The 64,122-nt window shown below is 46.4% G+C and overlaps 4 protein-coding genes and 1 long non-coding RNA gene across 8 annotated transcripts; 2 read left to right on the top strand and 3 right to left on the bottom strand.

Annotated features, from left to right (window-relative positions):
* Positions 1 to 32,298: 32,298 nt before the first annotated feature.
* LOC120677455 (40S ribosomal protein S13) lies at positions 32,299 to 34,543 on the top strand. The gene is made up of 5 exons (XM_039958611.1): positions 32,299 to 32,444; positions 32,577 to 32,649; positions 32,735 to 32,873; positions 32,954 to 33,140; positions 34,300 to 34,543. The coding sequence occupies exons 1-5, from the start codon at positions 32,422 to 32,424 to the stop codon at positions 34,331 to 34,333; spliced, it is 456 nt and encodes a 151-aa protein (XP_039814545.1). The 5' UTR covers positions 32,299 to 32,421; the 3' UTR covers positions 34,334 to 34,543.
* Positions 34,544 to 37,065: 2,522 nt separating this feature from the next.
* Positions 37,066 to 37,773, bottom strand: LOC120677457. The gene is made up of 2 exons (XR_005676332.1): positions 37,570 to 37,773; positions 37,066 to 37,504 (listed from the first exon to the last, which is right to left on the bottom strand). It is a non-coding gene; the product is annotated as an uncharacterized LOC120677457 (long non-coding RNA).
* An 859-nt stretch (positions 37,774 to 38,632) lies between these two features.
* LOC120677456 (40S ribosomal protein S13) lies at positions 38,633 to 40,629 on the top strand. Its single transcript, XM_039958612.1, has 5 exons — positions 38,633 to 38,778; positions 38,867 to 38,939; positions 39,067 to 39,205; positions 39,321 to 39,507; positions 40,291 to 40,629. Exons 1-5 carry the CDS (start codon positions 38,756 to 38,758, stop codon positions 40,322 to 40,324), a joined length of 456 nt encoding a protein of 151 aa, XP_039814546.1. The 5' UTR covers positions 38,633 to 38,755; the 3' UTR covers positions 40,325 to 40,629.
* A 387-nt stretch (positions 40,630 to 41,016) lies between these two features.
* On the bottom strand, positions 41,017 to 43,715 carry LOC120677454 (28 kDa ribonucleoprotein, chloroplastic-like). Its single transcript, XM_039958610.1, has 4 exons — positions 43,147 to 43,715; positions 42,248 to 42,349; positions 41,776 to 42,081; positions 41,017 to 41,352 (listed from the first exon to the last, which is right to left on the bottom strand). The coding sequence occupies exons 1-4, from the start codon at positions 43,642 to 43,644 to the stop codon at positions 41,293 to 41,295; spliced, it is 966 nt and encodes a 321-aa protein (XP_039814544.1). The 5' UTR covers positions 43,645 to 43,715; the 3' UTR covers positions 41,017 to 41,292.
* A 14,376-nt stretch (positions 43,716 to 58,091) lies between these two features.
* Positions 58,092 to 62,747, bottom strand: LOC120677453 (kinesin-like protein KIN-1). 4 transcript variants are annotated; one of them, XM_039958606.1, is made up of 17 exons: positions 62,557 to 62,747; positions 62,203 to 62,339; positions 61,697 to 61,799; positions 61,528 to 61,571; positions 61,291 to 61,320; positions 61,077 to 61,193; positions 60,944 to 60,969; positions 60,773 to 60,854; positions 60,595 to 60,636; positions 60,480 to 60,513; positions 60,320 to 60,395; positions 59,480 to 59,628; positions 59,319 to 59,380; positions 59,128 to 59,219; positions 58,915 to 59,029; positions 58,599 to 58,826; positions 58,092 to 58,523 (listed from the first exon to the last, which is right to left on the bottom strand). In XM_039958606.1, exons 2-17 carry the CDS (start codon positions 62,314 to 62,316, stop codon positions 58,356 to 58,358), a joined length of 1,482 nt encoding a protein of 493 aa, XP_039814540.1. In that variant the 5' UTR covers positions 62,317 to 62,339; positions 62,557 to 62,747; the 3' UTR covers positions 58,092 to 58,355. The 4 variants fall into 4 exon arrangements, with proteins under 4 accessions (XP_039814540.1, XP_039814539.1, XP_039814541.1 ...); XM_039958605.1 differs by having other exon boundaries at positions 62,203 to 62,324; XM_039958607.1 differs by having other exon boundaries at positions 58,092 to 58,565; positions 58,647 to 58,826; positions 62,203 to 62,324.
* Positions 62,748 to 64,122: the final 1,375 nt, after the last annotated feature.

The following is a 64,122-nucleotide window of genomic DNA, read 5'->3' as shown; positions in this document are numbered from 1 at the left end:
CTGAAATCTGGGTCAACCATTAGGCAAACACTTAAGGATTTGACTATCTTAAGCTCTGTTTCTGAGTTGGAGTTGACTAGAGGAAATGATCACAATTATCTTAGACACCCCCAGTAAAAATTTGAGAATTTTTCGACCTTGAATTCCTCAGTTATGATCAATTCTATCAACTACCCAGAATCTGTTTTGCAAAAGAATCATCAAGTACAAGCTCTCTTAAAGAGTGGAGAAGCCTACTGCAACAAGGATAGAGTTGTATGGTTCGAATCTCCACAGTGGATCAAATGAATCATGATCTTTAAAAACCAAATTCTTGATAGGTCACCTCTCTCCAAAGTTTTCCAATCACTTGGGTATTAACGGAATATATCAAGACCCTAGGCAAAAATTTCTCGCTAATTATATCTCATAATTCTATACCGAGACCATTTATAAATAGCCATTACAATCTCACTTTTACTAATGCTGGATTTCATGATTGGTTTGCCAAGCACCTCTCCAAGGCCTGATTCCATTTGGATCATTATCGACAACCAACACCTTTTCTTCAATTACACACTATTCATACTACCAAGAAGTGAGCCGGTATTCATCTTGATTACATTGTGGTCTACATATCATACCACATACAATTAAATTCAATAATAGTGCTCAACTCCTAGCACACTTTTTGGGAAATTTCTTGCAATCTTCTCCTGTCACCAAACTGATCCGAAGTTCAGCTTATCATCCTCGAACCGACGGCCAAACTGAAAAGTGGACCGAATCTTAAAATACATGCTAATATCTTACATCATTCATTATGACAACCATGAAGACAAATACCCGTTTTTAGTAGAGTTCTCACCCAGCTATTAAGCAAGTCTAAAAAATAGCACTAATCAAGGCCTTGTATGATCAAAGGTGTCAAACTCCACTGGGTTTGTCACAAACCGAAGACCACTAAATATTTGGACCAGACTTGATCATTAGGCAGAATAACAACCAAAGATAATACAAGAAAATCTTAGAGCTGACCACTCTAGCCAAATGAGTTATTTGGATAAAAGAAGAAAATCTTTGCAACTCGAAGTGGGTAATAATGTCTACCTTCTGATTTCACCAACCAAAGGTACACACACTTGCCACCCTTAGTTTGTTCACCTGAATCTCGGGACGAGATTCTTTTTAAGGGGGGTAGGCTGTGACACCTCTGGTGTCAGTTTAACCAAAGCTAGTCAATTAACATAACTTCACACACAAATGAGCTAAGAAAACATAGATAAGAACCCTATGTCTAGTTCTTGCAAAATTGTGTGTAAATGTATGTGTGCATGTGTTTGAGTGCAATGTGTTTGAAAAACAATAATTGGTACCCTTTTAAACTTGACTTGACATGTGTGGTAAATAAGGCAATAAAATACACTTTTCATAATGAGCTATAAACTTGCTATGCAAATCAAACCCAAACTGGAAAGCCCTCAAATGCAAAGATCAATGGAACCATTATTTGATTTATGAAGAGCTACTAGTTTAAACAAAATAAAAATTCGAACCAAAGGGTTAAACATTCCATTGGCTCATGATAACAAAGTTTTATACAAAACAATAATGCATCCTTGTATATGAGTATGTGTGGATATAAACTTGTTCCTTTAGTATTCTTGAACTTTCATGCTCAACTGGTCACAAAAATGTAGAACAAAGACACACTCATATTTTTGTGACACATAGTTTAATTTAAAAGACTTTTTGGCAAATTCAAGATTTAAACAAATCAAATAGGAGTTCAATTTCTAGTAATAAGGAAGTTAAAAATAACTTAAAAACAATGCAAAGAAGCCTATGAAAATTAATAGACATATTCACCATGTCATGTTAAACAAAAACCTAGTTGAAGCCTAGGAGTAAAAGTGTCAAAATTCACATGAAATGATAAGTACTTTAAATGGCAGTTTTTGAATTAATTAAATAACTCTCAAACCATTGCTCGAATGAAAAAGTGCATAACACGAAAGTTGTAGATCTCGAAAAACTGAACAAAAGTGGTATTCAACACTTTTTCATTTAAGGCCAAGAAGAAGGAGAAAATTTAAATTACAGAACTGGGTTTTGGAACTTTGGTCTAATTACGAAATTGCCACTGACCGTTTCTTCAACCTCTCGCCTCCCTGCGCTCGGCCTACGAGCAGCGGCCGTACGCCGCCGGCGCCACCTGGCCGGCCACGCGCCGCGCCCTGCTAGCTCCGCACCTCCCCCAGCACGAGCTCCCCCAGCCCGCTCCACCCTGGCTCCGCGTCGAGCTGCCACGCACCCCCCGGACGCGCCCCTGCTCGCCACGACGTCGACAGCCGTCGCCGTTCCCTGGCATGCGCCCACGCCATCCCGGTCGCCTCCCCCAGCACCGTCCTCCCCAGCAAAATCATCCCAGCTCGACCTCCCCCTCCGCCCTTGCCTATAAAGGGCAGAGCTCAGCCTCTCGCGCGCCCAGGAAACTAGAACCGCCACCACCATGGCCGGCCTCACCGGAGCTCCATGGACAACCCCCATCCACCACCCTCTGCTCCAACCGAGACCCTGAATGGATTCCTCTCAGCACGCTGATGCTCCCAAGCCCAACCGCCGCCTTTCCCTCGCCGGAGTGGCGCCACCGGCGACCAGAACCTCCGCCAGCCGCCCCTCACCGTGGACCCGCCTCCTCAGACCCACCTCCCGGCTGCCCCCGACCCATCCGAGACCACCCTAAGGTCCGCCCTGACCCCCTCTCTCTTTCCCCCCTGTTTCCCCTCGCCGCCGGCCATCCCCATCGCCGGAAACCGCCGCGCCGAACCCTCCTCTGTTCCTGACTTCCGCCAGGGACCTCGTTTGAGAAGAACCAAAACTTCCAGGGGTCAAACTGCAAAATGTGCCTAAACTCAAAACAGCAAACTTCAAAAATGCCTAGAAAGTCGTATAAAAATCATAAAAATGCAAACTAAAATGTTCTGGAATCCTTAGAACAATAACTACAACTTTTGTTACAGTCACATGTTCATATTTTACTTTTATTTTAATCTGAGAAAAAGAATAAGAAAATCACCTTATGCATGTTTATGAAGTTCTACTCAGCAAATGACCTTGATTTTTGGATATGTTATCAATAATGGAATATTAAGATCACAGTAAAAAGAAGACACCCAACCAAAATAGTTATCATATTGGAACAATCAAGATTCTCTAATCTGTTATTGACATTCTTGAATTAATACTGGAAAATATGCACATGAACTTGCTCTGTAATTTTTACTGCATGCATGTGAAATTGAATCCCTGTTAATACCTAAATTTCAGATTTATTTGAGTTCATTTGCTATATACCATGATTTATGCTTGTTTAATCAACTTAATTCTTCATATATAGTTCTTATGCTCAAAAAAATCTATATTTATTTATGAAATGTCTTTTTAGCTCTGTGTTCCTGTCTAAAAATTTTGAGCTGCATTTACTGAGTTTTGCTTTGGTGAATAATCATGCTTAGTATCTTAGGGCTAGATTTACTATTTGTGTTCTGAGTAATCTACACCATAACTGATCTTGATTTTTGGATCTGATCTTGTTTAGAGTATGTTCTATCTGTAATAAAAATTTCATAAGCAGTACTGGTTAAATGCACCTTGAGAAATTTATGCTAAATCATGTTAAGTTAAATGCATAACTAATTTATCTGGTGGTTATAAAGCTCGATAATTTTTCTGGAGTATGCAAAGCTCATTAATAGGCTCTGGTAAAAATTTGAGAATCATATCCCTAGTACAACTCTTTGGAGAATTAATCTTAATTAATGGCTTGTTGTTTTTGTTCTTTTTATTACCTCAGCTGTATAAGTGAATAAAATCTGGAAAAATTACAGTACTGAGTAGATGCTTGGTAGATGCTCCCATAAAATTTGTAGCACCAGAACCCATGTCAAACTTGCTGTGAAAAAAGGTGAAGCAACTAGAGTAATCTACTTACATGCTTTGTTATGGTTAATTACTTTATAGTTAGATGCTGAAAACTATACCATAGATGCTAAAGTACCTGATCTGAGTTACTTTAGTTTTTCATCACTAGCTCATGAGTAAATTGGTTGCTATGAAATAGTGAAAGTCTGCTATGTTTTAATGATAAGAATGAAAATCAAAACACACAGCTCTTTTATGAAGTAAAGTGAAATTAAGAACTACTCTATAAACGATTGCCCAGAAAATAAAATTAACTAAGACCACCACAACAAACACGTGCTATTCTGGACTACAACTTTATAGTGAAGGAAAGAAATATGTTATATCATGTTGTAACAATATCATTTCTGCATGCATATAGAAACGGTAAATCTACTCGACGGTGATTACGAGTTGGTGCCCGCGAATACTACCACTCCGGAGAGTGTCTCTCTTAATTATACTGACTTGAATCAAGACCCGAACCAATGTTCGGAAGAGCAAAAGGCTACTTTTGAATAGTGCCCAAGAAGGCAAGCCCCGGTGCATAATCCCATTATTTTACACATTATATTCATCTTACTATTTGTATATGTTGTAATAATTTTTATTGTGCATTTACGTTTTTTTGGAGTTGATCGAAAACCTTTGGTGCATGATCCCTAGGTACCTATGTTTGATACCCGGATCTTTTTATCGACTAGCTGCCATGCTAATTAGGTACGGTAGAAGTCGAGGGGTTTCCTGCCTCTCGCGAGCAAATAGGAATTTTACTGACTTTAATTCCTGCTGAAATATAAGGACAACGGGCGGGGTTGTGTAGTTGTGATACCCCGCTGGTGTAGTCAAAAATGGCTAAGGTCGCGGGGTGTGGCTCATTTCGTTAAGCGTTTGAAAGTACTAGCCACATGCCGAGAAATATGGTAATCGGTAAGCTGAAGTACCTAATTGGACCAGCGAGTGGAACGATCTCGCACCCTCCTGGTAGAAGTAGGTTTTATTTTTGTCCGGACGTACGGGTGCAGAGACGTCGGGCTCTGTAGTCGGGGAGGGTGTGCCGGATCCACGGACTAGAAAGAAAGGGGGAAAGTTGTGTGGGTGACTTGGTTCCCATACGTGTGGTCTAGGTTCCCCTGGCCAGGTTGAAATCCGATTCAGAATCGTCCGCCTCTCACGGCATGAGACTGCTTAATGTTTTCGGTCACACAGAGTAACAAGTGGAACATGATGATGATAATACTGCTGGTTGATTAAATAATTGCTCTACCATGTTTGTGTAGGGTTGGATGCAGACTTAGAATGGTTAATCCAACTAGAAGATGGCTAGATAAAATCTGAAAATAAGGACCAACTCTTAGTGGCATTTTTGGCAAAACAAACCCCACCAACCAAAAAGCCTTGCATGTCTAGTTATCGGACTATGTTATATCCGGTGACGGGTCAGTCTTGCTGAGTATTAGTATACTCAGCCTTGCTTGTGGCACTGTTTTTCAGGTACTAACTTCGAAGATCTGTTTGCAAGTCTTGCTTGGCCGTTTACTTTGCCTCCGGGCTGGTCTGTTGAGTGGGATGGCCCTTCAGCTGGTGCTGACCACCCTCCCGCTGAGTGACGCTTTCGTACGGGCTTTATTGATGCGTCACGTTATTTCGCTAGTTATCTTTTACTGCTTCCGCTGAACAATGAGACTTGAATAATTTGAGTAGAAGGAACTCTGTAGTACTTTCGCTACTCTGAACATGGTTTGTAATAAATTTCTTTTCCGCTGCAAACTCTGAGATGTATGAATTGTTCTGTGTTGTAATCTCTGGGCTCACCCTCGTGTGAGTGTTGTCTGCTGATCCTGGAAGAGTGTGGCTTTTATCGAGGCTTCACTCGAGGAACTACCGGTGAGTGCCAATTTGGGTCAGAGTTGCTTAGCAACAAAGATCAGTGCACCCGGGCCCATTAGTTTTGGGTGGTTCCGCCACAAAGCGCACCCAAAGCAAGAACGAAATCGAAAGAGGAGAGACATGATCGCTAAATAGATCGGATGACATGAAGACATTACTCACATAATAGATTCGTTTGGATCGCCACCACCGCGTATACACCATTAACGACTCCAACTAGCTCATGAACTCCACCATGACACAACCACGCAGGGAGGCCATGGCGGCTAGGGATGGCCTAAGCCATCTCCTCAACAACTTCGAAGACTTGCGGCGGCCGTCGTCTCCCTCCGGTCTTGGCCCTAGGTTTTCGTCGAGTTCTGGTTGGATGGATGCTTCGAGTTGAATAAGGTGCGAGATATTTATAAGCCGAGGAAGTCACCGGTCGAAGGGGAGGCCAAACCGCCTCAGAAAAGGGCTGGGCCGGCCGGCCCCAAGGGCCTAGGCCGGCCGACCTACCCCTTTTCGGGCTCGCCTCGGTCTCATCTTTGGCGTGTAGACTCCTCGCATCTTCTAGAGTTTCTGTCCTTCACGATTGCACCCCTTTGGACGTTGTTATCTTGGAGATATCTTCGAGGAAAGGATAGGATAGGGAATCCTTCCTTAAATCTTCATTTGCTTTGCTTAATCCCGAAGTATCTTGATCTCATCTTCGTGGGCTCGGTCCTTTGGGCTCTCTTGGAGGATGGATGTGCATGAATGTGCTTCGAATCAACATGGGCTTTGGTCCTTCCTTTGGGCTTTGGCCTTCGTCTTTCTCCGTGTTAGCGCTCGATCACGGGCCTCGTCATTTCATGCTCCAAAATAGGCCAAAAACCTGCAAAAACGAAGTTCCTCCAAAATATATGTGCATATGTGAAAATGACCAATAATTAGGCCGGGGTTAGGACGGTTAGTGATTTTGATATTGAATTCATGCCATTATCAAGGATAAACAAGGGATAAAAGGGGTACTTAAGGAGCGCCAACATTCCCCCCATGCTTAAACCTTGCTCGTCCTCTCTGCACTTAGTCATATATAACAAGACATATTGCTCTCTCAAGTATTTAGCATTTAAGTTCATGTTGTGACCGGCTACTTTTTCATTATGGAAGATAGACTAGCAATTAAAGAATAAGCCATAATAATAAATAAATGCAATGCTCTCAAACTTAAGCGAACTTCAAACCTTTACCTTGTTTCATCGTGAAGAGTTTTCAAAAGAATGCATATCAAACATAAGTGAGGTTCTCTTGCAAAAGATCATGGAAATACTCATCTCATCAAGTCGCTCAAGCCTACATTAGATTGTTTTCAACCTATTCTACTCATATATAAAAGTGGAAGGCTTATGTGGAGCTTGGTAGGTAAAAACAATCCTAGCAAAACATTATACTTGAAATATTGTCAAACTAAGAGAGAGATCTAATGGGATTACCGAGACTAGTCAAAAAGGCCATTGGAAAATAATGTTGGAGAGGGGGAAAGATGAAACACACACATTTAGATAGGTGGACATGTGCAAGTGGCAAATGGATGATCCTGAGACACAAATGAAGTTCTCGTTATCGGATTGCACATGGTCGGAAGATTTGAGTATGGAATAATTCTTCAAAGTAACTTGGAAAATTAATGAAACCAAAAAGAACTAAGAAGCATTTTATTCTTCTCTCTTTTTTTCTTTCATTTTTTCATTTTTTTCCCTTTCTTTCTTTTTTTCTTTTTTTTTGCTCCTTAGAACTTTTGATAGCATAGAATACTTACCCAGCCATCCCCCCATGCTTGAACGAATGCTCGTCCTCGAGTATGAATAGTGGGAGAACCAACTAGCTAGGGTAAGTATCTCAAATTCACCTTCTTCTTCGTAGAACCACTTGAATCTCGGGGAGCCTTGTCTCCCAAAACTTTTCTTTATATGATGCCCTTGATTCTTTTGATTCCATCGAAATGATAATCCATACTCAAAGTGGGTTGTGGTCAAGGAGGTAATCACAAAAATATATTTTTGGTTTAGGGTGGATATCCAGCGAGGTTTGTAAGATTCCCGAAGTAGAAACTCACAATGCATGGATAAATAGGCTAGCAAAAAGGAGGTTACACAAAAAAAACGGAATGACCAGCTTATTAGTCTCGTACCAAAGAAATCAATCTTAATCCAACTCATCAAAATATAAGTTTGCAATCTAAAGGTTTCATCATGAAAGAATATGTTTCTATAGGCTTTGGTAGGTAGAACTTTGCAAGAGATTCACAAATGTAGATAGCATAGGAATTAAGTTTTCAAATTAAACAACACAAGGTGTAAGGTCATCGGTAGACTTAAATCAAAGAGCAACATAGAATATGTGGGTTTAGAATTTAGTCATTTAACCTCCACAAATAAAAGAGCCGGTATTTAATCATTTTAATTCCATTTAATTGAGAGCAAATGGTCAAGTCATATACAACATAGCGTAGATAAAACAAAGCAGCAACTTTCATCATTTTTCCATAAGCATAAGGCATTGCCAAAATATATCAATGTGGTGAGCACAAAGTGATGGTGATCCTACACTTATTGAAAACAAAAATAAAACTAGATTGTCCTCCTAGAAGCCATGTGATAGGTTGAGAGGTATATACAAAGGTTGCATCTATGGTTGAAGGCATATATGTACAAGCATTTAGAAAAAGAGAAAGTTGAGGAAGAATTACCGTCCTTCTCGATGCTCGCAATGAAGTGTAGCACGGCCTCCCCCATACTTAAGCATTGTGCTAAGCATGGAAGAAGAATCATGAGCATCTTGTGGCAACCGTGATTATCTTACCCCATGAGATCTTTCTTCCTTGTCCACGAAATCCTCCCCCATGCTTAGCATGATGCTAAGCGTGGAAGGAGAAGATGGACCATCTTGAAATTCTTGAAGTCCTTCCCTCATGTGTATGAATATTATCTTCAATGTGTCTTCACCTTTATTGCCTCAATTTTCCTTCAACTTCTTCTTGTACTAAGTCATGGTCCCAATCATTGATTCACATCGTCGTCGCCACCTTCAATTCCTTGTTGTCTCATTGCTGCCGCATCTTCACGAATTTTTCTTTCAATTTCCAGAACAGAACCTGTACTAAAACATTGCTCCATTGCGAAGTGCACGAATTTTTCTTTCCAACGAGTCCTTATTCGCCTAAAATTGATTCCGAACAAGAGAGTTATGTTCATTTTATCCAAGCGCTGCAATCTGTCCCGACGAATTTCAGAACGCGCAACGTCCAATGTTCTTGCCATATCTCCTTGTACGGGTCTTTAAATTCATTGATCTTGAATGCGTTGGAATGGGAATTTGATGGAGCCTCTGAATATAAACTTTTTGCTTCTTGTACAGCTCTGAACATGTTCTCAAATTGATGAAAACAGCTACGTCCTTCTCGGGTTTCGACGGTGTTGACGATCTTGATTGAAATTCTTTTGGTCTTGAACTCATGGGAGCGCTTCTTCATGCCTGCAAAACATTTTAAACACACACTACCCCCGGGGTGACGGTCGGGAGTAGAAACAAATGCCAACAAACCTACCATTCCTAAAATCTCAAAATGTGGCAAAGTTAGCTTAGCGAAACTAGTGAGTGTACGTGTGTGCTAGTGTAAATGCAAATGAGAGGAAGGTATATAAACAAAGACAATGTTTACACCTAGTTCTAAACACCATGTTTACAACTAGATTGCCGAACTTCTCCATAGCCACAAAGACTTATTTAACAAAGGTCAAAACACCATGTCTATCCCAAGATCAATAGGCCTTCATAGCACAAGAAAAAAAATAAAGCGCATTGCAAAGCTTATAAACCAACCAAATGCAACCTCATAGCTTGGTAACTAAATGATGATGGTTTTCAATCATGTCTAAACACCATGTTTACACAAGATTGCAAAAAGGAAAATGCTCACGTGAAGCATTACACATGGATATGAAAGCTTTCATCAATAAAGTTGAGACCAAGCTAGCAAAATGAGTGCATGAACAATGGAATGGACGCAAAGTGCAAATGCAATGTTAGTAAAAACAAGTGTTAGCAAGGTTGAAAGGACCTTTCGATGTTGTTCCGCAGCTAGTTTATTCAAAAAACAATTGCTAAGAGCGACAAAAAGCCTTTGCGGCACTTCATAAGAAGTGAGGCTTTTGCCAATGAAAAAGGTTATTTATCGAAAAAGGGTCAAGCAACCGAGCTAACAAGGTTTTAGAAGTAGGTTTATGGGTTTCCTATATTTTGGCCTTAAAACAAAAATTTTGAAGAGAGAGTGTTGGGTATAAAAATTCTATCTAAGGTGGTTTCAAAAAAAACTAGAGAGAAACAAGAGTTAGATTTTTTTTTGAATGAAAAGCATGCCCTATGGTTTTGGGATTGCTCTATGAGTGGTTTTCCTAAGGGTTTTAGGATCTCAAAAACGAGGCTAGTCAATGTTTTTTAGAAAAGGTTTTTTTAAAATGCAACATGCAATGCAATGCAAGGGTGAGACGAACAACATGGTATGCAATGCAACACGGGGTGAGTGAATAAAATGATATGACATGATGAGGTGGTCTAAAACAAAACAAAAAGTTAGCCTAAGTTAATTAGCCACAAGTTTAGAATCAAAGGGTGGTGCAATGCTTCATAAATCTCTCTAAAAGGGACACAAAGAAAAAGACTCTAAACACTAATAGGCACACAAAAAGGTCTACAAGTTTCCCAAGATCAAATAACAAAGTGCTCCCTCAATAACATTTAGAATGAACAACATGAAGTTGTGGTTTTTGTTAGAGCAATGGTACAATGTTACTTGATATTCCGATTAAAGAGTGCAATGTAGACGGTCATATTAATATATAAAATAAAAGATCGGGTTGCCTCCCGCAAAGCGCTTCATTTAAAGTCATAGAGCTCGACTTTCTTACATACCTTCTCATTGATGCGAAGCCATGGTCCTTCATGCAAGAGGTGAAGGTGTTCCATGCAGCTCTTATTCCACTTCCCATGTTGGACATGATCAATCACACTTAATGGAAAACTTGCCCAATCGTCTCTCACATCATGGTCACCTCCTTCTTTGTTGTCCTTCATCGCTACCTTTCTTTTCACGGATTTTCCTCTCTGTTCAGATTGGAAGTTGCACCAACCAATTGATCCAATGCAAGGTGCACGAAATCTTCTTTCCAACAAGTCTTCATTTACCCAAAACACATTCCAATTGAGGGAGTTATGCCCCTTTTTCCCATTACTGCAATCTGCCTCGTGCTGATTTCAGCACGTGCATCTCCGATGTTTGAGACATAGCTCCTCCCGTGGGTTTTCAATTGTATCGATCATGGATGCGTTGAACCGAGGACTTGATGGAGATCCTGAATATTCAACTTTCTTGCATTGCAAATCTCTGGACTTGTGCACAAAATTGATGAGGCTTAGCGACCTCTGTTATTGAAACTTGAAGATGTTGATGATGGTGTTCAAAATTTTGGGCACAGTTTCCCTCCTCATCATTTGAGTTTCATGTCCTGCATGGTTAGTGAAATTCGGGGCTTCTCCCGACATGTGCTCTTTTAGGGTCATGAGCTTGACCAAGTGCAAAGCAAGATCGAGATTTGTAATTATTTGTAAACATATGCAACATAATCACATCCTCAATTAATTTTCATCAACAAGACATGGTGTAATTAAATGCAGCATGTGTTTCTTGCATAGCGCTGAGCTCATTATTAGGCAAAGGTTCTTTAAGCATGAAATCAACCTTCTCAAGAAACTCTAGCCTATCATCATGAAAAGAATAAGGCATAGAATTTAAACTTTCATTCCGACTATCGGTTCGAGCATGAGATTTTTAAAGATTATCAACAAAACCAATAGAAGCTTGAGAATTCACTGTATACCTTAGCCTCGGAGCTTTTTCCTACTCATTGGAGTCGTGGTGCTTTGTGCGAGATGTCATTTTGATGCACTCTTCGTGGTCCGTCGTGATTTGCTTCTCACGTCTCCATGTGTTGAATGTTGCGCTCTTGTAATCCGTCGTGGTTTGTTTGCAACATCTTCATTTGTCTAAGGTCGACCGCTTGTGCCTTCATTTGCCAATGTCATTGGGGTTCTTCCTCTGCTCCAAGCCTCTGAATTTTATCATGTACGCTTGATGAAAACATCGCCCAAGCTCCTCTTCATTGTTGTCATCGTCATCTTTTCTATCTTGTTCTCATCGCGTTGCTCCTGCCTCTTCTTCGTAGAATCTCTCCTGTACACTCAACAGAATATATACCAAAATATAGATCTATTGAAAAGTTTATGAAATTACCTTTCCAACGAGTGGTCACTTGCTTTAAACGGAGTCCAAACGAGAGAGTTATGACCGTTTTACTTTAGCGCTGCGTGCTGTCCAGAAAATTTCAGAGTGCACGACTTTTGATGTTTTGGCCATAACTTCTTGTGGGAAACTTCGATTGACTTCATTCTTGATTCATTGGAATCGGAACTTCGTGGAGCTTTTGAATATCCAAAAATATACTGCAATTTTCTTCTGAGGTCGAGCAGAATATTGATGAGAATAGTATCTTCTTGTGAATTCATCCGAAGATGTAAATGATCTCAATCATGTGGTCTTTGGAGCGTCTTGTCGTGCGTCCTTGGCTTCAAGGTCATCACCATTGATTTACCAGCACATAGCATGGCTTCAATGATGTGTCTTCTCCATAATTCTTGCTTTACCCAAGGTATCGGGATTAGTGGAGGCTCCCGTGCTTTGTGTTGATGATCTGAGCGGTTTTCTTCCTTGATAGCATCGCTCGACTAGAAGTATATCGAGCATCCCACTGGAGAAGATAGGTGGTGTCATGATTCTTCTAATCTTGTTGCCTCCAGCTTTGGTCAACTTCAAATCATCATCTTGTGTGCACTCGGCCTTCCAATCATCCTTTGACATCGTCATCACTTTCTCCGTTGTTTGCTGATGCACCTTTCTTCGTTGAATTGCTCCTTTGTCCAGTGCAGAACATGTACCAAGCTCCAAGCTCATTGTGAGGTGTATCAAATCATGTTTCCAACAAGTGGTCATTTACCCAAATTGGACCTCGGATGAAAAAGTTATGCTTGTTTTACTCCGGCGCTACGCTTCGTCCCGAGAGATTTCAGAACGCGCAGCATTGAAAGATCTTTCCATAACTCTTCACACCGATCTCCAAAATTAACGATTTTTGATGCGTTGGAAAGAAGACTTGACGGAACTTCATAATAATCTATTATTTCCTCATGGCACATATCTGATCTTGGACGAAAAACTCATCACAACAGCGACACTTCATAGATGATGATGATCCAATCGCACGATTTTCTTTTCGGACATGCTTCATACCTATTGCTTGAGCAAATAAATTTTCCCAAAAACATTAGTCTTTAAAATCAATTGACATGGCGGCATACCTTATTTATCATCTTTTGCTTTAGGGAGTGGGGACTCGATAGCGGATGCTGGGCCACTAACAAAAGTTAGCACCTACCACTAAAGAGCGAAACTTGATGTTATTCACATCTTGTCGAAGTGGATCTAGGGTTTTCGATGTTGATGTCGAGAACTCCTCGATCGTCTTGTCGTCGATTGTCGAAGTTTGTTGGAGCGGGTTGTGGACTTCTCGAAGCCCAAGTTTGGTGTCTAGCTTTTTCCACCTGCTTTCAAGGACACGAATAAGAAAACAAGGGTATATGCAATAATAAAATTTAGGGTTAGCCCAAAAAATTAGATAGATCGCCCTAGGGTTCGAGTTGCCGATCCCCGGCAATGGCGCCAGAAAAGCTTGTTGACGTTCACTAACGCCCCCGATTTGTATACCGCAAGCGCACGGTTCGTGGTAGCTTTTCCCTTAGAGTATTCCCCAAGGTTTATCAATCCGTGGATCGACAATGAACTTACTAGGGTTTTCCATCTAATCTAACGGATCTATCCTAACATGAAGCATTAATTGCATAAAAGGTGAACCTTTGATAGATATGAGTGATGTACGAAGGTTGATCTCATCCATGAACATCGGTAAGGATAAAGCATGAACGAAGGCACGACTAAGCCTATCACACGCATTCTAGTTGTAGTTCTAGCTAAACGAGTAAGCTCAACATGCATCTCATCCAAAGCCTCTTTAAATCAAAACCTCCAATCCGATCCCTCGATACCCAACCTACTCTGTGGAGACGGCCTGTCACAATGCCCCCCTTTTCAACGGGATACCCTGAAGCAAGTCGAACCTCCTTTGGGTAGATCCGGTATGAACTCCTAGCCACCATAGCTACAAGAACACCCCATGCAATCTATCTCGAGAATAGATCTAGGAATAAGCGCACCCAAAGCAAGAACGTAATCGAAAGAGGAGAGACATGATCGCTAAATAGATCGGATGACATGAAGACATTACTCACATAATAGATTCGTTTGGATCGCCACCACCGCGTATACACCATTAACGACTCCAACTAGCTCATGAACTCCACCATGACACAACCACGCAGGGAGGCCATGGCGGCTAGGGATGGCCTAAGCCATCTCCTCAACAACTTCGAAGACTTGCGGCGGCCGTCGTCTCCCTCCGGTCTTGGCCCTAGGTTTTCGTCGAGTTCTGGTTGGATGGATGTTTCGAGTTGAATAAGGTGCGAGATATTTATAAGCCGAGGAAGTCACCGGTCGAAGGGGAGGCCAAACCGCCTCAGAAAAGGGCTAGGCCGGCCGGCCCCAAGGGCCTAGGCCGGCCGGCCTACCCCTTTTCGGGCTCGCCTCGGTCTCATCTTTGGCGTGTAGACTCCTCGCATCTTCTAGAGTTTTTGTCCTTCACGATTGCACCCCTTTGGACGTTGTTATCTTGGAGATATCTTCGAGGAAAGGATAGGATAGGGAATCCTTCCTTAAATCTTCATTTGCTTTGCTTAATCCTGAAGTATCTTGATCTCATCTTCGTGGGCTCGGTCCTTTGGGCTCTCTTGGAGGATGGATGTGCATGAATGTGCTTCGAATCAACATGGGCTTTGGTCCTTCCTTTGGCCTTTGGCCTTCGTCTTTCTCCGTGTTAGCGCTCGATCACGGGCCTCGTCATTTCATGCTCCAAAATAGGCCAAAAACCTGCAAAAACGAAGTTCCTCCAAAATATATGTGCATATGTGAAAATGACCAATAATTAGGCCGGGGTTAGGACGGTTAGTGATTTTGATATTGAATTCATGCCATTATCAAGGATAAACAAGGGATAAAAGGGGTACTTAAGGAGCGCCAACATCCATCGATCCTTACAATTGGTATCAGAGCCTCGTTGCTCATTTGGATCATTAGGCTTCACCGCCTAGAGCTATGACCAAGATGGGTGGCTCGCCGCCTCACTTCGAGGGCAAGAACTTTGCCTATTGGAAAGTTCGCATGGCCGCATACCTTGATGCGATTGCCCCCGAAGTGTGGTTGGCAACAAAGACCGGGTTCACCAGAACTCCCACCACGGAACAACTTAAGTGGAATGCAAAGGCAAGAAATGCAATTTTCGAAGCCATTAGTGAGGAAGTCTTTGCTAGAGTTAATGGCATGGACTTAGCAAGTGATATATGGAAAGAGCTAATTGAAATCCATGAAGGCTCCACTAAAGTCCGTGAACAAAAATATCACTTGTTTAGAGCTAAGTATGATTCTTTTAAGATGCTTGCTCATGAAAATTGCAATGATATGTATTCTCGCTTGAATGTCATTATCAAGGACATTAATGCTCTTGAAGTTTCTAAAATTGACAGTGGCTCCATCAACCGCAAAATTCTCATGCTCCTTCCGAAACCCAAGTACAACATTATCAATGCTATGCTTCAAAAGGAGAATCTTGATACAATGGAAGTGGGAGAGCTTGTGGGCGAAATTCGTGCTCATGAAATGGGTATCCTTGGTATGTCCGAAGAGCCAACAACAAGCAAGTCAATTGCTCTCAAAACCAAGGCCAACAAGCACCGCAAGCTCAAGATGGTCAAGCAAGAATCTAGCTCAAGCAATGAAGAAGAAGATTATCATGAAAGCTCATCCGATGATGAACTTTCTGGAGAACTTGCTCTCATGATGAGAAAGTTCACACGCTTGAGCGACAAGATAAACAATAAGGTTTACAATTTTGACCCTAAAAGAAGAATGTTCCGGCCATGGGGAGATGTCAAGAACAAAACTTGCTACAATTGTGGAGAAAAATGTCACATCTCTCCCGATTGCCCTAAGCCGGACAAGAGAAAGAAGGACAACAAAGGGAAACATCGCCATGATTCAAGCGATGATGAAGAGGATGAGAAGAAAAACAAGAACAAGAAGGTTGGGAAGAAGAAGAGCCATGACAAGAAGACCAAGCTCTTCCCAAAGAAGAAAGGGCACACCAAGAGAAGCTTCTTGGTGGAAAAACAAGAGTGGGTGACCGATGTCTCATCAAGCGAAGATTCAAGTGATGAAGAAGACATCATCACCATCACCCTCACAAATGAAGAACCACCACTACCTCCACCTCCTATGTGCCTCATGGCAAAAGGTAACACCAAGGTATGTGAGGTGGATAGTGAAGATGATAGTGATGAAGAGCTTGACCCTTATGAATTCACTAACCTCATTAATGAGTATACATCCGTCATCAAGAGGGAAAATGGCAAAGTCAAGATTCTTGAGAGCACTCATGCCAAGTTAGAGCTTGCCCACTCCGACTTACTTGGCAAGTACAATGACTTGCTCAAAGAGCACAATGAGTCACTTGTACTTGCTAAGCAAGTTGAAGAGAGCCACAAAAAGCTTAAACAAGAGCATAGGGAGTTGGCTCACAAATATCAAGAACTTGAATTTGCCTATGAAGCAATTGACCCAAGTCCTGAGAACTTTGCTCATGAAACTATTGAAAAGGTCAATGCTTCTACTTCATGTGATGACCTACTCATTAATGCAAATGCCACTAACATTATTCCCGAGCTTGCTCCTTCTAGGGAAAAGGAATTGATGGATCAAGTAGCAAGCCTCAAGAGTAGTGTGGAGAAGCTCTCAAGAGGAGAATACATCCACAAGGAAATTCTCTTCAATAATGCTCGTGACTATGGCAAGAGAGGTCTTGGTTCATTTCCGGAGCCAAATCAAGGCGCTACTCCTTCTCCGAAGATCAAGACTAGCTTCATCAAGGAAGTTGGTTCATATTGCCAACATTGCCAAGTCACCGGGCACCACACTAGGGAGTGCACCTTACCATCACGTCCTCTTCCCACTTTACCTAAGAATTACTTATCAATGTTTCAAAATAACCATTTTCTCTTGAGTAAAGTGAAGGGCAAGGTGAAGGCCAAATTTATTGGCAAAATTGCTAAGGAGTCAAAGAAGAAGCTCCCCAAGCAACTTTGGGTCCCAAAAGCTCTTGTCACACATGTGCAAGGCCCAAAGCTTGTTTGGGTTCCTAAAACTCAAAAGTGAATTCTCATGTGTGTAGGTGAACTACAAAGCCGGTGGAAAATATTGGGTACTTGATAGCGGTTGCTCTCAACACATGACCGGCAATGATAGCATGTTCACCACTCTTGAAGACCCCGGAGATCATGAACATGTCACCTATGGTGATAATTCAAGGGGAAAAGTTTTAGGTTTGGGTAGAATAGCAATCTCTAAAGATTTATCTATTTCTAATGTCTTGTTTGTAGAAGCTCTTAGTTTTAATCTCATTTCTATTGCTCAATTATGTGATCTTGGACTAACGTGTACCTTTGACAAGAATGGTGTTGTAGTAACTCATGAAGAAGACAAGTCATTGGTATTCACGGGGTTTAGGCATGGCAACATCTATTTGGTGGACTTCTCTTCAAAGCAAACAAGCTCCATGACATGCCTCTTCACCAAGTCTTCTCTTGGGTGGCTTTGGCATAGAAGAATTGCTCATATCGGCATGAGCAACCTCAAGAAAGCCCACAAGAGAGGGATGATCACCGGCTTGAAGGATGTCACTTTTGACCAGAACAAGTTATGCAAAGCATGCCAAGCCGGGAAGCAAGTTGCATCACATCATCCCATCAAGACGATGTTATCTACCTCCAAGCCGCTCGAGCTACTACACATGGATCTTTTTGGTCCAACTACATACAAGAGCATTGGTGGTAACCTCTATTGCCTAGTTATTGTTGATGATTTTTCACGTTACACTTGGGTCATGTTTCTAGGCGATAAGGGTGAAACTCCGGAAATCTTCAAGACATTTGCAAGAAGAGCTCAAAGGGAGTACAACTCCCCAATTGTGAAGATCCGGGGTGACAACGGCACCGAGTTCAAGAATATAAAGATTGAAGAATGGTGCGATGAAGAGGGCATCAAGCATGAGTTCTCCGCCACCTACACGCCTCAACAAAATGGAGTTGTGGAAAGAAAGAACAAGACACTCATCACCCTAGCAAGAGCAATGTTGGATGATTATGGCACGTCCGAAAAGTTTTGGGCGGAAGCAATCAACACGGCGTGTCATACATCCAACCGAGTGTATCCTCACCGACTCCTCAAGAAAACTCCATATGAGCTCATCACCGGGAAGAAACCAAATATATCCAACTTTCGAGTCTTTGGTTGCAAATGCTTCATCTATAAGAAGAAAAGGCTCGGTAAGTTTGAGAGTAGATGTGATGAAGGGTTCTTTCTTGGTTATGTGTCAAACTCCAAAGCATATAGAGTATTCAATCAAACCTCCGGGTTAGTTGAAGAAACATGTGATGTGGAGTTTGATGAATCTAATGGCTCCCAAGAGGAGGTTGTTGGCTATGACAATGTAGGTGATGAGGAGATTGATGAAACTCTAAAGAATATGTCCATTGGGGATATCAAGCCGGAAGAGGTGCATGAAGGCAATGATCAAGGGGGAGGACCTTCCTCATCTACACCAAGCACCTCTACGGCACCCCAAGTGGATGAAGATCAAGAAAAAGATGATCCACAACCTCAAGAAAATGTGCCAACACCAACACCCCAAGTCCAAGAACAAGAAGAGCAAAATGTTCCACCACAAACACAAGTCACCCATGATACACCCCAACAAGCATCCACGCAAGCACCACTAGTGAAGCATGGTCGCATCTCCAAGGATCATCCAATTGGTCAAATCATTGGTAGTCCTTCCAAGGGAGTAAGAACTCGCTCCAAGCATGCTTCATTTTGCAAATATTACTCGTTTGTTTCTTGTATTGAACCCACTAGCATAGAGGAAGCGCTTGAGGACTCGGATTGGGTGATGGCCATGCAAGAAGAATTAAACAACTTCACCCGCAATGAAGTTTGGGTCCTCGAAGCTCCTCCGAAAGACAAGAACATCATCGGCACCAAGTGGGTCTTTCGAAACAAGCAAGATGAACACAGGGTGGTGATACGCAACAAAGCTAGACTTGTGGCAAAAGGGTTTTCTCAAGTCAAAGGTTTGGATTTTGGTGAAACTTTTGCTCCGGTCGCAAGACTTGAAGCTATCCGCATCCTTCTTGCTTACCCTTCACATCATAACATTAAGTTGTATCAAATGGATGTGAAAAGTGCATTCTTAAACGGCGTTATTAACGAACTTGTTTATGTTGAGCAACCTCCCGAGTTTGAAGATCCGAGGAATCCTAATCATGTTTATAGGTTGCACAAGGCACTCTATGGGCTCAAACAAGCTCCAAGGGCTTAGTATGAGAGGCTTCGTGACTTCCTAATCATGCAAGGCTTCAAGATCGGGAGGGTGGACACCACATTGTTCACAAAAGACGTCAACGGGGATCTTTTCATTTGTCAAATTTATGTTGATGATATTATCTTTCGCTCAACTAACAATTCACTAAGCCATGAGTTTGCTACCATGATGTCTAGGGAATTCGAGATGTCCATGATTGGCGAATTGACCTTCTTCCTTGGTTTTCAAGTCAAACAAATGAAGGAAGGGACATTCATCCATCAAGAAAAGTATACTAAAGATATCTTGAAGAAGTTCAAGATGGATGAGTGCAAGCTAATCAAGACACCCATGGCAACCAATGGGCATCTCGACTTGGATGTGGACGGTAAATCGGTTGATCAATCCCTCTATCATTCTATGATAGGGTCTTTACTTTACCTTACCGCATCTAGGCCCGATATAATGTTTAGTGTGTGCTTGTGTGCCCGCTTTCAAGCAAACCCAAAGGAATCACACCTCTCGGCTGTGAATAGGATCCTTCGGTATCTCAAGCACACCCCAAGCATAGGCTTGTGGTACCCCAAAGGCGCTAGCTTAGATCTCTTGGGATACTCGGATTCGGATTTTGCCGGAAGCCGTGTGGATCGCAAGAGTACCTCTGGGGGTTGCCACTTGATTGGGCGTTCTCTAGTTTCTTGGTCGAGTAAGAAGCAAAATTTCGTGGCTTTGTCCACCGCGGAAGCGGAATATATAGCGGCTGGTGCACGTTGTGCCCAAATCCTATATATGAAGCAAACCCTTTTGGACTTTGGTGTGAAACTAGATAGGATCCCACTCCTTTGTGACAATGAAAGTGCCGTAAAAATTGCCAAGAATCCGGTTCAACACTCTCACACAAAGCACATTGATATTCGCCATCACTTCTTGCGTGATCACGAAGCCAAAGGAGACATATCTCTTCAAGGTGTGAGATCCGAGGAGCAATTGGCGGATATTTTCACAAAACCTTTAGACGAGAGCACTTTTGTAAGGCTAAGGAATGAGCTTAATGTGTTAGATGCGGCAAACGTCATGGAAGTTGCCTTGTCATATAGAAAATTGCATACATATAGGACACTTGTCTAACCTTGTCAAGATAGTGATGAACATGGGTCTTGCATGAGCCGGTGGTCTTCGTTTCGCTCATGGCATGAAGAATGGTTCATCATGAAGAAGCTTGCCAAGGGTTCAAACTTGACAAGATAGATTTAATTTTGTGCAATGCATGTGCTTGTCATATAGAATGCATCCATGTTTAATTCTAGCTTTGCATTGGCATTGCATCATGTAGTAGCATCACAAGGGAGCAAATCACACTTCGAGAAAGATATGCATGCTAAATATGATATATCATCTCTACAAGAGTGATAAGATCAATGTTGCGCTTTCATGCCTCTTGAGTCACGTCCTATCGAACTTAAAGCTTCAATCTCTAAGTTCATAGGCAAAGTGGCTCATACATTTGGTTTTTGTGTTTAAACCTCGCTTGGTTCTTAATTTGCCTATGTTTAAGTAAAAGCTTGCGAGCACTTAGTATGAGTGTTTGAGGGGTGAGGTTGTCTCTCGAAAATGGTCCAAATTAAGTGTTTATGGCTTTAGTTTTGAAAATTTGGATCAGAAGTAGAGTTTGTAGTTCAGCAGAAATTTTTCCTTAACCACCGGTTAAACCGACGCCTGGTTTTTTTTCTCATCATCGGTTCAACCGGTGCTTAAGTCTTCGTGGCTCGGTTTCTGCATCGTCTCTGGAACAACTCCCGACCATTACACCGATGGCCACCGGTGCTTTCGATGGTTGGCGGATGAACCGACGCCTCAGCATCGGTTCAACCAGTGCTACTGCGTGGAGTAATGACCCTTGCAGTGTCTCTGGACCTTACTCCTCCCGTTGCACCGACGCCCATCGGATGTTCCGATGCCTCAGTAACGGTTCTTCCGGTGCCCCTGTTGACCATGTTTTCATCTCAATCAGATATGGTCAAAGTTACACAGGTGTTTACACCGATGCTCTTTTCTCTGAACCATCGGAACTTCCGATGCCTTAGGGTTAGCGGGCCCGAGTGTCCTATTTCACTTATCCCGCCCGCGGGCCCCGCGTGTCAGCCTCTTTTCCTCCTCTTCTCCACGCGAACCGCCGGGCTCGGTCTCTCTCTCCACCACCCGTATGCCGCCGCCGCCACGCCAGTGACTCGCCACTCCTAACCGCCGCCGCTGCTAGTCCCCTGCGCCGCCGCCTGCGCACCGCTCCGCCACCTCACGCGCGCCGCTACCGCGCCTCGCCCGCTCCCGCGCCAGGTGTAAGGATCACCGGGGTGTCCGACCCTAGAGGGGGAGGGGGTGAATAGGGTCGCTAATCGCTTTTTAACCTAGGGCTCAATCTAATTGCATAAGATAAACCTAACACGTCCTACACATGCTAGTTATGACTAAGGTTTATCTATGCTACCCTCTACTTACCCCAAAAGACTTTCAACATATAGCCAATCCTAATCAAACTAACTAGGAAAGTAAAGGTAAGCAAGAAAGAGTAAATGCGGAAACGTAATGCGGTAAGTAAAGCGGTAAGGGAGAGGATATGCAAACTCCCATGAAGACACCAAGACACACGATTTAACGTGGTTCGGTTAGGACACCAAAGTCCCTCCCTACGTCCACTGCCACTTGTCCAACATGAACAAGTGTGATGCCGAGTCTCTTCGCTTGATCACCGTCTTGCCACGCCTCCAAGGCTCCCGACAAGCAAAGGCTAAGTGACGCCAAGTCACAAAGACGAGGTCACCGCCACCGTCTATCTCGAAGCGTCACCACGGCACCGTCTTCACTATCTTGGAGCTTTAACACCAAGTAGGGGCCTCCTTCCCCGCACAAAGTGTCGTTGCCACTCCACACCAAGTCGGAGGGTCACACGACGAGTACACAAGGTGCTTGCCGCAGCAAGGCTTTCTCTCAAGCTAGTTCTCTCAAGAACTAAGCCTAAACAAGCACTAAGCACTCTAACAAGTGTGCTTAAGCCTATATGATGTACAATGAAGCTCTATGGTGGTTGGAGATGATCTTTAGCTCTTGTATACTTCCTTGAACTCCAGCACACTCAAATGACCCGGCCTTGGGGGTATATATAGGCAGCATAAGCAAATATAGCCGTTGGAGAAAAGCTGCCAGAAAACTGCGTAACACCGGTTAATCCGACGTACCCCAAAAGCCATCATCGGTTCAACCGGTGTGTGTAAACTGCCACTTGAAAAACTAGCCGTTATCAATCAACCGGTGTATCGCCGGTTTAACCGATGTAATCAACCGGTATATGTAATATTAGCATCGGTTTAACCGGTGAGTGTAACTTCTTCACGTTCCTCCAAAAACCATCTCTCTGGACAACTGAACCGATGCAATTGACCGATGCATCGTCGGTTCAACCGGTGTAGGCATTTTCCTCGGTCTTCATCTGCCAATGCACCGACGTATACAATTTCCGTAGCGTCGGTTCATCCGGTGTAAAACCCTAGCCCGCAGACCTTCTCTGTGATTGCACCGGTTAGCGGAACCCCCGTAGGGGTGGCCCTTCGGGCCTTGCTACGCTTCTCTTCTCTTTGTCATCACTTGAACCTAAAAGCCTGAGAATAGTCATCTTAACAATCACATTAGTCCAAGTGTTGTGTGCGTCATCAATCGCCAAAACATTATATTGAAATATGGCATGAGAGGCCATTTTCGCTACACCAGGCCAGCGCCTGACTGCTCCGTGCCTGCGCCGCCCGCAAGCCTAAGCCGCCGCTTGCCTGCACTGCCGCCGATGTGTCCTCTTGGATCTCGCGTGAGTAGCTCCTCCTGCTCCACTCCAAGCGCGAGGATTAGAGCCCTGTTCTGAGCTCTCTCCACCCTTGTTTTGGGTGCACTCAAGGTGTTCGAGGAATTGCCTCTTAGGCTGTTTCTTCGATTTCTTCCCTGATTTGCAAGGGTATGACCTACACTCGTTGGCATGTGAAGTTCTTTTGGTTCATCATCTTTTGCACACATGCACATATCACTCTAAACCCTAAGGATCACTCACATCTAATCTTGTCACTTCAGTAGTCCTTTTAGAGTGTTAGTGAAGTTGTTATCCACTAGATCTCACCATGTTAGGCTCATATCATTCAATATTATGCCTCTTTGATAGATGGCTGGTGACAAGAAGGGCAAGGGCAAGATGGTTGTGCAGAAGAAGAAGAAGCGCACCCATGAGGACCGCGAGAGAGAACAGGCTGAGGCAGTTGCAGATGCTGCAGACAGGCAGGGATCACTTCGGATCAGGGATCCTCAGACTCAGGGGGAGCCACAGCAGCAGTTACGTCGTTCAGGACATACTCGTTAGGCAGAGATGGCACAGACCACACCTGAGTCCCGCTCTCGTCCACAGACTCGAGGTGGTGGTACTCAGAGGGGAGCAGGCCATGCACAGCAGCAGCACACCGGCAGTGGCACTCAGATAGGAGGTCAGGACAGTGGTGAGGAGCTGCCCGAGGTTGAGCTATTCAATCTCAGGGGTATTCCAGGACCTAGGGTCAAGAGACTGCGATATGTGACCCCGGAGCAGTGGTTTCCCGAGCAGAGGGATGTTGGAGTTGATCGTCGCTTTCACACTTTGCTCCAGGAGTCTTTTTACCATGCTTACTGCGAGTTGGATATCAAGATCAGTGAGCACAAGATGCTCCACTGGGTAGCTATGCGTGTGGCAGCTGGAGGGACTCCAGTGCTTCCTCTCTTCGAGAGATATGATGGATTGCCTGCTCTACTCAGTGAGAGGTCCAGATACATTCGAGAGTGGGTTCGAGTCTTCTACGCCACGCTGTTTATTGAGGAGGACCGACAGTTTATTGACTTCATGTTCTAGGAGAGGCACTATCGTCTGACTCGAGCACATTTTGGCTACTTTACTTGGAGTTCAGATTGCCGAGGAGCCACACTACTTACACTACATGGCCTATGGCAACATGGTGCCCCCTCGTCGCCCTCACGAGACTCTCTTCCCGTCTGACGAGGAAGTCAGCATTCTCTTTCAGCAGCCCTTCATACCTGGCACACCGAGGACTCCGGACAGGCTGACTCCAGTAGCACACTCTATCCACTTAGCTTTGAGGAAGAGTCTGTTATACCGGATTGGATACAACGAGGGGATTACAGTTTTGCAGCAGTGGCTCTTACTATACATTATGACAGGTCGTGACTTTGACCTTGTCGACTTCTTCATCTGCGAGCTAGAGGACGTGATCATGGATGGGATGACAGTTCACCGTCGTCACCCCTTCGCTCATTGGATCTGCTGGATTCTTGCTCAGCTCAGTCAGAATGCACACATGGATGAGCTAGCGCAGTCGAGGACATTCTTCAGCTTCTATTCACCTTCTGCTCCTCGAGACGGCCGCCGTGGTCCGAGAGGCTAGTGCCGAGCATAGCGGATTCTAGATGAGCGTGTCTTGGCTGAGGGCACAGTTGCAGATGATCCGACAGCAGCCGAGGATGCCTCACTCGCAGCAGCAGAAGCCCAGCTCCCACACTATCTAGTCACAGACTCAGAGGACACGGAGGATGACGAGGAGTATATACACACTGTCTCTGTTCCTCGTGGTGCTCATGATGATGAGGCAGGATCCTCCCGTGCAGCACGAGCCCCTGCTCCTCCAGTTACCACTGCACAGGTCACACACCCAGATTCTCTTGCAGCTATACTTACTCGGCTTTCAGACCAGCAGGACCGGTTTGTTGCAGCTCAGCTGAGTATGCAAGCCGAGCAGCCTCACCAGCAGGAGGCTCAGACATTAGTGCTTGAGGGGATTCGACAGCAGCAGGAGGCCATGAGACTACAGCTACAGCAGCAGTCCCAGATTCAGCAGCAGATGTTCACATTCTTCTCGGGATGCTCTGGTCAGCTATACCGTCACACTGGACTGCCTGAGCCTCAGCTCCCTACACCCCAGCAGCTCCAGTTCGACCCCACAGCTCCTGCTCCACCTGTTGGCGGTTTCGTGCAGACACCCTTGTCATCCTTCCCGATGTCACCACTCCTTCAGACCGGGTTGTTTGCCAGTCCTGTTCCTACTGCTGCTCCAGCGCCTGCTTCTCGGCCTAGTGTTTGGACTGCCGAGCAGCGTGCAGAGTTTCTTAGGCAGCAGCAGATCCTACACCAGCTCCAGCACCCCTCGGCTCAGTCCCTCACTTTCGAGTCACCTTCACAGCCTGAGGTGCTCCGTCCGTCCGTCGTACGCCCCACTCAGCCAGACCTGACTCCCGTCACGTCTGCTCCTCCGACGGACTCCACGGTCGTCGCCGAGCCAGCTTCTACCGCTACACCAGCTACTTCTGCTATTCCGACGACTCCGGTCGAGCAGAAGTCCTCTTCGGTCGACGACGACTGGACGGACGACGACGTCGACAACTCCGCCGCTCAGTTCTCCACCGGACCCAGCCTGAAGACCCCGCCTTCTCCAGCTCAGGATTAGTTTGCCTTCCTTTTTGGTGCTTTGTTGCCAAAGGGGGAGATAGATAGGGGGAGTAGAGATAGGGGGAGCTTGGTGATTTGTGGCGTGATTGGATCTTCATGGTTTTTGTGTACTGGACATTTTATTTGGATATTGTGTATGCTCTGTGTTGACATGTCCCTACATGTGCTTTATTTCAAGTAATGCTTACCTGTTTTTCGCTTTATTCTTCATATCTTGTGTATCTCTACTTTGTGTTGTCATCAATCACCAAAAAGGGGGAGATTGTAGCGCATCTAGGCCGATAGATGCTATTGGTAAGTTTCGGTGATTCATGACAACCGTATGCGACTAACATGTGTTTTGAAGGAAAACTCTTTGACTGGATTAGTCTCATATGAAATATGAAAGGAGACCCCTCAATTCAAAACAATCTTGCGAACCAAGGACTCAATTTGAAAGCGTAAGGACCTTTCTAGTCTCAAGTGTCACAAGGAGATGAAGGACACTTGTTTTAGCTAGGTTTTATAGTTTCTAGTTCTTGATCGTACTATTAAGAGGGGTTCATGAGTTAGTAGCTTGATCAAATTTGAGTTGGCCTTAGAAATCTTGCACACTCGCTCAAAATCAGCTCAAGATGGTCAATAGAAGTTAACACAACACTTGGAAGAAGAAACAATCGAAGTTACATTCAAATCCAAGTCAATTCAGCTGAAAACAAAGAAAAACAGCAGCACCGGTTGAACCGGTGCCCTAGCGTCGGAGCAACCGATGCTTGGCGGAAGGACCGATGCCCTGTCGGTCTATCTTCTCTGGATGCAGGCAGGAATCAAGTCAAATAACTCTATAGCACCGGTTGAACCGATGGTCAAAAGATAAGCACCGGTGCATTAGAAGTACTTTGTTCCAGAGGGCATGTTTTGGTGGACTTCAACTTCTCTTCAGCACCGGTTGAACCGACGCTTAAGAATCAAAGCACCGGTGCATTGGATGTACTTTGTTCCAGAACGCTTGTTTGAGTTGATCAGTGAACCTCTTCAGCACCGGTTGAACCGACGCCCCTACGGAGCATGCACCGGTGCAATGACGCAAGCGTGGATACTGTGTCAGAACTCCAACGGTTACTAATTGGACACAGAGAGACCGGTTGAACCGATGCCTATACTTTCTATCCCGTCGGTTCTTCCGGTGGTCACGGTTTTTCTGCAGAAAACTTCCAACGGCTATGTGACCTCCTCCACTCTATATAAGGGTACCCCCTGGCTCATTTCAGTTTCCTTTTACACCTTAAAAACCTGAGGCCACCCTTGAGAAGAAGAGAAAGAGCTTTGAGCAAAAGAGAGAAGATCTAGTGCTTTGTTTGTGCTTCAACCTTGAAGAATTAATCCTTTGCAAGTGTAGCAAGTGTGCTTGAGCTAGGGCCAACTGAGTGTAGGTCAAGTGAAGGCTTAGGAGCTTGTTACTCTTGGTGATTGGCAGCACCTAGACGATCTTGGTGATTGAAGGTGTGTCTTTCGGAGCTTGCCAAGGATTGTGGGAGCCCGAAGAAGTTTGTACGTGGCTTGAGCTCCACCACGCCGGGATGGTGAACGGAGACTCTTAGTGAGCGCCCAAGTCTTGGTGACATGGGAGGTGACAAGACTCTTAGTGAGTGTCACAACGTGGATTAGGGGTGTGTGCCAACACATCGACACCACGGCAAAAAATCCGGTTGTCTCTTGCCCACTCTTTCATTTCAAGCATTTACTTTCATGCAACTTTTCTTATGCTTGACCTTAGAGATCATAACTTAGCTCTACCTTGCTTAGCTTCTTTTCTTTAGTAGCTTGTGTAGTTTGCTTAGTTAGCCGGTTGGTGAATTGAGCCGTACTAGCTTTGCATAGGTTAAGGTTGTTTTAATTGCTTTAGAATTTTGAAAAAGGCCCAATTCACTCCCCCCCTCTTGGTCCATCGATCCTTACAACCTTGCAAGGTGGACCTAACCAACACGGCACGTATAAGCCCCGTCGGACCACACGCACCAACCATTCCCCTCCCCGCCTCGAACTACAGAACCGCCCCACCTACATATAGTCAGTCGGGCTCAACGAGAGACCACCAAAAATAAATACATGCATCCCCATTTCTCCGTGACTACCCGACTCGCCCTAAGGGGTGGTGATGAAGTTCTGTACTTTCGAAGCAAAGTAGTACTAGGCTTACCGGTTTCGACTACCTCCTACTCCCAACATGTGGTTAGTACAGTTCAAACATGATCAGTAGGGCCAACAACGGTACGGTCCTCAATCGACACAGACGAGGCTAAGACACCAGGAACCATGTCATGTTGCCATACCTATATTTCATCATCATTCCCCTGTCCGGTCTCAAATTTCCATTCATTCCATATTGCATTCCATATCTCGTATACTGGAATATAAAGATAGCTAAAAAATCTCGCGAGTAACCAGAAATTACTCGACTTTTGCCCTATAGCTCACGAGTGACAGGAAATCACTCGACTTCTACTGAGATCTATTAAGCATAGCAGTGCTATCGACCTATACATATGAGTATAAGACCAAGGAAACCTAGGGATCATGCAACTAAGGTTCCAGACAACTCCTAAAAACGTAATGCACAAGTAATACACATATAATAATTTATAATTTAAAATAATAGGTTATGCACCGGGGCTTGCCTGGGATTAACACTGAGTCAGTGTTAGTTAGATGATACTCGCTTGGCAAGTACCTTCCTTTGGGTCATGCACATCGGGATCCATTCATCCATCTTCTAGATGTGTCCACCATTCACCGTCTTCTGACTCGGCTCCAAAATCATGTGCTTCACCTCCATGCGTTGTACATCTAGCGTACCTAGATGAGATGCACCAATGCGGATGTCTGAATGCATGGCAGTGTAGTAGATGATACAGCAAAAAGGACAAGCGAGGCTGGCACAATGTCACGATTGCATGGGCACGAGCATAATGCCATATAATGTGATACGATTAAAAGAAAGACATGACTGGCAATCATTTATCGAGTAAACACACCAAACAAACTCAAAAGACAGTTGGGTTGGTGCTGAAATACTAGAGTTCATTTAATTTATTTTAGTCTGAAGTATTTCCTTCTAGAAAGCATTACTAAATTTATTTAGAAAAGCCAAGCAATACGATAAAGCAAGAAGGATTAAACTAGAACTTGATATAACAAGCGAGCAAGCATAAGCAAGGTAAATAAAGACAAACCACATTTTGATATATCAGATTTAACATAATTTATACATGAACAAGAATTTAATAACTGAATTTACTATTTAGTACAGTATTTATAAAGAAGTTTGTACAACTAGAGAGCAGACACAGGCAACATACAGCGAGATGCTTATCAATAGTTGCAGCAACCCTACACTAGCTTAACACACAAGCACTTCATACAACCAACAGGTCAGAGGTAATTAAAGTGTTTCAAAATTTTGTTAGACAGCTCATGAAAGCTAGCTCCGATGACTAACCACCAGTCATGACATCATATGTACAAAACAAATGTTTATTTTCTTCTAAACCTAATATACATGTTCTTTAATATTAAACAAGCCTATTATGAGGTAAATTAGTAACTCAGGATATGAAATTCTTACCTTAAACTACAAACATTATCACTAGTTTACCATGAAATTGCTAAAGCATTTGAATTGTTACAACTTCATTTACGGAATTATTACAAATTATCCACATAAATCATTAGCAAACAATTAATGATTTCCAACAAAACATTAAACTAAAACATGTCATATTATCTACCCAAAGCATATATCTAGTCGTGAGGAGCATAACAAAATAAGTTTCGTCACTTATGGTTCAAACTATAATTTACTAGACATTAAACAAGTTTAGCACATTTTCTATTTTTACACCTTTCTATTATTCATAACTTAAATCAATAACTCAGTCATGCATGCATCAATAATTCTGAAATTTTTACCACAGAACATACATCACATGACTAACCTACCATAAAAATTTCACAGCAAAAAGGAGCAACATAACTACATATATGACTTTCTCCCTAACAAGCATGGAATAAATTCTAGGACAATATTTTTCTACTAACACATATCATGTTATGTACCCACTGCATAGATCTACTAACAAGGATTCCAAAACATCTTCATTTTCTATTTTACGATTTTTCCATGATTTACTATGCATTTTCAAAGTTTACAGCCACTTAAACTAATATTTAAACTAGAGGAAAAACTATTTAGAAACTGAAGATAAACCTGTAAGAAAAGTTGTAGATCTTAGAACAAAGAATCCAACAAATTTTAGTTTGCAATTTTCTGATTTTTCTATGATTTACTATGATTTTTCAAAGTTTCAGCCAATTTATTGCAAAATAACCCTTCCGCAGCACTATTCATATGAGTCTACGGTTGTGCAGATAAGCCCCTGAACTTGTTTCAATTGTCGCACAAGGTCCCTGGTCGCGATTTTGAAGCAGGGGAGAAAGGGAAACGGCGATTCCGGCCATGGGGGCTTGCTGGCGGCAAGGGAGAGGTGGAGGAGCATGAGGGCGACGAGGACTACCTGTAGGTGGGCTTGGTTGGGGTCGGGGGCGACCGGAGAGGCGCCGGCGGTGGTAGCAGCACCTCGGCGGCGGTGATGGCGGCGTGCGGCGGCGCTCCAGCGAGGGAGGACGATGGGGCGGCCATGGAAGGATTCAGCAAGGCCGGCGGAGTGGGGGCGCTCGGCGGCCCAGCGCAGGGGCGCATGCACGTGGCTCGCGGCGAGCAGCAGCATGCCGGCGGCGGCATGGCTCGGGAACGAGCGCGAAAACTCACGGAACGCGATGGAACGAGGAGAGCATGAGCTTCAGCGAGTCGAGGGAAGTCCATTCTAGCCTTTGGTTGTCGAAGATGATGACCGGAAGGGGGATTTCACCGCCAAGTGGATCTCGATGGCCATGGCAGCCGATGGTGGAGCTCGGGCGCGAGCAAGAGAGGCCGGTGTGGTCTGGGAAGGAGAGGAGGGAGTGAGGCACCTGGGCGAAGGGATAAGGGCGCGGCGAGATGGGCACGGCATGGGCACGGGACACACGTCGCGCGCAATGCGTGCGGGCGGCGTTCGTGGCCAACTTGACCACGGCGATGACGAGCAGCAGACAGTCAAGCCAATTAGTTTTGGGTTAAGCACGTTTAGGTTTTACTAATTTCGTAGTAACCCCTGGGGTGTTACAGGAGGTTTCTGCCTGTTACACCTGTATGTGTTGCCTATAGTCCTCCAAGTCTGTAAGTTTTTTTTCCAATAAAACTGTTGCGGGTGAATCGAAGGAATTCATTAATTGTTGAGTTCTCTCCTAGCCTCAGAAGGTTGAAAAGATAAGCGAAAGGATTCATTTACTATACACTTGAATAGTTGGTGCATGCAGTTCAGAAAGCTGTGCTGAGCTACCGCTAACTGACATCATCTGTAGATATCTATCTGCCTGTAATCCTAGCTTGGTGGTGGATCTTCAGTCAGCTGCTGAGCTCCCCTGCATACATTGCTCGATCATTCTTTCGCTGCTGGCGGGGTAGTTGCCCAGTTGGCTAACCGGATTCTCCTTCACCTGTTCTGTTCACAATGTGGCACAGCTATTTCGGCATGTGAGGTCGTATGGGGGTACCTGCAGTGGCGGAGCCAGGGGTGCTAGGGGTGCTCTAGCCCCCTTAATGCCCAAAACGTCATGGAGCCCCTCCCCCCCCCAAATTTTGGAGGTCATTGATGAAGGAAGGGGGATCAAGGAAGAAGAATCACCAGCCCCCCTGCCTTCCCCTGGGTACCTGTTCGATCAATTACCACATCATCAAGTTTCTGAAACTTTCAGAATGCTCACAGCTAGCTATACCTGCAACAATCAGGCTACAAGACATACACCTCGAATTGCAGGAAATATCACTGAGTTCTCCAGTTCAGAGTTTGAACGCTTCGAGCATGCTGAAATGTCCATTCAGCTCAAGACTCCGGAAATCAGATACTCCAACGAACAGTCATGACAAAGAAATTCCAAAATCTATAACTTTTTGGTACTAATATAATCTCATAGTTGAATGAATTTCAATCGTAAAGTTTTTTTTAGATTAATTTCAACCGTAAAGTTGAAACAAGCCAAAAGACATTTTCAAAGATGGCTTGAAAACAGAGAAATTCCAGCAACTTAAATGCCGCTCCCTGGGCCGAAACATCCCGCGTAAACGAACGGAGCCCATCATAAGGCCCAGCCCAAACCGGGCAGCCCTAGAAGCGAAACCCTCAGCGCCGCCACTCACTATAAGTAGCTCCCCCAAACCCTAAGGCCTCCCCTAACGCCGCTCGCGTCCCCTCTCGCCCTCGCGCCGCCGCCGCCGCCGCAGCTGCTGCCGCAAGACCCCACCCCGCCGTCGCCGGAGACAAACCCCCAGCCGCCGCCATGGGGCGTATGCACAGCCGCGGGTAAGGCCCCCCTCCCTCCCTCCGCTCGTGGAGCCATCGCGCTCCCTCTCCCTTCGGCCGTGGTGGCATCGCTCTCTAGCTTTGTGAATTCTGTCTGAGCGCTCATGGCGGATGTGCTGCTCCGTGACCCAGGAAGGGTATCTCGTCGTCGGCGCTGCCGTACAAGAGGACTCCCCCGACCTGGCTCAAGACTGCCGCCTCCGATGTGAGTGGTTTCCCTTGTCATTCCTCGATTCGATTCGGGCGTCGTTGGCTTCCTTCCGTGTTTGATGCGATTCGTTGGCTGGTAGGTGGAGGAGATGATCACCAAGGCCGCGAAGAAGGGCCAGATGCCGTCGCAGATTGGCGTCCTCCTCCGTGACCAGCACGGTATCCCGCTAGTCAAGAGCGTCACTGGTAGCAAGATTCTCCGCATCCTCAAGGCCCATGGTGAGAACCCGTAACATGTGCTCTTGTTTGGTTGTCAGTGTTTGCGCGCGGTTTGTTAATGAGTGGATGCGCTATCGTAGGGCTCGCGCCGGAGATCCCGGAGGACCTTTACTTCCTGATCAAGAAGGCGGTGGCGATTAGGAAGCATCTGGAGAGGAACAGGAAGGACAAGGACTCCAAATTCAGGCTCATTCTTGTTGAGAGCAGGATCCACCGCCTTGCCCGTTACTACAAGCGCACCAAGAAGCTCCCGCCCACCTGGAAGTAGTAAGTCAATCCAGCCCATTCATGTGCCTCGTAACTGTATCTCTGAAAATGTTCAGTGCTTGTTGAATCTGTAAGTTTTATTGAATGCGGTTCGATGATATGCAGTGCTGGATCAATTTTAATATGTTTAATTCATGTAAGCTAGCTTGGCATGTTTAGTGGGTGAAGATCTGGTCTACTGTTTGCTTAGTACAATAACATATCAACTCATGTAGAATGCTACAACATTGATCGAATACAATTTGATTACAATTGATAATCTGCTTTGATTTCTAGCAAAAAAATCATGCTGTATCGTTGGATACAAGTAATGTTCACTAGTAAACTTTGTAGTTTCTGAAATCATGAATCCTTTATAGTTATGTTAATTTGAGAGGCTGCTATTGTTTTCAGACCTCCATTCAAGTTGTAGCTAGTTCATGTTAGCTTACATGTAACTGCTGAAAATTTTTCTTGTCAGAAGCAAAGTTTTATAGCCTTGACGGACCTTATGTGTTCATGATTATATAGTCACAGGATTCGGGGTTGATGCCTCGTCCCACGACCCGGGAACGCCGTTGCGATTCGAGGGTCGGGGTCAAAGAGGGTCAATGTCCCATTCAAGATTGGATCGCGTCCCGGTTTGGGAGGGGTCGCAGCCCCATTACTAGCAGATTTAATTGGGATAAGAAGGTTAAGGGTGTGGTTTTTGTTAGATAATGAGCCGAGTACGTGTACTATGGTCTAAATGTACTCTTTTTATACATTTCTTATATGCTTGTGCAGATTAGTTTCTTCATTAGTAGCACATATATAGTTTTTGTCTTTTTAAAGACGCATCGACCCGAAAATATCGACCCGGATGAATCAGGGTCACGTTCCACATAATAATTTATCGTTCCACAGAGGTATACCCCCTTCGTACCACAATTTTATAAAGTGACGACCCTCGACCCCGTTCCTCGACCCAGGAACTTTGTGACTTATGTTCATGAACATAGGCATACCATGTTTCAGGGGTGTTCCATATTCTCTGATGAATTAGTATAAGGTTCATCACTGTTTTTTAGCAGAGCACATGACCACATGTTATGAATTGCATTTGTTTTTTCTCTACTTGGACTCCATGTGTGGACTTGTTCTTATTGCTGATCATGGATGTTTCCTTGTTTTTGTGCAGTGAGTCGACCACTGCCAGCACTCTGGTGGCTTAAGTGATCTCTTCAGATGGTGTGGTCTTTAGCTTCTTTGAGATTGCCTTGTTCTAGATATGAATTTATGTAATGCTTAATGAGTCTGGAGCGGGTTAGATGGACAAGGAACCTCAACTTTTTCTATGTTTACTTGGAGAATCCCATAAACCATTTTTGGTTTCTCGAATCTGTCTGTTAAACGTAACATGCATCCATGTTTTGTCCCAGATAGCCCCCTTTTTGTCGCATCAGCTAGCATCGTTATGGTGGTTTACTATTCATTGCTCGTGAATCCTCCATTTCGTTCTGGTTGATTGTTAAACGGAGTAGAGCGTGAGACAATTCACAGTATTTAACCAGCCTCGAAATGTTTCTGCATAATAAACAACTATATGTGTCAGTGTTTGACATATGAATTATGAAACTCGTTAGCGTGTTGGAATCGGCATCATTGGTCAGCGTGTTATGACGAGTGTAAGTGTAGCGGCGAACAAAGTTTCAGAATGTGTCAAACCTTGTTAGGTCAGCGTTACATCGACGAGTGTTTACTTCCAAATTAGATTCAGAAAAGAGTAGCCCAGCCACCACTTCAGCATACAGTATAATCCACACATTGCAATTTCAATCTCTTGTTAGGTTCCTCTGCTGTCTCTTTTCTTCTTTCTTTGCATGTCAGGTTCACTGCTGGTAGAATATGGCTACGTTCGCCGCTTCGTTAGTTGGGGTATGAGAGGCACATTAAGTCATTGCCAGTCGTGTGTTGCTGTGATGCTGCTTTTCTGGCAGTTCGTCTCATTTCCCTGCTTTGATATTGTCAGTATTAGTATTACATCCTTTTTTGTTATTATTGAGCCTTGAACATCATTGTGGATCCAACCTTAATGCAGAAAATGCACCGCAAGCACCTCTCCAGACAATACTAGCACATCATTCTCATGTTCATAGGACTTGTTGCACCAGAGTAGTGACTTCCGCTCCATTGAGTTGACGGTTGACGCCTAACAAACCCCCGCTCGGCAAGGGATTGCCGGCGGCCTCGTCTTTTATCTAACCTACTCTTTCAATCTCACACGTTTGGTCTAGAAGAAAAGTGACCTCACACACCACCACCGAGTAGATTCACAATCCACTCTTGACCGTGCTTGGCCAAAGCTTTATTGTGTAATATGGAAAAATTACCACTCCAACATGGACAAGCACATTTCTCGACCATGGATTGGACGAGAGTTGTTGTCTATGTGCTTAGTGGATCCTTCATGGACGATCCGAGAACTGTTGTGCATAAGCTATAAATCTGCTAGCGAATCTAGCAATCATTGTGGACGAGCTTATGAAAGGAGTTGAAGAACACCAGTGAATTTAGAGTCGCCGAGAGATCTATCTTACTTGAGTTTTTGGCAAAATAGGCATATTCGTCCCTCAACTGTTAGTCGAGTCGAGAGTCAAGTTAGTCCCTTAACTTCCAATTAGATCAATTCAGTCCTCCAATTTCTATTTTTTGGGTCAATCTCGTAACTCGTCCTAGTTGGTCGTCCATGTCACCGTGCCACATCAACCTAAACATTTCCTTTTTGCTGGCTCATCACAAACCAAATGTCATATATTTTCCCTTCATCTATTACAAGGTCACTTAAACTCCATGCACCTCATTCTCTCATCTCACACTCAGTTTAACATTGAGTAAATTGAAAAGCAAACCATATTTTTAGAGAAAATGGTGACCTTAACAATAAATGAAGGAGAGAGGGTATGCAAACAAGACTTACGATATTTTTTAAAAAAACTCGGCCGGGTGGGGAAAGACCGCCCCATCGATATTAACTTAAGAAGAAGCCTCGGCTTCCCCGACCGAGAAAATCTCCGAACCCTGGCCCCGCCCTGACATTGGGGGACGTAACCCCGGGAACTGTGCCTGGGCCATGTAAGGGTCCTCAGGCCGACCTGGGCCGTCTCACAACCAGTGCTTTGGCACACAGAGCCAGCGAGGAGATTTTTTTATCCTCAGTCTGAAATTCGCTCCCACGGGGAGTCGAACTCAGGACCTGAGGGGTGCCGCCGGAATGACTAACCAACTGGGCTAGCATCCTTTTGGCAAGACTTTGGATATTTTGCTATTGACGAAGGATGACATGACATGTCAACGTGGACAGCCACCTAGGATAATGGATAAGATTGACCTGAAAATAGAAGTTTAAAGACAAAATTGGTCCAGTTCAAAGTTGAGGGACTAATTTGATCCTTATGTGATAGCCGAGGGATGGAAATGGCTATTTTGCCTTTGCAAATTCCATTTCCAATTGTCAACAAAGTTTTTCAGTAAGCACGTATCTGCAAATAGTACCATTTTAAGGATCCAAATGAAAATTCTGTCAAATAGTACTAGTAAGCATCCCGAAACCCTAACCCGTCCCCCTCTTCTCGCACTCGCGCCGCTTTGAGGCAATTACCTATGTGCCATTATAAATTGTTGCAATGACCTACATACCATCCAAATTTTAGAAAGTTCCATGTACCCTTCATGGAAGTTTCTTTTACCCAGGTGCCACTCCCGTCAATTTTCCTTGTAACAGCAGTTAACTTGCATGGGAAAAGACAATTTTGCCCCTAGTTGTAGAATGCAGCATATTTTCATGTTTTTACATGTGTACCACTGTTAATTCTGCCAGGTTGTACGTGGAGTAATCATGTATATGCGCACATAAAAATTACCCGCATCATATAATCAAAATATAATATTGCAAGATAGGCAAAAATTGAACAATCAACACAACCACAATTAGTATTTAAGTAAACAGAATTAGACATAAAAGAGGTCCAAATACATCATCAACGTGCATAGTCAGCTTGATCAAATGTCAAGTTTGCACACAAAAGATGGCCATATTGACCTCATTACTAGTCTGAACTCTAAACATAGATTCAAGTATTACAAAAGCATGTCATACAGATGCAAACTCATCAAAGATTTAGTTTTTTCTTGCTTCTGGTTCCCATGGCCGGACTAGAAGGAGAACTAGGGACCTTGCTGCGGGTTGCTGGACTAGACTTGTTTGGAGTTAATTTTTTTTAATGGCCCTTTTCTTCTTGTGTTGCTGCTGACTTGTTCTCTTGTCATCCATGTGCTGCTCACTTGGCCCAGAAGGATATGTAATTGCCAAAAGATCTAGCTGATTTGAATCTTGTGCAGACCCCCTGATAAAGGAGAGACATTAGTAAACCTATTGAAGTGGTAAAAAGAGAACTGAAAATTAGCTTACCTCACAGAGGGGTCACTAGCCTCAGCAGCTGAAGTTCTCTTTTGTTTCTTCGCACCAGTTGTTGAGGATGATTTGTTCTTCCTTTTCTTTGATAGATCTGCAACACTCGGTACGACAGGAAAGACCATCTTTTGTGCAGGTGCTGCAAGCACAATACTAGTCTCGGTACTGGCTGGTGGCACCTTCTTTTTCTTCTTTTTAGGTGGACCTCTGCACAACAAATAATGTTAGCAACTAGTAATGCATCAAACATGGAAAAATAGTTACAAACTTTAGCTTCCATATTACCTTTCAGCGAATGTTACCTTTCAACAAGCATTGCAGCTATGTCGTTTGGGTCACCATCCTTACATTTCCACCAACGATGTCCATAATGTTGACAAATTGGACACTGATGACTTCCCTTGGCTCCTTTGCTGCCACCCTCTACTGCTGCCTTGTATCTGTTTTGCCTTCTCCTACCAGCTGTTGACTTCAACAATGGAGGATGCACAAAGAAACCATGTATCACTGATGCTATGCAATTAAAAGCACAAACAAGAACTCACCCATCTGGAAGCCAATCCGGTTGCTCGGCCGCCATCCCGCTCAGATCCCGCAGCCAGACCACGCTCCCGCGGCACCCGCTCCCCCGCTCCACGCAGCACCTTCGCGCGCTGGGGCCCGCCCGCTACTGCAGCCAGGCCTGCGCGCGCGGCAGCTCCCTCTCCCACGCCTGCGCACAAGCCAGGCACCGCTCCAGCCCTCCGCGCGTGCCAGCTCCCAGGCCTCCGCGCGCCAGCTCCCGCGCCCAGGCCGGCGCGCTGGCTCGCCCGCTCCCGCGCTCAGGCCTGCGCGCGCGAGCGGCTGCGCGAGAGGGAGGTGCCGAGGTCGATCTAGGGTTAGACTTCAGTGGAGAATGGAATAGAGAACAGAGGGGGAACAACTAGAGAAGAGAAGATAGAGGAAGGGTAAAAGAGTCTATTTACAATCAGTTGGAAGCATCTCAGTTATATTTTAATGGAAAAACTAACAGCAGTGGTATGTAGGTAAAAAAAATTTCGATGAACGGTAGAGGAACTTTAGGTCATTAAAAACTTTTATAATGGCATGTAGGTAAAAGGCTCCGCCGCTTTCCCCTTCCCGCGCCGCCGCCGCCGCCGGAGCACCAGCCCGCCGTCGCCCGACTGAACACCCCAAAGCCGCCATGGGGCGTATGCACAGCCGCGGGTATCCCTCCCTTCCTCATAGCTTGGTGCTATTGCTCTAGTCCAGTGAATCTGTGTGCTAATGGCGGCTGCGTGGCTCCCTGACGCAGGAAGGGTATCTCGTCGTCGGCGCTTCCGTACAAGAGGACTCCGCCGACCTGGCTCAAGACTGCCGCCTCCGATGTGAGAGACTTCTCTTCTCCCTCCATTGTCGATTCCATTCCATTCGGGTGTCGCCTGCTTCCGTTATCAGTGCCTTAGTGGGATTGCTGATTTGGCTTGTCAATGCGTGTTTTGGTTCTCCTGGTAGGTGGAGGAGATGATCACGAAGGCGGCGAAGAAGGGTCAGATGCCGTCGCAGATCGGCGTCCTGCTCCGTGACCAGCACGGTATCCCCCTTGTTAAGAGCGTCACCGGCAGCAAGATCCTCCGCATCCTTAAGGCCCATGGTGAGAATTAGATCCCCATTGGTCGATCTACTCTTGCTATATTGTGATTTATGGTGTATTCATGTTTCGTATTTTGTGATTTGTGGTGTCTTCGTGTTTCGATGGACATGTGTAGGTCTGGCACCAGAAATCCCCGAGGACCTGTACTTCCTCATCAAGAAGGCGGTGGCGATTAGGAAGCATCTGGAGAGGAACAGGAAGGACAAGGACTCCAAATTCAGGCTTATTCTTGTGGAGAGCAGGATCCACCGTCTTGCTCGCTACTACAAGCGCACCAAGAAGCTCCCGCCCACCTGGAAGTAGTAAGTCATTTGAGCCCATGATACCTTCAATTGTTTCTTGTCAGTAGTATCTAGCTCCATATATACGCGGTGCTAGTTTAGATGACTTTATAATTGTTCTGTGCCTTGGTAAATTAACTGTGTTTCTGCCAATTACTATATAGGAGCTGCAGCCTGCAGTATTATCATTTTCTTCATGATGAGTATTTTGGATTGTGTGCAGAAGCCACTGCTTGTTTGCTACTTAAAGATAAAGAAACATGCTATTATGATATAGATTCTGCACTGCTTGAGCTTGCCTTTACAGAATGGTAGAGCCACTTTGCTGCACTGTGTCACATGTAATTCTGAAGTGGGTAGATTGGGCTTGTGCTCACTCTTTAGTTGAGAAATAACTCTGGGCTCAGGAAGTTTGATTGAGTTCAGAATATTCTTGGTTGAAATGCATCTACGGGCTCTACTTCACCATAGTTCAGAAGCTTGCTGAAGCATGCCAACCTGACACAATTCCATAGGGCATATAAATTATTCACATTTTAGTCTGTACTGTTTTGTTTTGTTACCTCGATACCACAGTAATAACAAATTTAAAATCGAACCTGTGTAACAAATATAACATCAAACAATGACTCTTGAATTTAGGGATACATAGTACTTGAGCTGATTTACCTGCAGTTATTTTTTAAGATTATGTGTTGATTTTTGTTGACCTCGAAGGGTGATGTGTGGTTCTCATACATTTTTGTTCCGGTATTATATACTGATGATATGATGTAGCTGACACAAATTCTTGCTTTGCTGCAGTGAGTCCACCACCGCAAGCACTCTGGTGGCCTAAGTGAGGAGCTCAGCATCAGAGACACTCCTAGCGGCTTGAAGCTGGCCCTATTCTTGGGATACCGCTTTAGAAGTTTAGAGCCTACTAGAAATCATGAATCTCCTGCGGAGGATGGTCTAAAACCCTTTTTGGTTCCACAGATCTGCCTGTTGTTAACTTTTGCTACTCTGCATCCAGATTTTGTCAGCTACATTGATCATTTACATTACATGGTTTGCCCATCCTGTGGTTGCCTCTGCCTTTGTTATTTCACATAATCACATTCTGGTGTATGACGTTAAATGGGTTTACAATTATTGCGATGACAACGTTGGTGATGAGTTTTGGGTAGACCTGAATAGCGGAATCTTTGATAATGTGCTTCAGCCAGGTTGTGTGGGAATCACCACAGCATTGCATCTGCTTAGTGCTTACCACGACTAGAATCACATAATTATTTGCACCTTGTACTTTATGTTTTGAGTATGTATTATCCTTACTTAGGAGCGAAGCGAGGACATGGCCACATGGGATCTATGGTGGTTGGCGGGGGCTTCACAAAACTGTTATCCTGTGGTCTGCTTGCTGTGCCACTTGTAGAGGTTGAAATGCAAAACATCGTGTTGTATGTGTGAGTGGAGAACCCAACACAAGATTGTCTATATTAGTTTTTCAAAAAAAAAAAAGATTGTCTATATTAAGACAGAGGTTACTGAGGAGGACACTTGAATCACTTGCGTGCTTAATGCTTATGGATATCTTATGGCTACAATATCAGTTGTCAATTCCGGTGTTACAGCAGACGCACACTCGTACTCAATTGCGCTACCACTTCTCTTTTTGTTGACGAAGAGAGGACTCAATACATACACAAGGGGTCATGCTTGTTAGTTGTGCGGCCTGTGCCTGGAACGTAAACCCAATTAGCCAATAAACCACAGACACAAATGCTGGAGTTCTAAAGTGTAACCCTCAGCGGCTTATGGCGACTAAGCTGACTGACGCTCTACATGAGCTTCCTTGACGACGATATCCCGTCCGAAAAAAACCTGTTATGGAGGCAAGAGTTTATATAAGCCAAGATGCTTGTGAACACAGGAGCAATATTATTGGGTATGACAAGCAGAAGACTAGAGTACAGGACTAGCAGCAGCAGGTGTTCAGAGTTAAATAGGAACTTAGGGCTGCTAAGTAGGGCTAAACTCAAATAAACATTAATCGAACTTTTATCTAGGATACTGGTAGGAAATATTTGGGCCATGTTTCAATGTTTGAAGTTCATGGGAATCGGCTCAAGTCCTTCATATTTCATATGAACTTCCTCTATTATTCAGAACACTAGGTATGCTAGGTTAATATATGTAACCAAAGTTGCAGAGCAATTTCAGGAAGGAATTTATAATGGCTGTCTTGTAAAAGCAACCTACCGGAACGACTCAAATAAATAATGAAACACAAAACTTGAGCCTTACCGTTTTGTCAAGCTTTAATGCGGCCTCAAGCTCTTCAGCCGAAGAAAACGAAAGGAACCCATACACACGGTTTCTCCCTCCTTTGCGATCTGTCAGCAACCTTGTACTAACAACGGTTCCACACTGGGTAAAGAGTTCTCTCAAGTCTTGAGGCTGAACAGACCAGGCAAGGTTGCCAACATATATCTTGTGTGGGCTTTCGAAGATGTGGTCCTTTGTGGGCGTTATATGGGTCAGGTTGACATTTTTCCTATTGGAAATGACATCAGATGCTAGTTTAACAAATATTTCACGCCCATCTAAGTCCTGAAAGAGAGAAACACATGCAAGTACAAGTTAATGACCCGTAGCCGTAGGAAGAAGGATTGGTACGTGCGACAAAAATACATTTGTTGACAATGCGAGAATGGAGTAGCTCCATTTTAGAACAGGGAAGAATCTGCAACTGAAGCTGTGGTGTAGTGTGACTCACAAATCCATCGAGAGCATTGATGGCTGTTCTTGCTTCTGCTAGAGAACGCATTGTGATAAAAGCAGTCCCTCGGCTAATTCCCGTCTCAGCATCACGTGAAACCTGCATGTTATAAAAAGCCGGGGTAAGCATCAAAGCACATTTAAAAGTCCTGGTAAGAGTTGCGATACACAAGAAAAGATTTAGCAACATCATTTCAATGAAGGCATGAAATGAAATGCAGTTTCTACTTGCAGTGTACCTTGGCCACCATTTAAAAAATCTAGCTAAACGGCTCCATGTTCAGTCGGCCAGACATTTATAAAGTAGCATCTAATATAATGTCCATGCGAAGTTCATGGTTTAGGTTTAAATTCTGCCTGATTTGTTCATCGAATAGTTCTTCATCTAGATAATTGCAGAGTACAGTAGATGTAAGACTAGTAAACTACCAGTAGAGATTCTAGACGTCTGAAAAAAATAAATTCACCATATTTGCCCGAAGAAAGTATTCAAGCCAATCATAATTGATTCAGAACAAATATACTGAATTCTAAGCCTTGCTGATGCATTGTTTGGCAATGGCGGCAAGCTACTTGTACAATTACAATGGGTGTATGCATTTTCCAAGACCGCTGATGATCGGTTGCTAGTAAACTACTCCAGTACCTAGCACAACCAGAGAGCAACTGATCTCTGCAGGCCTGCCGGGTAAACATACTTGTATTCAGAGCAAACATTCAGAAATTCTAATCCTTTGTTGCATTGTTTGGTGGGCTACTAATACAAGTTCAAGTGGCGTGGGAGGTCCGATTCCTACTAACTTACTAAGGTGCTGCAGCACGAGACATCGGATGTGCATCCGCTCAACCAGAGCGCAGGCGAGTTGGAAGCGGCATTGCGGCAGGTGGGTAGTGTACCTCTACGGAGAGGACGGTGCCGTGGGGCCCGAAGAGCACGAGCAGGTCCTCGACGTCGCAGCGGCGCGGGAGGTTGCACACGAAGAGCTCCCGCGGGCGCGGCCACTGCCGCGTCCAGCCGCTCAGGTCCTCGCCGGCGTCTGCGCCCAAATCCTCCCGGCGCGCCACGCCGTTGCCGCCCGCCCACTCCTGCTCGTCCTCCACCTCGTCACTGAACTCCGCCTCCGCATCCGACCACCCACGCTCCTCCTCCTCCTCCTTCTCCTCCTCCACCGTTTCGAAAACCGGTGGCGGTGGCGGTGGCGGTCCCGAGCTCGCTCTCGCCCTCGGGCCGAAACGGGCGTTCCCGGACTCGACGGCCGCGGCTCGGCGGGTGACGAAGGAGAGCTCCGGGCGGTGCGTTAGAGGAGGGGAGATGCGACGGAAATGGGTCAGCCTAGGCAGGTGGAGGAGGGTGTTGCAACAGTAGGTGGAGGCCGAGGCGGCAGCAGTGGCCATGGCGGTAATGGATAGGGAGCTCGGGGATTCGAGCGGCAGGAAGAGGGAGCGGGCTGGCGCGGTAGGGAGGAGGAGACCAACGGTTGGATGCCAAGCCACGTCTGCAACCTGCCGAGCAGATGAGCCGATTAGGGGATCCAAGTGCTAAATTAATTTTAACACTAACTCATCTAAATAGGAGTGCTAGCTAATATGGTGAATTAAAATTTTAGTCAAAACTCAAAAAATTTAATATATAATATACATAAGTGCTAATATGTGTTAAAATTTAGCATTCAACTTTAGCTCATACCAACAAAAAAAAACTTCAGCTCAAACAGACCCTAAGGCGGTCCGCAGTGGATTCTTTATCCCATCCGCAACCTAAACTTCCAGTAGCATATGGAGAAAATTTTGCTGCAGCGGGTTGAAGCGTCCCCTCATGAGAGAAGACTTAAATGTGTTACAAACATCAGTCCCAGGAGGCTGATGACATATTTATTACATCAGATGATTCATTACCGTACAACTCTACGCGGTAGTGAGCAGAGAAGCGCCACTATGGCGACGATTACAATCCACACACGCGACGATATTAAATATAAAAAGAAGGTCATCAGAGTCTTGCGCCATGCGGTATCTCCTGCGGGTGACCCTAATCCACAGGCAAGGCTGGGTGCAGGACGGTACCCCTACTCAACGTCGTCGGGTACAAAGTCTGGATCTTCTTCTGTAAAAATAAAGAATGGGGTGAGTACAAACGTACTCAGCAAGTCTAACCACACCCACGGAGGGGGTATAAACAGAATATAATGCACAGGGTAAATCAAGGATAAGGCTAGGGTTTGATTTGCGGAAAGCAATATTTTATGCAGGGGTTCATTTGAAAAAAAACATTTCTAAAACCAGTTTTCTTATACCGAGTAACACAAAGGGTTGATCCACACGGGATCCAAGTTTTAGACTGCTACCGGACTCCTCATCCACCGTAGCACACGGCACAACTGCCGGACACATTTCCAAAACAACTCACGCCAACCCATCCCACAATAAACACTACTTATGTGACAACACCGTAGCTCGCCCAGTACCGTGGACACGGCTATTCGAATAGATTCTTAACTCTGCAGAGGTGTGCAACTTTACCCACAAGTGGGGTACCACAACACGATCACCTTAGTGTCGGTGCAGATCCCAACAAAGCCATTACTCACCTTAGCTAGACCTGTCTAGCCATCGCGGGATGCACCAAGGGGTCATCGACCTTTCACCTAGGTTTAACCGGGACATAAGTCACACGGGGCTTATCCCTTTTCCTTAGTCACCCGTTGCTCTCAGCTCTCCTGATGGCTATCAGACTAACTAGTGGGATTTATGCTAAGCCGTTGCCCATACAACGGTCGAGTGGTTTGCACGATAGTGGAGTTAGGTGAGATGACACATCAACTCGGTCCTTAGTTGTGACAAGATGGATATCTCCCTTCCTTGCCCTGCCACACCGGCACGAGCACACCAAACGGCAAATCACACCGAAATGCCATCCATCCCGTCTAGACTCATCTTTCGAAAATCCACTTTTATCCCTTCCCACACACACACACCTTTTCTTTATAAAATCAGTTGTATTGTATGTAGGATCCATAGCGTTCTAACAGCGATTAATGTCCAAACAAAATCAGACATTAATCTAGGTGGTCAAGGAATGATCATAACAAATCAAGGGGTGGCTATCCAACCGTGTTTTCAGCAAGCAAAACATATGGAATTTTGTAACATAGGCCAATGGATTGTAAAAACAAGGACAAAAGCATGCATCAAAGGATGGGATTGAACTTACCTTCTTCGAAGCCTTCGGGGAGGTCCTGGTCGAAGCACTGTCCTTCGGGCTCGGGGTCGCGGAACTGGTCCTCGTTTACGGGCTCGCAGTACTGCTCGTCAACGGGCTCTCCCTCGTTCACACCGTGATCTACGACGCATATAAACAAACACAATCAAGAAAAAGAAATAAAAGCTTTATCGTTGAGCTCGAATCGGAAACGTTTAAGATATGAAGATAGGAGTAATATTTTTGGGTGATTCTCTACTGGCATGGCCAAAACTATGATAAGAGAGGCGTGGTAAAGTTTCGGATTGGTCGGAGGTTGTTTGGCGCATGAAATGATAGGTTAATGGGTGTTTAGGGCCTAAACGAGGGGCCAGGGACTTGTTTGTAAATAGTAAAAGGGCCTGATTGGAATTCCGAGAGTAGTTTGGGTCATTTTGGAAAAGAGTGAGGTTTTATTTATAAATGTGTTTATATGGTAGAGGGTTTATTTGGAATTATATTAAAGGAAGGGTTTAATTTGCAAAAATGTTAAAGGGTGCAAGGGTTCTTAAGTAATTAGGAGAGAGGGGAGGGGGTTCTGGGCATATTTGCCCTTCTTCTTCCCCCTTCTCACAACCAGAACAGAGGAGGGGCGGTGGCGCGTCGGCGGCGCCGATTCCGGCGGCGCCGATTCCGGCGGCTTGGTGGCTCGCGGGTGGAGGCGCTAGCGGCGGCGGCGCTGCTTGCTGAGGAAAGGGGGCTAGGGTTGGTGGTGTGGCTCGTGGTGGTGGGTGTGGTGCTCGGGGGGGCTCTTTATAGCCGAGGAAAGGCGGTGGGGTGGGCGTGGCGGTGAGGTCGGCCGGCGAGCGGTGCGGGCGGAGTTAATGGCGATGGGGCCGGTCACGGTGCTGTGGAAGCGGTGGCGCGTAGCGGGCGTGCAAAGTGCGGTGGCGTGGGCGTCGAGAACGTCGTTGAGCACGTGGAGCGGGCCGGCGTCGAGCGGAACGACGCGAGCGGCGAGGCGGGGCGAGCAGCGTGCGTGCGTGGCCGGCGGCGAGGGCGGCACAGGGCGGTGCTGGTACTGGCGGCGCGCGGCGTGCGCACGTGGGTGGGGCCGGGAGCGGTAGCGAATAGGACCGGGGCGGCCGCGCGAGCGGCGCACGTGCGCGGCGAGGCGGCGAGGAGGCTCGGCGTGCGCGGCGGAGCAGGTGACAAGACGCGGCGAGCAGCGGCGAGCGGCGCGGCGGGGGTCCTGGGCACGCTGAGCGAGTGCGCGGGGCCGAGCAGGGGAGGCGGTGACATGCGGGATACAGCGGGGCGCACGGCGTGTCGGTGCCGAGCTCGGCGCGGTGAGCGCGTGTGCGTGTGCGCACGGCTCGGGGTGGCTCGGCGTGGCGCGGTGAGCGGCCAGGGAGGTCGTGCAAGGGTGAGCGGGAGGCGGGGTGCGGCTCGGGGGCGAGCGGGGGGGAGAGCGACAGAGGGAGCTGGGCCGAGCGGTGCTCGGGAGCAGAGAGAGGGAAGGGAGGAAGGAAAGGGAGAGAAAGAGAAAAGAGAAAAAGAAAAGGGAGAAAAGAAAAGGAAAAAGGGAAAAAGGAATGGAGAAAAAAAGGAGAAGGAAAATAGGGAAAAGTGGAAAAAGGGCGAGCGTGCGCCGGCGGCGATTGTGGCGGGCGGTCGCGCGTGGCGACAAACCACTGAGCGGCGCGGGACAGGACGGCGACGAGGGAAGAAAAAGAAAGGGGTACGGTCGGTGGAAAAAATGGAACGACGATGGGATTTGGATGTCAGGACAGCGGAAAAAATCAGGGAGGGGTTTAGGGTTTAGGATTAATTGAGCTCAACGATGAAAATAAATTTTTGAAATTAACTTAGCGCATGATTTAATTAGTAAATTTTTCCGGGATGTCACAAACCTACCCCACTTAAAATGAATCTCGTCCTCGAGATTCGGCTGGCTCCTGAACAGATGGGGAAACTCTTTCTTCAGAACATCTTCGCGTTCCCACGTAGCTTCCTCAACACCGAGTCTGCTCCACTGGACTCTGCAAATCCGTACTTCAGAATTTCTTGTCCTTCTTGTGACAGTGTCCAGAATCTTGACCGGTGTTTCCTGATATCGCAAGTCTGGCTGCAGATCTATTGCTTCTATTGGCACGTGTTCTGTCTCGGGTACCTTTAAACACCTTCTCAATTGCGAGACATGAAACACTGGGTGTATGTCTGACATTTCTTCTGGTAGCTCTAGACGGTACGCTACAACCCCAACTTTCTTCAGAACTCGGTACGGTCCAATGTACCGAGGGGCCAACTTTCCTTGCACCTGAAATCTTCGGGTTCCTCGAATGGGTGAAACCTTGAGATAAACGAAATCTCCTGGGTTGAAGCTTATTTCCCGTCTTCTCTTGTCCGCATAGCTCTTCTGTCGAGACTGGGCTGCTTTCAGCTTTTCACTAATCTCGGCTACTCTTTCTTCCGCTTCCTTTATAAGTGCGGGCCCTACTAGGGCACGTTCTCCAACTTCCGACCACATCAGAGGAGTTCTGCATTTTCTCCCGTAGAGAGCTTCGAACGGTGACATGCCTAAACTCGCTTGATAACCGTTGTTGTATGAAAATTCTGCATAAGGTAAACTTTGTTCCCAATCCTTGCCATAGGTGAGAACACATGCTCTCAACATATCCTCCATAATCTGATTCACTCTTTCTGTCTGGCCATCCGTCTGTGGGTGATAAGCGGAGCTAAAATCCAATTTGGTGCCCATGGCTTTATGCAAGCTTTTCCAAAATTTAGAGGTGAACTGGGTCCCTCTATCTGAAACAATTCTACTAGGTACACCATGTAACTTTACTATGTTTTCCACATAGAGCTTGGCTAGCTTTTCTCCGCCGTAATTGGTCCGTACGGGTACGAAGTGAGCCGCTTTAGTGACTCGGTCCACTATTACCCATATGGAGTCATGTCCTTTCTGGGTTCTGGGTAAACCCACTACAAAATCCATTCCTATTTCATCCCATTTCCAAACCGGGATGGGTAGGGGTTGTAACAGTCCTGCTGGCTTCTGATGTTCGGCCTTGATCATTTGACAAGTATCACAACGGGCGACAAACCGTGCAATATCCATCTTCATCCCATTCCACCAGTATTTTTGTTTTAAGTCCATATACATTTTGGTGGATCCTGGGTGAATGGAATATGCCGAGTTGTGAGCTTCATCCATGATTATTTGCCTGAAGTCTCCTTTCTGGGGGCACACAAATTCTATCTTTGTACCATAAGGTTCCCTTATTATCCACTCTAAAATCTGGTGCCTTATTTTCTCCAGTCTGCCTCCGGATTTCCATCAGCCCCTTGTCCGAATTTTGTGCCTTTCGGATTCTGTCTTCTAGCATGGATTGGACGTTCAGCACTTGGCTGGAACCTCGAGGGACGATGTGCACATTTAATCGTGTTATTTCCTCTTGTAGATGATCGTCCTTGGGTCCATAGGATTTCCGACTTAGGGCATCGGCTACTACGTTTGCCTTCCCCGGGTGGTAATGGATTTCCAAGTTATAATCCTCAACCAATTCCAGCCATCTTCTCTACCTTAGGTTCAGATCCGGATGGGTGAAGATGTAATTCTGGCTCTTATGGTCGGTATAGATTTCGCACTTATTTCCAATCAAATAATGCCTCCAAATTTTAAGAGTGTGCACTACGGCTGCAAGTTCCAAATCATGGGTCGGATAGTTCTGCTCATGAGACCTGAGCTGGCGGGAAGCATATGCAACGACTTTCCCGTCTTGCATCAGCACACAACCCAATCCTTGTCGGGATGCATCACAATAGATGACAAAATTCTGATGAATATCCGGTAGGGTTAGTACTGGAGCGGTCGTCAGTCTTTGCTTCAATTCCTGGAAACTCTTTTCACACGACTCCGTCCAGGTGAATTTCTTCTCCTTCTTGAGTAGCTCTGTCATGGGCCGGGCTATCTTGGAAAATCCTTCAATGAATCTTTGATAATACCCAGCTATCCCAAGAAAACTTCTGATCTCACTGATGTTGGTCTGTTGCTGCCAGTTGGAAACTGCTTCGACCTTCTCGGGGTCCACTGCTACTCCTTCTGCGGTCAGAATATGACCAAGGAAGGCTACTTTCTTCAGCCAGAACTCACACTTGCTGAATTTGGCGTATAGCCTATGCACTTCAGCTTTTCCAAAACTACCCTCAGGTGCTGCTCGTGCACCTGAATACTCTTCGAGTAAATAAGTATGTCGTCGATGAAGACTACGACAAACTTATCTAACTCGTCCATAAACACCTTGTTCATGAGGTTCATGAAATAAGCAGGTGCATTTGTCAGTCCAAAAGACATCACTGTGAACTCAAACTGCCCGTATCGGGTGACAAAGGCTGTCTTCGGGATATCGCTCTCCCTAATCTTGAGCTGAAAATATCCGGAACTCAGATCGATCTTGGAGAAGTACTTGGCCCCTTTTAACTGATCAAAAAGGTCATCGATCCTGGGGAGGGGGTACTTGTTCTTGATAGTGACTTCGTTTAGTGCCCGGTAATCTACACACAACCTCATACTTCCGTCCTTCTTCTTGACAAATAGAACCGGGGCTCCCCAAGGAGACGAACTTGACCTGATGAAGCCAATTCGTTGTAGTTCTTCCAGCTGTTTCTTTAATTCTGCTAACTCAGAGGCTGCCATCCTATAGGGTCTCTTGGCTATAGGGGCGGTTCCAGGAACAAGGTCAATAACAAACTCTACATCCCTATCTGGTGGCATTCCGGGAAGTTCTTCAGGAAAGACATCTGGGTATTCATTCACTACTGGGACTTCTTCTAAGGACTTGGCCTCCATGCTAAACACCATCGGGTTTGATCCACTCACCCGGGTATGACAGGTCACTCGTACTCCATCTAGGTTCGTTAGGTGTACCACCTTGTCCGTACAACTTATTAGGCCATTGTGTCGGCTTAACCAGTCCATTCCAGGGATCACGTCTATTCCTTTGGACTTTAGTACTACTAAGTCTGCTAAAAATTCTACCCCACTTAAATTGATCCTTACCCGTAGACAACCTAGTTGACACTTGATGTCACCTCCAGGTGTCCGGGTTATTAGGGGTGTTTTTAGTAGTACTGTAGGTATTTTGTGCTTTTCGACAAAACTCGAGGATATGAATGAGTGTGATGCTCCAGAATCAAATAACACTGTTGCAAGAGCTGAGCTGACTAGGTACTCACCGAGCACTATGCCCTGAGCTCCTTGAGCCTCCTGTGCGTTGATATGGTTGACGCGGGCTCGTCCAAATGACTGCTGGGGCTGCCTCGTCTGCTGACTGTTGTTGTTGGCGTTGCTGTTGTTGCGGATGGGCACTCGGTTGGCACCTGACAGGACTGGCCTTGGCCCATTCACTGTATTGGAGAAGGCTGACGTAGCTGGCTTGTTCTTGGCATAGGGGCAGTCGGCGATGAAATGTCCGTCTTACGGCAGTTGAAGCAGGTCCTCACATTGTTGTTGTTGGTGGTGACCTGGCTTGCATTACTCTGCGGGGCCCTCATGGTGTTCTTGCTTCTGGGCTGGGTGTTAGGGGCTCGTGGTCCTGTCACTTGAGACTGAGTTCTGTACTGCATTGGGGCTTGGGACCTTGGTGCGTTGTAGCTGAAGCTTCTGGGCTTCTGGAAACGATCCTGCTGGCGAGACTTGCTCTCCAGGAACTTGCGCTTGTTATCCTTTCTTTCATCAATCTTGGCCTTCTCTGTGAGGATTGCCTTGTTCATCAAGGTGTTGAAATCATGATAGATCTGAGGGGCGAGCAGGGTCTTGAGTTCTGGGTTTAGTCCCTTCTTGAACATATCCTGCTTCTTCTCGTCGTCGTTCACTTCCTCTGGTGCATAGCGAGCCAGCTCCATAAACCGATGGGTGTACTCTTCCACAGACATGCTTCCCTGCTGCAGAGCGCGGAACTCATCTGCCTTGCGCTTCATGGGGGCCGAGGGGATATGATATCGGCGGAATTCCTTCATAAATTCCTTCCAGGTGATGGTGGAGGCATCTTTGGCAGCAGCGCAGTAATTTTCCCACCAGGCTAAGGCAGACCCGGTGAGTTGGTGGGCTGCTAGAAGGACTTTGTCTCGGTCCTGACATTCAAACGGCTCGAGCTTCCTCTGGATCACACGAAGCCAGTCGTCTGCAGTCAAGGGGTTGCTTGATCCAGCAAAGGTGGGCGGCTTGGTCCTCAGCAAAGCTGTCAGCTTGTCATTCATGGTTTGTCCTCGCGGCTGCTTGTTGACAAGGGCATTGGCCAGTGTTTCTAGGATGAGGGTCTGATTGTGGATTATTTGTGCCAGGTCTCCGAGGGGTGGAGGTGGTGGCAGTGGCACTTCTCCTTGATTCTCCCCTCGGTTCTGACTCACTTCCTGTTCATCCTGGGGAGGGTTCTGTCCATTCGGCTGCACTCCCGTGTCAGCGACTGCAGGGTTCCGAATGCGGGAGGCCCTCGTAATGCTTCGGGAAGCCATCAGTAAATTGGGTAGAGTTTTTGTGAGATTGGGATTAAGTGATGTTTAAGTTGTTTAAATCGTATATTTGAAAAGGCAGAATCTTCCCTCTGCCGATAAGCATACAAACAACAAGCACACACACATAGCAACAAGCACAAACAACTTTATTACTGTCAGGCAGGGTACAACACAGGGACACGACTAAGAGGCGTACTACACGTCCGGGTACAGGATACAACTTAAACCGTAAGGGCTGGAAGGGTACAACACTAGGATGGCATCGGACACTCTACTCGCGGGGCGAGCCTTCTTCTGGGGCGGAACGTGCTTCCAGGGGAACAGACGACTCGCCATCCTCTAGGTTTCCATTCTCCAGGGGTTGCACCGCAGCTACTCTTGCGGCGGTGGCGGTAGATCCTCCAGGGTTCTCGGGTGGGGCTTGTGGGGTTATCACGAGTGGTCCCCATCCTATGACGGGTGTCCCGAGTAGAACTTGGTCTTCCCCAATTGCCGGGACCGGGGTTCCACTTCTGGTCCATTCTTGCATACGCCGGTCTCGGGCTTGCCTGAGGCTCTCCTGAGTGACTACTTCACTGCTGACCGCGGCTGCGGCTCTTGCCTTGGCTTGGGCTGCTCGTACCTGTTGCAGTCTCACCGCGAGCTCTGCTTGCTCGGCTCGATGGGTCTGTTCCCTCAGAATGTTGGCTTGTTCGTCAAAGAGCTGATCCAAGGCGGCTAGGTAGGTAGCCACTTGGTACAGAGGGTCCTCTTCATGGCGGCGCCGTTCCAGACTTCTCATGCGTGCTTCCCAAACTGGGGTTCTGATGGCCGGCGGAAAGAACCTCATTGGCGTGGGGGCTAGGCGTTCTTCGAAAATCTGGCACAGGTAACAGAGCGCCTTTCTGATGGCCAAGGAATAGGTGTCTTGGTGCCTAAACCCCGTAGCGGTCACTCGCCACGGCTGGATGTCGGGGTAGCGATCACTCCTGGCGATGACCAGGATCACCCTGCAGCGGAGGGTACCATGGTGCTCGTACTCTCTGCTATAGTACCTTGGGCGTTCCGTAACGCCAAGGCTTTCCAGGGCATTGATCAACAGGCTGGGGAAGCCAGGTGCAGCTTGGCAATCGCCCTGGGTCCATCCTTCCTCAGCCATCTGAAAAACAAAGACTAGGTGAATCCGTTTTGCATAAAAATGGTCTGTGAGGTTAAACAGGGTTGGACCTACTGGGAAAGGCTTGGAAAAAGGGGTCTCGCTCCTAGGGTCACGTCCTACGGCCAACCTACGGCTCTAATACCACCTGAAGCGTCCCTTCATGAGAGAAGACTTAAATGTGTTACAAACATCAGTCCCAGGAGGCTGATGACACATTTATTACATCAGATGGTTCATTACCGTACAACTCTATACGGTAGTGATCAGAGAAGCGCCACTATCGCGAGGATTACAATCCACACACACGCGACGATATTAAATATAAAAAGAAGGTCATCAGAGTCTTGCGCCATGCGGTATCTCCTGCGGGTGACCCTAATCCACAAGCAAGGCTGGGTGCAGGACGGTACCCCTACTCAACGTCGTCGGGTACAAAGTCTGGATCTTCTTCTGTAAAAATAAAGAATGAGGTGAGTACAAACGTACTCAGCAAGTCTAACCACACCCACGGAGGGGGTATAAACAGAATATAATGCACAGGGTAAATCAAGGATAAGGCTAGGGTTTGATTTGCGGAAAGCAATATTTTATGCAGGGGTTCATTTGAAAAAAAACATTTCTAAAACCAGTTTTCTTATACCGAATAACACAAAGGGTTGATCCACACGGGATCCAAGTTTTAGACTGCTACCGGACTCCTCATCCGCCGTAGCACACGGCACAACTGCCGGACACATTTCCAAAACAACTCACGCCAACCCATCCCACAATAAACACTACTTATGTGACAACACCGTAACTCGTCCAGTACCGTGGGCACAGCTATTCGAATAGATTCTTAACTCTGCAGAGGTGTGCAACTTTACCCACAAGTGGGGTACCACAACACGATCACCTTAGTGTCGGTGCAGATCCCAACAAAGCCATTACCCACCTTAGCTAGACCTGTCTAGCCATCGCGGGATGCACCAAGGGGTCATCGACCTTTCACCTAGGTTTAACCGGGACATAAGTCACACGGGGCTTATCCCTTTTCCTTAGTCACCCGTTGCTCTCAGCTCTCCTGATGGCTATCAGACTAACTAGTGGAATTTATGCTAAGCCGTTGCCCATACAACGGTCGAGTGGTTTGCACGATAGTGGAGTTAGGTGAGATGACACATCAACTCGGTCCTTAGTTGTGACAAGATGGATATCTCCCTTCCTTGCCCTGCCACACCGGCACGAGCACACGAAACGGCAAATCACACCGAAATGCCATCTATCCCATCTAGACTCATCTTTCAAAAATCCACTTTTATCCCTTCCCCCACACACACACCTTTTCTTTATAAAATCAGTTGTATTGTATGTAGGATCCTAAGCGTTCTAACAGCAATTAACGTCCAAACAAAATCAGACATTAATCTAGATGGTCAAGGAATGATCATAACAAATCAAGGGGTGGCTATCCAACCGTGTTTTCAGCAAGTAAAACATATGCAATTTTGTAACACAGGCCAATGGGTTGTAAAAACTAGGACAAAAGCATGCATCAAAGGATGGGATTGAACTTGCCGTCTTCGAAGCCTTCGGGGAGGTCCTGGTCGAAGCACTGTCCTTCGGGCTCGGGGTCGCGGAACTGGTCCTCATTTACGGGCTCGCAGTACTGCTCGTCAACGAGCTCTCCCTCGTTCACACCGTGATCTACGACGCATACAAACAAACACAATCAAGAAAAAGAAATAAAAGCTTTATCGTTGAGCTCGAATCAGAAACGTTTAAGATATGGAGATAGAAGTAATATTTTTGGGTGATTCTCTACTGGCATGGCCAAAACTATGATAAGAGAGGCGTGGTAAAGTTTCGGATTGGTCGGAGGTTTTTTGGCGCATGAAATGATAGGTTAATGGGTGTTTAGGGCCTAAACGAGGGGCCAGGGACTTGTTTGTAAATAGTAAAAGGGCCTGATTGGAATTCCGAGATTTGTTTGGGTCATTTTGGAAAAGAGTAAGGTTTTATTTATAAATGTGTTTATATGGTAGAGGGTTTATTTGGAATTATATTAAAGGAAGGGTTTAATTTGCAAAAATGTTAAAGGGTGGAAGGGTTCTTAAGTAATTAGGAGAGAGGGGAGGGGGTTCTGGGCATATTTGCCCTTCTTCTTCCCCGTTCTCGCGACCAGAACAGAGGAGGGGTGGTGGCACGTCGGCGGCGCCGATTCCGGCGGCCTGGGGGCTCGGGGGTGGCTGCGGAGTGAGGGAAAAGGGAGAGGGGAAAGAGAGGACTCGATCCCCGGCCTCACCTCGTGCGGGGGTGGCGCGTGGCGGCCTGGCCACGGCGGCCAGCGGCGGAGGGTGGAGGCGCTAGCGGCGGCGGCGCTGCTTGCTGAGGAAAGGGGGCTAGGGTTGGCGGTGTGGCTCGTGGTGGTGGGTGTGGTGCTCGGGGGGGCTCTTTATAGCCGAGGAAAGGCGGTGGGGGGCGTGGCGGTGAGGTCGGCCGGCGAGCGGTGCGGGCGGAGTTAATGGCGATGGGGCCGGTCACAGTGCTGTGGAAGCGGTGGCGCGTAGCGGGAGTGCAAAGGGCGGTGGCGTGGGCGTCGAGAACGTCGTTGAGCACGTGGAGCGGGCCGGCGTCAAGCGGAGCGACGCGAGCAGCGAGGCGGGGCGAGCAGCGTGCGTGCGTGGCCGGCGGCGAGGGCGGCACAGGGCGGTGCTGTTACTGGCGGCGCGCGGCGTGCGCACGTGGGTGGGGCCGGGAGCGGTAGCGAGCAGGACCGGGGCGGCCGGTGAGCAGCGCGCGTCGCGGGGCGCACGCGCGCGTCGAGGCAGCGAGGAGGCTCGGCGTGCGCGGCGGAGCAGGTGACAAGACGCGTCGAGCTGCGGCGAGCGGCGCGGCGGGGGTCCTGGGCACGCTGAGCGAGTGCGCGGGACCGAGCAGGGGAGGCGGTGCGCGTGCGGAGTACAGCGGGGCGCACCGCGTGTCGGTGCCGAGCTCGGCGCGGCGAGCGCGTGTGCGCGTGCGCACGGCTCGGGGTGGCTCGGCGCGGCGCGGTGCGCGGGCAGGGAGGTCGTGCAAGGGTGAGCGGGAGGCGGGGTGCGGCTCGGGGGCGAGCGGGTGGAGAGCGGCAGAGGGAGCCGGGCCGAGCGGTGCTCGGGAGCAGAGAGAGGGAAGGGAGGAAGGAGAGGGAGAGAAAGAGAAGAGAGAAAAAGAAAAGGGAGAAAATAAAAGGAAAAAGGGAAAAAGGAATGGAGAAAAAAGGAGAAGGAAAATAGGGAAAAGTGGAAAAGGGGAAAAAGGGCGAGCGTGCGCCGGCGGCGATTGTGGCGGGCGGTCGCGCGTGGCGACAAACCGCCGAGCGGTGCGGGACAGGACGGCGACGAGGGAAGAAAAAGAAAGGGGTACGGTCGGTGGAAAAAAATGGAACGACGATGGGATTTGGATGTCAGGACAGCGGAAAAATTCAGGGTGGGGTTTAGGGTTTAGGATTAATTGAGCTCAACGATGAAAATAAATTTTTGAAATTAACTTAGCGCATGATTTAATTAGTAAATTTTTCCGGGATGTCACGGGTACTCTAAACGGCTCTGCATCTTTGCGGACGGAGCGGTGGCTCTGGACATACAGCGCGGTACGGACGAAACTCCAGACTGTCGATGCACGGGCCCCCTTCGTCCTTCGCGCCCATCCCCAACCGTCGAGCTCGAGGTGCCGCGCGCTCCCGCGGATGTGGAAGTCCGAGCTCGAGCCCGCGGCCGGAGACGCACGTGGGAGGCGGCGCTGGAGCCTCGCGGCCGGCGGAGGCTTGAGCTCCTCCGCGGGCCGCGGCCGGAGATGCACGTGGGGGGCGGCGCTGGATCCGCGCGGGGGAGGAGAGCTCCGCCGGGCCTCTGCTCCTGCGAATCGCCATGGCAGCGCTCGCCCTTGGCCGCCGCGAGGCCGGCCGCCAAGGCCCGCTGCCGCGAGCCCAGGACCCCCGCGAGGCCAGCCGCCGAGGAGGAGATTCATGGCCTCCGCTGCGCGCGGATTTGGCCGTCCGTCCGCGCTCGCCGGCGCCGCGGAGAGGGGCCCCTGTAGGCCGGCGAGGACGAGGAGCTCGCGGAGAGGGGCGGGAGGGTGCCACGCGCAGAGGCCCACCGCGGCGGAGGATGCCGCGTTGGCGGCAGCGGAGCGCCGGCGCGAGGAGGGAGGAGCGCGCGAGGCTCCGCCTCCGCGTGCGCCGCAGGGGCGCCGCCATGGCCACGGCTCCATGACCGGCCTCGCGCACCGCTGCACGCACCCCGCCCTTGCTCCGCCGCGCGCTCGGCCGCCCCGGCACCCCCTGTCACCGTCCTGCCCGCGCGCCGCACCCCGCCACCGCTAGGAGCCGAGCGGGAGGAGGCCCACCATGGCGCACGCCGCCGCCGCGCGCCACGCCTCTCCTTCGCGAGAAGATGGGGAGTGGCGCGGCGGGGATGGGGATAGGGAGGCGCGAGCGCCCGCCGGCGCCGGCGAGATCCCCTGGCGAGAGAGGGAGAGGCGCGGCGACCGGTGCTTGGGCGAGCGGAGCTCGGGCAAGGAGCGTCGCGGGCTCCGCCATCGCCGCCGGCCAGGGAGGGGAGGGATAAGGGGGGAGGACGACGGAGGCGCCGCACCATGGCCGCGAGGGAGCGAGGACCGTGGACGGCCTCCGCACCATGGCCGCCGGAGGAGGAGGTGGACGGCGGCGGAGGCCGGAGGAGGTGGCCGGCGGTGGTGGTCGGGGGAGGAGGGGCGCGGTTGCGGAGGGAGGGAGAGAGAGAGAGAGGGGCCGCGGTGGGAGAGAGAGAGAGTCGGGAGGGAGGGGGGTAAAAAAAGGAAAAATAATTATGACACGTGGGCCCACTCGTGGTAGTTGGTATAGAGTAGAAATTTAGAGATTGAATGAACGCGGAGAAACTGAATATAGAGAGGAGAATCTTGATGACCAGGTAGGAATATTCTTTTTAGAGAGTGACGAGTGCGGAGAACCTAACAGCGGAGCAAAACTGAATTAGCATCGCCTGAGCAACATAATCTCAAAGGCAACCAGGCATTTCCAGCAAAAGCATCTCACATGAGAAAATCTGATATACATATCAATAAATTTTTTCCCGCCACATTTCAAACAGGTTGATCCTCTAAGTAAGTATACCATGATCTGTTTTGCAAGTGCCCCACCAATAAATTGTTCCATGACTTGTGCTCCAGATGTATGAGATGGTTCGTCCGCTAGCTCTCATATGCGATGAGTCGAGCGAGATACACGGACAGGCATTCGACATTCGGCTCTAGCCATCAGTCTGGAACAAACCCAAACGGCCGGAGGAGGGGTGCCGGCACGAAATCGAGCAGGGTACGGCTCCGGGCTGCTGCTGCTCCAGCAGCGGCAGCAAGCTGGGCCTGAGCGGCGATCTCCCGCGCGACTTCAAGCTCACGCCTGAGCTTCTGGTTCTCATCAGCGAGCTGCAATGGGAAAGCGAGAATCAGCCCCTGCACCTTGGAGTCCTGACAACCGATAAGACAAGGGTAAATTTGCACCACAGCAGCGAGGATGGATGAGGGTTTGAATGACTGGTGCTGCGCTACCTCTTCCACGGTTCCTTTGAGCTCTTCCACGGCTTGCATCAGCAACGAGATCTCCTCGCTTGCGGTATCCTGGCAAGCGGAGTCGATGTCCGTGATGGAATTGGGATCAAAGATGATGCCTTCTTGCAGGAACAGTTCCTCCAGGAGGTCTACATCTTCCTCTTTCAGGCTCAACCTTAGCTGAACAGGAGATTTGGTTCAGAGTAAGACGTTGCCATTGAAATATTATACAATCTAAACTAATCGCCTCGGCTTGATTGCTACAGACCTTGTTCAGTATCCTATCACGCAGATCATCTTGATCATGGGTTCCAAGGATGGGCTTCTTGGCATTGTCCACCACCTCAGGAATAGATTTGGGAGAAGCCTTTATGAGCTTTGTCCTGAAAGGGTATTTACCATAAAGAACAACAAATTACAGCAGTACAGTAAAGATGTATGTGAGATTGAGTGGTTGACATGCCATGTTCATGGGGCATACCTGGTTCCGAAGCGAAGTGTAGACAGACTCTCTGGTGCATTTGATGGGCTGGGAGAACAGCAGCACAGCAACGCTGCTCTTGAGTTGCCACCCTGGAAAAGCAGTAGTGTTTAGAAAAGCCAGATGATCTTGAATCTTGTAGATATACTTCTCTTCCAAAAAAGGTAATGCTGGAGAAACTTGTGACTAACCAATGCATCTTGGAGAATGCGCGTAAGCTTTGAGTCACGGAAAGGCACATGGTTCTGTTTACCTGAAGGTTAATATGACAGGTAAAACCAATCACAAACACATAGTGGGCTAACTTTTATATCGAGTTTGTTCTTTCCACACAAGATCCTTTTGTCCTTACCAGTCGTTAGGGCGTTGATGACATTTCCTAGAGCTGAGAGGGATTTGTTTATTGTTTTTGCCTCATCGAGAACCCGTCCTTCAGCACCAGTTTTCTCAACTTTCTCAGAACCAGCCAAGTCGACAAGAATAATCTTCCCTGCTTTTACCCTATAAGGTTCAAATGTAGTCATTAACTGCATGCAGTAGAATGATTTTCTTAATGATTACAGTAATGCAAATCTCAGAAACTATGTTCAAAAGTAGTCATTAACTGCATGCAGTAGAATGATTTTCTTAACGATTACAGTAATGCAAATCTCAGGAACTATGTTTCCTTTGCATAAACAGATTCAATCATTTGAGTGTAAAGAAATAAGGCATTTGGACACTTTCAATCTCCGGTCTCCAGCACGAGAAAGGAGAATTGCATTGCACAGAAATCATTGCATGCGTAGCAAGATGAGAGTTGCTTAATAGATATTTTATCAAAAGCACTCGAAATTCAAATATTCGCGGTCACTAATGGTCTAAAAACATCATGATGCGTGAATCAACCTGAAGTCCTGATCATATATCTAATGTTATAAAGGTCTATAACAGTCTACAAGAACCATCTAATCATGATGCACGGGGGAAAAGAGAGAAAAACTCAACAATGAGGGGAAACTCCCCCCAGACTTTGTTTTAAGAAGGTGGCGTGCATTGAACCCATGTTGGGATGGAAGTTTCAACGCTCTAACCGGTCCACCGCGAGAAGCTTGGCAACCATGATGTGCAGAAAGAAACATGAACAATATCCCCCCCCCCCCAACCCACACTAAATGCACATGGAGCCATGTATTGCTGATGTTTGGCATACCTCTCATCTGAAGTAGATCCGTGCTGTACTGAGAAAATGTATAAGCAGTGACTTCTACTGCTAGCAAGGTTCATTTCTGCTTACATTAAGGAAGGCATACCCAATCAAATTCAGATGTTTTAGAATAACTGTTTCAGGTAGATTAATAAATAGAGGATACGTGTTTCGCCAACAGCTCTGTTGGCAATTCCTTGCTGTAATTTAGACAAGCAAGCAAAAATAAATTCATATCTGCATAGAGAAAGGCATTCCGAGTAAAACTCAAGAACACTTACAGAAAGGTTCTCTAATGCATCCGAACTGTTCACAATTGATATCTGCAGGGATAACAGATACCAGATAAGTGTTCAAGAAAAAAACAGATATTATGGAGGTCCCAATGCTAAGTACTTTATTTTCTGAATATCGAAGAAAAACAAAATAGAAGGATGGTTCCATGTTCTTCATTCGGACCTCTGTTGATCCAGAAATGTATATCCCTTGGGTTTTACTCTCCTTGATCTGTAGGTTGTCTTTGGACAAATCGAGAAGGTCCCTGGGATATGAGGAGAAAAGAATTGATCCTATCCAAACAAAATATTCTCCAGAGAGAAATCATAAGAAATTATTTTACCCGGTGCTCACCTCACTTTTTCCAAATATATCTCCACCTGAGAAATGGTAAATAAACTTAATGTTACTATAAATCAACTAACCTAAACCTTAAGCAAAAGTATACCAATGTAAATGTTAAAAAAGCATGAGGCTGGCATGTTACCATTGACAACTTAACAGTCCATGTGCTTGCTGATGATCTTAAACATACAAATAGCTCATCCACAACTCGCTGTACCAGTCCAGTTTTCTGCTCATTGCAGTGCAAGATGCTTGGTCCCTATGTTACATTTCAAATTAATACAAGTGTAAGGTCAAAGTTGAAGCGACAGGATCACTATTTATCCCAAGTCGATGCCCAAGGACGTCCACTTTACCTCCATGCTATATGTCTTTCCAGCCCCAGTCTGCACAAAAGGAAATTTAAAATAAAACGTCAGTATGGTAAAGAAAACATTCAGACATGTACAGTAGGTGCACCACAACGACAAATAATGACCGTTTACTGCAATTAGAAAGTTGCAATATGACAGACATTGTTTAAACTTTCAAGAAAAAGCAGTGGTTTCACATATACATCCTGTGCACCAACAAGTGTGCAAAGCAACACATACCTGACCATAAGTAATTATAGTCCCATTTATTCCGTTGATGGCATCTGTTTCCACAAAAAATATAGCATTGCTATCAAACAATCCAGACATCATGAGAAAAGTACAGTAATACGAAACAGCTTTCACTGTCTTGAAGAATACATCTAGAAGGAAACAGAAAAGCTTAAACCTGAAACAATGGGCACTGCAAGGAAGTCGTAGACATCAGACTGTTGTGCATCTTCATAGAACACCTTGTCAAAGCTGAATATAACATCTTCTTCCCTCTCATACTAACTCAAAGTGTTTGCCAGCATATTAGAAGTGAAAGCATTAACTCGACATGAGGAGACTGAAAAGACACACCAACAAGATCAAAGGGATGACAATTGATGACAAGGCATGCATCAACACAGAACAAACAGGGGTGTCTTCCATTCTCAATTCACAAGTTCTTGATTCCACCCTTGCTCGTAGTGCTCATTACATAACTTTGTATAGTGATGCTTAAGAAGGTTAATGTTCAGAAGGGCATGGTCATAACTCATGATAGCCGACAACCTATTCAGTAAACTGATCTGTGCAGTGTATAAAAAAATAACATAACAGCGAATCCGAAAAGAGACTGCACATGAATATTCACTGCATGCATTTAACTAAGAAAGCTAAAGGCAGCAGACTGAAGAGGGTCCAAACCTTGAAAACAAAGGACTCGGAGTCCAGTTTCCTGAAGCAGACATTGTCACCATTAGCCTTCCTCTCTTTGTGACTCAGCGGCCTGAACCGCACGCACACGGTCACATTGGACATCCTGGCACCTGGCAGTCCAACACATGTCGGATTTGGTCAGAATCAGGGGCGGACCCAGCATAGGACATGGGTGTACACATGTACACACGATAATTCTTGCTCTTGCAAACGAAATCCAAGTTAGTAGGTAGCTCAATATATTGTAACTGGATTCAGATCCGAATACAGATAGTTTTGTTAGGGTTTGGGGTGCACCGTCTCGCACAGCACAAGGAAAGAGAAGGGGCGGGCGCGGCATACCTGGAGGATGCGCTCGTCGCCGGCAAAGGGCTGGGCCGCAGCTCTCCCAGTCGTCGCCGCCAGGGAAGGAAGATCTCGAGCAAGGGAGGAGATCAGGAGAAAGTTTGTCTTCGAGAAAAGGGAAAGGTTTGAGAAGAGAAACAGAGAGGAGGACATGAACATGAGGCTCAGAGCGGCAGAGCCTTGAGCGGGAGGGCGGGCGCGTAGTTGAAAAAAAAAATTGGACAAAATTTTTTGATATTTTTTACAACACTGATTAGAATTATTAAATATGGATTAATTATAAAATTAATTATACTAATTGATGGAAAATCACGAAATGAATCTATTAAGTCTAATTAATCTATCATTAGATATTGTTACTGTAGCATGATATTATTTAATCATTACATAATTAAGTTCTTTAAATTTGTCTCACGATTTTACACGAGTTATGAAAAATTTTGGAAACTAAACAGGCCAATGAGTCAAACTAGAGCCGAGCAATGACACTAGTTGGTTCGTTTACCAAATTCACCATATTAGAAATAGTACAATAAAATTATATGCTAAGATAGTCTAAAAGACAGATTTGATAGATAAATAAATAAACAAACAAATCTGGATATTTAGTTTTTTCTCTCTATTTTATTTTGATAATCATATTTTCAAAACTAAAATATTCTAATTTGAAAACAGTATAGATGGTCGAGCTTTTTTATAATAATATTTTCACTTATTTCTAAATAGCGGACTATTTTCATAATTTATTGCTGATTTTGGTCATAAAATTCTTATCAAATATAGAATTAAAAGCTGGCGTAGTTAACATCTAGATCGTAGTCTCCTCCGATTTAGAATTAATGTCACCTTATCTTCTTTCGGTCTATTCGGATGGGTTAACATGGCTGGCCGAAGCTATTAGCTACAGTAACACCATAGCTACAATATTACTGTCGTGGCTCTAGAAGAGGACCACAGCCGGGTGGCGTAGTGCACCCGCCTAACCCCAGGGGGTGGATACCCGGGAACGTGCAAGCTAAGCCTCAGATCTACCCATGGAGTAAGAACACAAGAACACTCGGGATTTAGAGTGGTTCGGACCGCCGGAGCGTAATACCCTACGTCCACTGAGAATTGTATTGTTCTCGGTCAGTGGATGAGTCTATCCTCTGCCTCCAAGTCCCCTGCTGGACCTGGCCTTTCTCTAACGGGCGTCTCCTTTTATAGAGCAATGAGGACGCGTACACAGGCGTTGGACCCCGACAAATGGGCCCAACAAGGATGTATATTATACTAGATAGACTCTAATGGTGTTACAGTGTTGGGGGATCTCTTGCCGGATACGCTTCTTCGTCCTGTAAACTCTTTGACCGAGGGGGTCTTGTCTCATCGGCGAGGCGCCCGTTGAGGCAGTATAGGTTGCGGCATAGACTGTGGGTCTACTGCGTAGGAGTTATGATACTCCGTCGCCGAGCTGTTGTGTCTGGCTGGTGTAGCAGACTGACGAGCGTGGCGTGGATGGCACCAGCGGCTGCACTGTGCGCCTTGGTAACGCGCGGTCAACAGTACAGCCTAGCAAAAGTC

This window comes from Panicum virgatum, chromosome 6N (genome assembly GCF_016808335.1).
Source record: "Panicum virgatum strain AP13 chromosome 6N, P.virgatum_v5, whole genome shotgun sequence".
Lineage (NCBI taxonomy): Eukaryota > Viridiplantae > Streptophyta > Magnoliopsida > Poales > Poaceae > Panicum > Panicum virgatum.
This window is presented reverse-complemented; position numbering and strand designations above follow the sequence as displayed.

Bases quoted from the DNA above. Each gene is read 5' to 3' on its own strand.
- LOC120677455 (XM_039958611.1), top strand. From the start codon at position 32,422: ATGGGGCGTATGCACAGCCGCGG. The intron at 32,445-32,576 runs GTAAGGCCCCCC...TCCGTGACCCAG, and splicing joins GGGCGTATGCACAGCCGCGG to GAAGGGTATCTCGTCGTCGG. The intron at 33,141-34,299 runs GTAAGTCAATCC...GTTTTTGTGCAG, and splicing joins CTCCCGCCCACCTGGAAGTA to TGAGTCGACCACTGCCAGCA.
- LOC120677453 (XM_039958606.1), bottom strand. From the start codon at position 62,316: ATGTCCAATGTGACCGTGTGCGTGCGGTTCAGGCCGCTGAGTCACAAA. The intron at 61,321-61,527 runs GTATGTGTTGCT...CCTTTTGTGCAG, and splicing joins CTATAATTACTTATGGTCAG to ACTGGGGCTGGAAAGACATA. The intron at 59,220-59,318 runs GTTAGTCACAAG...CTGCTTTTCCAG, and splicing joins GCATTCTCCAAGATGCATTG to GGTGGCAACTCAAGAGCAGC.
- LOC120677454 (XM_039958610.1), bottom strand. From the start codon at position 43,644: ATGGCCACTGCTGCCGCCTCGGCCTCCACCTACTGTTGCAACACCCTC. The intron at 42,350-43,146 runs GTACACTACCCA...TATAACATGCAG, and splicing joins GCACCGTCCTCTCCGTAGAG to GTTTCACGTGATGCTGAGAC. The intron at 42,082-42,247 runs GTGAGTCACACT...TCTCTCTTTCAG, and splicing joins TCAATGCTCTCGATGGATTT to GACTTAGATGGGCGTGAAAT.
- LOC120677456 (XM_039958612.1), top strand. From the start codon at position 38,756: ATGGGGCGTATGCACAGCCGCGG. The intron at 38,940-39,066 runs GTGAGAGACTTC...TTCTCCTGGTAG, and splicing joins TCAAGACTGCCGCCTCCGAT to GTGGAGGAGATGATCACGAA. The intron at 39,508-40,290 runs GTAAGTCATTTG...GCTTTGCTGCAG, and splicing joins CTCCCGCCCACCTGGAAGTA to TGAGTCCACCACCGCAAGCA.